Genomic DNA, 60,948 nt, shown 5'->3' with positions numbered 1-60,948 from the left:
CGTGAAATTTCATTTTCAATTTTTTTTTATATGAACGTAAAAAAATGCGATGGTCTCGAGGACTCGGTCTGAAATTACGAGTCCTTCTCCTCCCACTGTGGTCCGAGACCGAGTCAGGACCGAGTCTTTGAAGGAACGAGTCCGAGACGAGACCGAGAAAGCAGAAATCGGACTCGAGTACTACATCACTGCCTATTTTATTCGTGTAGGGTAGGCTAGGCCTATATGAGAAAAGGCCAAGAGTGTCTTAAGCACTGTTTTATTTTATTTCGGTATTGTCTTACCTCAACAAGGCTACAGCTCCATGAAAACAATCAGATATAACTCTAAAATCTGTAAAGTCTATAAAAATGTATTTTTATGTTGTATTTGGCTGCTGTGTTTGACTGAAATGTAGACTATTCTTTTTTCATTTCAATACAGTATATGAAACAAACCTCAGTTTAGATAATCATATTCACACATTTTTATGCCTAATTGACAACCATGACCATGATAATTGATAATATAAAATGAATGTGCACCTTGAGCAAATTATAAAAAATCTTTCAGAATGCTTTCCATTCTTGAACTGCATCGAATTGCATCGAATCGCATCGCATCGAATCGTACTGAATCGTTTTTTATAAACATGTATCTTTTCTTGTATCGAATCGTGCCCATGTATCTAGATGCGAATCGTATCGTCTTTTACATGAGAGATTCACACCCCTACATTATAATAATGTGAGGCATATCTGAACATTATATTTCCCATGATAATGACTGGGAATAATAGTAGAGTGATAGCTCTCATATAGCAGAAAGCCCCAAATACAATTTTTACACACTGTATGCTCCATCGCGAAGTGTTTATGGCTAAAATAATTATTAGGATTAGCTTAATGTATTTTTACATTTGCTGTAGTATTGTCGATGGGTTTAATTACACATCAAGGGGGTCCTTGGCCAGAACCTAGTGGTATTTGGGGGGCAAAGTTTGGGAACCCCTGGTCCCACATTAGGGCAATCCACAACCTAACTGAATCTCTAACAGAGACTCTGACCTGATGTCATTCTCAAAGCGGGCATAGAGGGAGTTCAGCTCCTCTACTCTGCAAGAGAAGCAGACACCTCTGCTCTGACGCTCTTTCCTCTTTAGTCTGTAATTGTCCTTAGCCCAATCCACATGTCCCTGGTGTTAGTGTTCAGGTATGTGTTTTTATAACTTGCTATAATTTCACTTATGGTGCAGAGCTGCCCTCTCGTGGCAAACACTAGATATGTCATTTACGCCTGTCTTGGTCTTCCCATGGTCTTCGCCAGAGAATGACGGGCTCTGTTTTTTGCCTTTGGGAAACCATGGTTGTGACGCGTTTCTCCTTGCGCAGATCCCGGATGGAACAGCCATTGGGGAAGGTAGTGGTTTGGGCTGTACAATTAACGTTACTAAGGAGGGTTACAGAGAGGGAAAAATAATTAAAGTGGTCGTTTGCAGATTAAAAAAATCTGTAAACATTTCGGGAACTTTCGACTGTGGACATTTGAGAATCTGTTCGCGGCAGTGTAATTCTGGGATCTGAATAGCGGTCTGGAGAAGACACACAGTAGCCCTTTTGAACTGTGAAAGTTGAGGTGCTTTACAGCTAGCTCCAGCAAGCTACGTGCCGCTTGTGAAAAACACTTTGCTGCTAAACAGTGAACGCAACACGGAGCTGGGAAGACTTTTACTGGCTCCGTTCGTGTTAAGGGGCTTGCTTATGAATTAACGTTATGTCTGCCACAAGCATTGACCCTCAGGTAGGCAGGGAGTTGCTTCGGTGGGCAAATGTAATTTCTTCCTCCCAACAGGAGCATTAACTTAGTTCAAATGAAGCCCCGGGTGTTCGTGATAAGAGTTGATAGACGTTTGCTAACGATAGCTAGCGATACATCTAACGGTCTAGTGGGACTTATGGCCTCGTTCAAGCCGTAGGACAACAAGTTTAAGTTTACCGTTAATGTAATTGTAAGTAAATCAACATCAGTGTGATAATTTGACAAGAAGGTTGTCCTTCTTATGCAGGTAACAGACAGGTTTGTTAGCCGGCTAGTCAGTTTCCCACTACCGGTGAAAGTTAGCTGGCTAAACAGCCAACGCTATCAGACCAGATGACAAAGCTTCTGATCTGCATGGGCATTATGATCGTTATAACACATTGCCTTAAAATTAGCACGTGCTGGACTATAATATTTGTTTCTCGAGTATGGCCGAGCAATCGTGAAATTACGGTGATGCTATGGCTAATGGCTGTCCTCAGCAGCAGCCATTAACCGCTAGCTGGCGAGTTAATGTTAGCCAATATTTTGCTAATAAGCTTGCATGCTATGTTTGGTCGGTAGAGGGGTTTATGAACATGTCATGGATAACGCATAGCAGTAACAATCTGTTTACTTTAATGTTAGTTGTTAGGTTGGCAATATGGTTCTGTAAAGAACTAAACATGCACGTTTCCAATGTTATGCTAATGTCGTTCTGTGTTTTTTATGTCTTCACCCAAAATTCAGAGACCAAAGGGACAAGCATCTAAAGGTAAACACTTAAGTCAACTCATGTGAATATATACCGTGATTCTTTCAGGACTTCATCGTGAACATATGTAACTTACTGAAGTGTTAATAACAGTTTGTTCTGTGTTTTTGGGAAATGACAGTAACGTTATTTCTAAAAAGTCAGCTGAGGTATTTTGCCAACCTTGTTGTCATTTGGATGTCTACCACGTGTGTGTTAACTACAAAGCAGTCAGTAATGCCCCCACCAGTTATATGGCCTTACTGACAAACATTAAAGTGTTGTATCATATTGGTATTTAGAAATGGGTTGTTGCATGTCAAAACCCAAGATGGTTTAGTTGAACAAAACATCACATGGCGACATGCACATACCACTGAAATGAGCTATTTTATATCTGTATTCATGTGCTGGTGCTCAGACATGTTTATGAAATGCTGCTGTAACGTTACTTTGTTGCAGTACAAAACGGATCTCTCCATCAGAAGGACACTGTTCATGACAATGACTTTGAACCATACCTACCTGGCCAGTCCACTCAGGTGAGTGCCGTAGATCAGGTGTGATAACGGCAATGTTTTGATGGTGATCATTAATTATAAAATGATTTTGAGAATTATTCCTGCTGCCCGAAAATCATACAAAGAGACATTATTGTTAGATTTGTGCCGGTGTGAAAGCCATCTGTGAAAATCATTGTGTTTTGGTGATATCAGTTATGGCACCAGTGTTAATCTGTGAAGTAAATTGGTCTGTTACTTCAGGCTACTTCAAATTGCCTGAAAAGCACAAACAAATCACACACAAATATTGATAATGATATCATATATGATGTGACATGAACTTAATATACTAAGATAATTCTGTGATTCGATGTGCACATATAGGTCATGTATTGAAGTCAGTATACACTGCAGCTTGTGTGTTAGACATCAGCAGGAATAAACCATCCAGAGGTGCTAGAGGCATACCCCCCCCAACACACACACACACACACACACACCTATAGGAAAAGGGTGTTCCTCTTTTACCCCTTTGGTTTCAATAGTATGCCAACAGTGATTGTCATAGATTTTAACATGCAGCCTGCCAGGGAAATATTTAATGCAATTGAAGTCATTGAATTGGCGTATTATGAATTGCTACAGGGTTGAGGGATTATTAGAAGATTTTTGGTTATGCTTTTGCATTTGATCTGTAAGATTTTTTGAGGTGACATCGGCCTTTGCCCCTGGTGCAGGACGTGCAAGTTGTGATGTATGCAGTAATGCCAGTAACGCTAGTCTATTTTGACCACTTTTTTCAGTAACGAGTAATCTAATGCGCTACTATTTACAAACCAGTAATCAGATTAAAGTTAATCTAAGTCACTGTGCGTTACTATTTTTGTCATTTTCCTTAGTAAAAAGATATTTTCTTTGCTTTCTTATTGTCTCGGGGATTAACGTCATGTAGGCTATGCTCACGTTTTCAGCATGAGGACAACTCACTCATCAGATGAGTGAGAGTTGTGATGAGTGAGAGTTGTGATGTATATTCAGTAGTGTCGTAATTAGATTGGTTCAGATGAGTGAGAGTTGTGATGTATATTCAGTATGTGTCGTAATTAGACCGGTTGAGATGAGTGAAATTTCAGATGTATGTTCTGTGTCGTAATTAGACCGTTTCAGGTGAATGAGAGTTGTGATGTTTGTTCAGTATGTGTCGTAATTAGACTGGTTTGTGATGTATGTGTCGTAATTATACTGAGTTGTGATGAGTGTGTCGTAATTAGACTGGTGTGTGATGAGTGTTCAGTGTCTTAATTAGACTGGTTTGGGATGAGTGTTCAGTATGTGTCGTAATTAGTCAGTATATGTCGTAATTAGACTGGTTTGTGATGAGTGTTCAGTATGTGTCGTAATTAGACTGGTTTGTGATGAGTGTTCAGTGTCGTAATTAGACTGGTTTGGGATGAGTGTTCAGTATGTGTCGTAATTAGACTGGTTTGTGATGTATGTTCAGTGTCATAATTAGACTGGTTTCTGATGAGTGTTCAGTGTCGTAATTAGACTGGTTTGTGATGTATGTTCAGTATGTGTCGTAATTAGACTGGTTTGTGATGTATGTTCAGTGTCATAATTAGACTGGTTTCTGATGAGTGTTCAGTGTCATAATTAGACTGGTTTGTGATGTATGTTCAGTGTCATAATTAGACTGGTTTGTAATGTATGTTCAGTGTCATAATTAGACTGTTTTGTAATGTATGTTCAGTGTCATAATTAGACTGGTTTGTGATGTATGTGTCGTAATTAGACTGGTTTGTGATGTATGTTCAGTATGTGTCGTAATTAGACTGGTTTGTGATGTATGTTCAGTATGTGTCGTAATTAGACTGGTTTGTGATGAGTGTTCAGTGTCATAATTAGACTGGTTTGTGATGTATGTTCAGTGTCATAATTAGACTGGTTTATAATGTATGTTCAGTGTCATAATTAGACTGGTTTGTGATGTATGTGTCGTAATTAGACTGGTTTGTGATGAGTGTTCAGTATGTGTCATAATTAGACTGGTTTGTGATGTATGTGTGGTAATTAGACTGGTTTGTGATGTATGTGTGGTAATTAGACTGGTTTGTGATGTATGTGTCGTAATTAGACTGGTTTGTGATGAGTGTTCAGTGTCATAATTAGACTGGTTTGTGATGTATATTCAGTGTCGTAATTAGACTGGTTTGTGATGTATGTGTCGTAATTAGACCGGTTCAGATGAGTGAAATTTGTGATGTATCTGTCGTAATTAATCAGATTCATGATTCGTGTTAATCAGAAGAGTGATGAGTGAGAGTTGTGATGTATATTCAGTATGTGTCGTAATTAGACCGGTTCAGATGAGTGAGAGTTGTGATGTATATTCAGTATGTGTCGTAATTAGACCGGTTCAGATGAGTGAGAGTTGAGATGAGTGAGATTTCAGATGTATGTTCTGTGTCGTAATTAGACCGTTTCAGGTGAGTGAGAGTTGTGATGTTTGTTCAGTATGTGTCGTAATTAGACTGGTTTGTGATGTATGTGTCGTAATTAGACTGGTTTGTGATGAGTGTTCAGTGTCGTAATTAGACTGGTTTGAGATTAGTGTTCAGTGTCGTAATTAGACTGTTTTGTGATGTATGTGTCGTAATTAGACTGGTTTGTGATGTATGTTCAGTGTCATAATTAGACTGGTTTGTGATGAGTGTTCAGTATGTGTCGTAATTAGTCAGTATGTGTCGTAATTAGACTGGTTTGTGATGAGTGTTCAGTATGTGTCATAATTAGACTGGTTTGTGATGAGTGTTCAGTATGTGTCATAATTAGACTGGTTTGTGATGTATGTGTGGTAATTAGACTGGTTTGTGATGTATGTGTGGTAATTAGACTGGTTTGTGATGAGTGTTCAGTGTCATAATTAGACTGGTTTGTGATGTATGTTCAGTGTCGTAATTAGACTGGTTTGTGATGAGTGTTCAGTATGTGTCATAATTAGACTGGTTTGTGATGAGTGTTCAGTGTCGTAATTAGACTGGTTTGTGATGTATGTGTCGTAATTAGACTGGTTTGTGATGTATGTTCAGTGTCGTAATTAGACTGGTTTGTGATGAGTGTTCAGTATGTGTCGTAATTACACTGGTTTGTGATGTATGTGTCGTAATTAGACTGGTTTGTGATGTATGTTCAGTGTCGTAATTAGACTGGTTTGTGATGAGTGTTCAGTGTGTGTCGTAATTAGACTGGTTTGTGATGAGTGTTCAGTGTGTGTCGTAATTAGACTGGTTTGTGATGAGTGTTCAGTGTGTGGTGCACTCAGTTATCAGTGCACTTCCAATGCAGATTCGTGGGGGTGTAGTTATGGCAGAAGTTAGTCGAGAAAAAAACATGCAAATGATTATTTCTGTGTGGATGACCATGCTCATTCTTATTATCAATGAGTTATCATTGCTGTGTCTGTCCTGAGAGCCAGAGTGGGATGTTCTATTTGACCATCACTGACCTCACTTTGATGGCAACCTCAAATCCTCAAATAGCTTGACCTCTAGGACTGCTAGACTGCTTGTTGCCTCTGTGATTTGACTTCATGTAGCCACCTGCAGCCGTCTTAAGCGAACTGCATAACGCAATTATTTCTGAGATCCTGATACGATTTCAAACTGGAATTGTGCATACATCATGGTTAAAAACGTATCAGAATCTCAGAAATAATCATGTTATGCAGTCCGCTTAAGAAACGTATCAGAATCTCAGAAATAGTCACGTTTAAGACAGCTGCAGACGGAGCTGCATGCAGTCGAATTCCCCTATTGTGTTGAAAGTAACAGGAAATTCCGGGTCCTGGCAAAAGTTATTTCCTATTTAGGAACCATTTTGTCTGTACATTAGGTTGTGTAGATGTGTTGTCATGTGACCGATATCTTTTTTTCCCTCTGTCACATGCTTGCTGGGTGTTAAGTGTGTAAATATGTTGATTTTATCCTGTTACTATTTTTTAGGGGAGTTTAATTAGTAAGTCAGCCTTCATCCTTAGTTATAATGTAGTTATAGTAGTTACTGTAGTTAGGCCTGTTTGTTTTCTGCTGTGGAGAGCGTGTCTAGGCGATGTGTTCTCATTTAATTTGTTTAAGGTCCAGTTGACAGTTAAAAACCATTAACACGAGGGTTGATTGAGGACACCGAGGTTCCATCCATATGACCTTTTGTCTTTCGATACTGTTCACCCCAAGCATACCCTGGAACATAGTGGATTTGTCTGTGGCAAGCAGCAGTGATGGGAGTTATCAAGTGGAGACTTTTTGTCTGGATACTGTGGACAGAACAGCTTCACTGTGATTTTTACATAAAGGGCGAACAGATCGCAAAGTGGAGGAACTGATTTGGGAACAGAAGGGCCTTAGTGAATTGTGTAACAGATCTTATGGTTGTCCCCTGCGAGGTGTCTGCGTAGGCGAGGCTGTTGTTCTCTCTGCTGCTCCCGCCTTCAAGCCAAGCTGAGTGTCATGCGACTGGCTGTGGCAAGAAGCTATTAGGCCTGATGCATGTGTTTTATCTGTGTGTGTCTGTGTGCAGAGCAACAGCTACCAGTCCATGATCTGTGTGTGTGTGTGTGTGTGTGCAGAGCAACAGCTACCAGTCCATGATCTGTGTGTGTGTGTGTGTGTGTGTGTGCAGAACAACAGCTACCAGTCCATGATCTGTGTGTGTGTGTGCAGAGCAACAGCTACCAGCCATGATCTGTGTGTGTGTGCAGAACAACAGCTACCAGTCCATGATCTGTGTGTGTGTGTGTGCAGAGCAAAAGCTACCAGTCCATGATCTGTGTGTGTGTGTATGTGCAGAGCAACAGCTACCAGTCCATGATCTGTGTGTGTGTGTGTGTGTGTGTGTGCAGAGCAACAGCTACCAGTCCATGATCTGTGTGTGTGCTAGAGCCCGACCGATTTATCGGCCGATATTAGGCATTTTCCAATCTATCGGTATCAGCATTTATAATGGCCGATAAATGAATATTTTTAAAATAAAATAAAAACGGACGAAACACCCTTTAACCATGTCATGAGTGTTGGCGTTGTATAGTTTGTCCTGCAACCTGCTGATCCAGCCAGAGTCCGGTAGAGAGAGAACCAGTTATCCGCGAGTGAGATCATCAGTTAAGTGGGTTCATGGTGATTTGGTCACGAGACATACATTGCTTGAATAACAATTAAAAGAACATCCCCATCAGTTCTCTTAACTCAAATAAGCATGACAAAATTCGTGAAAACAATGTCCAGTTTTGCTGCTGTTAAATAAGCCGAGAGTGAAGCGGAATTAGCTAGTTTACGTTACGTTGTTACAGTGTAGTTGATTGTCTGTCCTTTTAACTTTTGACAATGTGACTGAAGATGTATTTCTTTAATAGCGTGACAGTTATAGCAGTGAGACGTATCATCTCTCCCCGGCCTGTTATTTTGTAAGCGTATGTTTTACAATTTGCAGTATGACGTTATCCATTGCTGAATTATGGCTCATCATAGACTAGCTAACCACAAAGCTAGCTAATGTCATGAATATCAGTGGAAGACCGCTAACGTTAACATTAATGAGCTTGGAAACCACAACGAACTTATTCTGTCTAAATAAAGTAATGATTACTGTATTTATAACTAGTATATCTGTAGTTACAGTCCCTGCATTGTAAAATGTAAGTTAGACGTGCGAGGAGTGAACATTTAGACATAGAGAAAAAGTATCAAACGTAGCTTGTGCAAAACGTAGCTTGTGCATAAAAGTTAGCTTTTCTTTTACACGTGTTTGAAATCCAATGATGCCAAGTGTGCGTTTCAGACTGTCGTTCAGCCGCAGCATTAACGAGTTACATAATGGATTTAGATTATTAGATAAATAGTAGGTTTTAGAAGGCAGGCAGCAACTGATGATTGAAAATGGTTTGATGTAGCTTGATGGAAATCATTTTAAAAGTGCAAGTAAAGGGATAAGCAAGCTGACATTGTAATTATAAGGTAGCTTATAATAACCTGACCCTAGCCAGATGAATGTTGTTCCGCTTAGCTCCGCCTAGCTTCACTCACATCCATCTGGGACCTCTTCCATTGAGAGTGATTTCTCCAACCAACTTTATGGTTTAGCCAATCAGGACGCAGGGCGGGAGTTTCATAGATGTGACATAGCGTAGAAGCGACTGTGAGTCTGTTATTAGCGTCACGGGTTGGCTTCGATGTGAGTGGTTGAAGTAGCACGTCAATAGATGACGGACAAGTGGCTTATTCAATCATATGCAAGCATTTTTTGATTAGGCCCAGCCTTCTGAAGCAACACTTCAATGGATCGGTTCCAGATGGATGAGTGGAGCTAGGCGGAGCGAAATTCATCTGGCTATTGCCAGGTTAAGCTTATAAGGCATAGGGACTAATTATTACACACGCACACTCAAACATTTAGGAGTGACCTTTATCTTGTTTAATGATAATACAAATGATGATGATAGTTATAATGTCATCATTATTTTTTGTAATTATTAAGTCTTAGTTCAAGTTATATTTATGAAGCTTACCAAGTCTTTTAATACTGGTAACTTTGATTTGGTTGTTGTTGTTATTGTGTTTTTGTTTCATATCTTAAGTTTCTATTTTTATACATTTTATTTATCAGAACTTTAATATATTTCGATGTTCCTCTGTTCCACTGTGACAATATTATTTAAAAAAAAAATGTTTTTAAAATGCATTATCATATTATTTTAGTCAATACTCATAAATAACTAATGTTAGGGAAATCTGTTAATGTTTTGTTGCGCGTTTCTGAAAAAAAATGTATATCGGCCGATATATCGGAATATCGGATTTTTAAATCAACAAATATTTGTATCGGTATCGGCCTTCTAAATCTTTTATCGGTCGGGCTCTAGTGTGTGCAGAGCAACAGCTACCAGTCCATGATCTGTGTGTGTGTGTGTGTGTGTGTGTGCAGAGCAACAGCTACCAGTCCATGATCTGTCTGTGTGTGTGTGTGTGTGTGTGTGTGTGTGTGCAGAGCAACAGCTACCAGTCCATGATCTGTGTGTGTGTGTGTGTGTGTGTGTGTGTGTGTGCAGAGCAACAGCTACCAGTCCATGATCTGTGTGTGTGTGTGTGTGTGTGTGTGCAGAGCAACAGCTACCAGTCCATGATCTGTGTGTGTGTGTGTGTGTGCAGAGCAACAGCTACCAGTCCATGATCTGTGTGTGTGTGCAGAGCAACAACTACCAGTCCATGATCTGTGTGTGTGTGTGCAGAGCAACAGCTACCAGTCCATGATCTGTGTGTGTGTGTGTGTGTGTGTGTGTGTGCAGAGCAACAGCTACCAGTCCATGATCTGTGTGTGTGTGTGTGTGTGTGTGTGTGTGTGTGCGTGCAGAGCAACAGCTACCAGTCCATGATCTGTGTGTGTGTGTGTGTGTGTGTGTGCAGAGCAACAGCTACCAGTCCATGATCTGTGTGTGTGTGTGTGTGTGTGTGCAGAGCAACAGCTACCAGTCCATGATCTGTGTGTGTGTGTGTGTGTGTGTGTGTGTGTGTGTGTGTGTGCAGAGCAACAGCTACCAGTCCATGATCTGTGTGTGTGTGTGTGTGTGTGTGTGTGTGTGTGTGCAGAGCAACAGCTACCAGTCCATGATCTGTGTGTGTGTGTGTGTGTGTGTGTGTGTGTGCAGAGCAACAGCTACCAGTCCATGAGTGACCCCTACCTCTCCAGCTACTACGCCCCGTCCATCGGGTTCCCGTACCCCCTCAGCGAGGCGCCGTGGTCTACGGGGGGAGACCCCCCGATTCCTTACCTGACCCCCTACGGACCGTTGAGCAATGGTGACCACCACTTCATGCACGACACGGTGTTCGGCCAGCCGGGGGGGCTGGGCAGCAGCATCTACCCCCCCCGTTTCAGCTTCTTCCCCGAGAACCCGGCCTTCTCCGCCTGGGGCACCAGCGGGTCCCAGGGCGGCCAGACGCAGAGCTCGGGCTACGGGGGCAGCTACAGCTACCCGCCGAGCTCCTTGGGGGGCACCCTGGTGCCGGACGGCCAGAGCGGCTTCCACAGCGACACGCTCAGCAAGGCGCCGGGCATGAACAGTCTGGAGCAGGGCATGGTGGGGCTGAAGATCGGCGCTGGTGACGGCCCGGGGTCAGGGGTCAAGGCGGTGGGCTCCGTGATTGGTGGTGGGCCTTCCATCGCCACGGGCAACGGCACACCCATCGGCATGGCCCTGTCCAAACCCACGTCCTGGGCCGCCATCGCCAGCAAGCCGGCCAAGCCGCCGCAGCTGAAGCTCAAGAGTAAAGGGGGCGTGGTCACCCTGGGCGCCGCCCTGCCACCGCCACCTATCAAACACAACATGGACATCGGCACCTGGGACAACAAGGGGCCCGTGTCCAAAGTGGCCTCCCCTCCCCACGAGCTCCAGCATCAGCATCAGCACCCCCACCCACACTCCCACCCCCACCAGCACCCAGAGCAGCAGTCCTCCCAGCCCCTCCCCAACTCCCAGCCCCTCCCCCTGCCACCGCCCCCCCTCCAGCCGCCCCAGTCCCTGGCCATGCCCGCCTCGCCCTCCGGCCCTCACCAGCCGCCCCTGCAGGCTGCTCCGCAGCATTACCAGAACCACAGCCAGCCGCCGCTGGCCCAGACACGCTGGGTCGCTCCACGCAACCGTAACCCTGGTTACGGCCAGAGCTGTGGCGGCGGGCCGGGCGTGCTGGACGGCGGGTCGCTCCCCTTGGGCGTAACCAGGGTTACGGTGGCTGGCGTGCTCGGCGTGGCGGGTGCCTTCGGGGGGGCGGCGGGGGACCCGCACCCCGTGCTGGAGAAGCTGCGCTCCACCCACAGCTACAACCCCAAGGACTTCGACTGGAACCTGCGCGGCGGCCGCGTCTTCATCATCAAGAGCTACTCAGAGGACGACATCCACCGCTCCATCAAGTACTCCATCTGGTGCAGCACGGAGCACGGCAACAAGCGGCTGGACGCTGCGTTCCGCTCCGCCACCGGCAAGGGCCCCGTCTACCTGCTCTACAGCGTCAACGGCAGCGGGCATTTCTGCGGAGTGGCCGAGATGCGCTCGCCGGTGGACTACAGCACCAGTGCGGGCGTCTGGGCGCAGGACAAGTGGAAGGGCAAGTTTGACGTGGACTGGCTCTTCATCAAAGACGTGCCCAACAGCCAGCTGCGTCACATTCGCCTGGAGAATAACGACAACAAGCCGGTGACCAACTCGCGGGACACCCAGGAGGTACCCCTGGAGAAGGCCAAGCAGGTCCTCAAGATCATCGCCACCTACAAACACACCACCTCCATCTTCGACGACTTCTCCCACTATGAGAAAAGGCAGGAGGAGGAGGAAGAGGTGCGCAAGGTAAGGGGCCCTCAAATCCCCTCTAATCCCCTGTAGCTGGTCTTCATATCATGTCCCTCTAATCTCCTGTAGCTGGTCTTCCTGCCCCTCTAATCCCCTTCTCCTGTAGCTGGTCTTCATGCCCCTCTAATCCCCTTCTCCTGTAGCTGGTCATTCAGCATGCTGACATACTTTATGGAGAAAGCTACTATCGCTTTTGAAGAACTTATTAAATTAAATGTATTATTCAGGGTCTGTACAGGTGCTTGAAATCCTTGAAAATGCTTGAATTATAATGTTGTGTTTTCAAGGTTTGAAAAGTGCTTACATTTCGGATAAAGTGCTTGAAAATGCGTTTTAATGAGCGTTGGTTAGAAAACAGCTATTTCGAACTGCTGAACAGACATCATGTAGGGTTATACAGATGCATTGCTAGCTAGGTCGCCATTAAAGCTAACATATTGAATAGGCTACTTAGCTCCAATCATTGGATGACAAGGAGAAAGTTAGGTTGAAGAGGAGACGAAACTTTATGGCAGCCATCACCAAATGGCGGACCGTGGTCCGAGTCCGGACCGTGACGCGATCCTATCCGGACCCAGACCATAAAAGCCTAATTTAGATTTTCACTTAAGATTTCAAAGCTGCGCTAAATGTTTCGTTGGTTAGGATAACAGCATTTACTTCAGGAGCTTCAGGAACCATCATTTCGCTTGCTGGCTTATAAAAACAGACGAAATGACTGCAAAATAATAACGTCATGTACACAAACCAACGCTGCACTCCCATTACTCTCGTTTGAATTACTCGCGGACCCGTGATCGGATAGATATGCCACGCATGTCAGATGAAAAAGGAGACGCAGAGCTATCATTTGATACCAAGTACATCCTTCTCGGTTATAAAACAGACGAAGTGACAGCAAAATAATAACTTCATATAGCTGGACTTACCCCACGTTTTTGTCTGTTTTTGTGGCAAAGCATGTTTATAATCCAACGCTATAGTGTGTTTCTCTATGGCAAAGCATGTTCATAATCCGGTTTTGAGATCCTAGCAAATTCCTGCATGGCATCCAATTCAAGGCTCACATTGCGTTCCAATTTGTTCAACAAAGAAACACCTTTTTTGCCTTTACTTTGTTTATGGCAATGCAGTATAAAGTTGAGAATCATTATGAGTGCATACACACGCAGGCTAACACGCAAACTCGGGTCAAGTCAGGTCAGATCAGTTCGTGTCACAGATATGGAGCGCAGAAAGGTCATTTTTCATCACTAAATAAAAAATGCTATTTATTTCCGTAAATCACACACCACATATTTCTGTAAATTACTCAGCCCCAGAGTATCCCTCCAACATGGCAATTATATTGCCAGATTCAGGACAGTCTGGCCCTACACACAAATGAAATGCATGTAGAGCTATGAGCTTGCATCGGCTAACTAGCGCCAGATTTTGGAGTGCAGGGGACAAGCCGAGATGGGCTATGAGACATACGTTCACACTCGGTATCATGTTTCAATACACTTTAGGTCAATATCACACCGGAATTCTCCTTTAAAGGTAATATTGACTGAAAAGTAACTTTATTTGGGCATTTTTGCGTAAAATGCATCACACCAAAAGACAATGCAAAAGGGAACTGAAGCAGGAGTGCCGGATATACTTGATTTTTTGAAGAGAGACAACTCACCGTGTAACTTTCAGTGTCCTTCTGAGGTGTTGTTCTTCCTCCTGAAAGAAGGAGGACCCCTACTCCCCAAAGGTCTCCAAACAATTGCCCGTTTAAAAAAAGTAATATGGCGTCACACCATATATCCATTTCTGGGACAAAGTGTTTTAGTTAAGAGTGGCTTCACAATATTATGCCTGAACTTTTAGTCAAGCAGACTCACAAGTAGGCATCTGGGTTATCAATATATGATTGAATAAACAGAAAATGAATTTATTTTCTTGTTTTTATTCAAAATCAAAATTTGTGAAATGTGACTGGGACAGTCACGCCATATGAGCTTTTTCTGGTTTGGCTGAAAATTGTGAAAAAATGGAAGATTAATCCCAGGAATGCTCTGTATGTTCATATAAAACAGCATTTTCTGAACAATATCGCCATAGTTTTTTATATATATTTTTTAATAATTTACCTATCTTTGACACATTGGACCAAAAAAAAGGCATGTCATGTCAACCACCCATATTCGTATAATATGTCATTTGCCACCACTGTAAAGTGCTGGAAAAGCTTGAAAATTGACCTTGAAAGCGCTTGAAAAGTGCTTGAATTTGATCTTGGAATAGGTGTACGAACCCTGATTATTATTATTATTGTTATTAATCGGGTAATGGCAACCCTTACCTTATAAATCCCTGGTGATACAGTGTTTTTTTATAACTGTTTTAGGAACGGTCTACAGTGACTATAGTGCAAGGCATAAAACAAAATTTTCCGACTGACCCTGTCAATTTATGTGCGACCCAAATTTATTTTATGAGCTTGGGAAAGAAATAATACAAATTAAATAAATACGCAAATTAAAAGTTTAAGGCGAACTATAATTACGTTTAATTGAGTGCACATTGGTGATGTGTAGGTGTAATTGAGTGCCTGTCACTTAAAGAGATACGTGAGAGTAATTGACCTTGTCTCACGGTTTTAGTCTAGTGAATAAAAGTTGCGCATAAGGATATGTGGATGCAATTAATTATGTTTTGTATAATGATTTTAGCGAGCACTATTGTCAACCGTGACCTGAGCTAGCGGGATAGTTAGCAAGGATCTCTCTTCAGATGTAAAAGTTTGCCATGGTTGCTTAGCCTATTTCTAAATTACATTGAACCCAAATAGTAGGCCTAAATGACCAAAATCCCACAGCTTAGGTAGGTTAGCAACACAAACTTCAGAGATGCAAGTGAGCAAACTTGATATTAGCCTATTATTATGTGTTACCATAGCATCACTTGAACTAGCAGCCATCTCTCGCTGTTTATAGCACGACAGCTGCGCTTACGTGTGTGTGAGGAGAAAAGACGCACAGCCACAGGTTAGGGGAGGAGGCACACGCATATTACTTCAAAAGAACACGGTCATTCTCAAAAGTATCGATACTAATAAAATTAGGTATCGTGACATTTTTAATTTCAGGGTATTGCGATACTTTTGTAGTATCGGTGCACCGTGCAACACTATTCTGTCTAAAACAAGCCTCCACACTGGCACTGTGTCCATATCTTAATTAAAGACATTATTAACTAGATTATTTTGCACTGTCTGTCTCAGTAAAATCTGACAGGGCAACAAAACATGATCCTATGTGACCCTACTGTTAGTTCTAGAGACCTTTGTAAAATTGGTGTGGCTCCTTTTAAGAATTTAGAGCGAGCGGCCACCTAGCAATAGAGGGAAAGAGAGAAGATGCTTCTGCCGTCTACTGATTGCTGCCAAAACAGAGTTAGTGAACGAGACTTATGCATTGTCTAAACTATTGGCCATTAAAAAAGTGGTGATTTTTCACACATGTCTTGCATCTGCCTGTTGCTCATCAGTGTTTCCCACAGAATTGAATTCTATTTGTAGTGGTACAGTAGGTGACGTGGTTATGATGCTAACGGATTTAATCACGATTTAGCCAGTCGTCTTCTATGCCAACAACAATCCTTGCAGGATTTGTAATGTTTTCTTTAAACATGCATGCAGGTGTGTTGAGGGACAGAGACTCAAGGAGAGGCTGTGCAAAGGTGCACATAGCTCTACAATGAAAGGATTTCATCCAATTTAAGTAGTACAACATAGAAAATTGTGTGGTGGTCAGTGTTGATATTGTGGTGGGCCGCTGACTTTGGTCTTGTAGCATATAATTATAAATGATCCGACTAACGTGGTGATCTTGACTGAAATACAGGCAGGGAAGGTAACATTTCTCAGTATAAATGACCAAAATGTGTGATAACAAAACACATTGCAAACAAATCACATTTATCTACTGAAACGGAAATCCCACTTAGTTTGTTTTGTATGCTAGGCAACTTATTCCCAACTAGTGCTAAGTACAGAGCTACAACAGAGATTGTTGGCTACACTACACCAGCGACGCACAACAACAACTAGGCTACACTCACGCATAGTTTAGGTGCGCTATAGTTAAAACAGAAAACCATATGTGCGAGGGTATTAGCTGCATTCAACGCAGATACATGAATCTAGCTTGTTGTATGTTCTTCAAGTGCAAGACTGAAATAGCTGCTACGCGTCGCGAGTAGGCTTCATGAAAGTGTAGAGGCTACAATAATTTAGGGGAAACTAAGTATCGGTGGGTGATATCAGGGAATTTTTATGAGTACGAGTATATGGGCCCAGTATCGGCCCGATCCCCGATTGCCAGTATCGGTATCGGGCAATCACTAGCTACACACAAATACAACTCACCTGAATGCGGGCCTATATTACACACAAATACAACTCGCTAATGTTAGAGCTTGTTAAACTTCTCCATCGTTTCAGTTTAATTTGCCCTGTCCTTGATCTCTTAACACGCTGAATGCCGCGCTGTTTTCGGAAGCTTTGGCTCAGAGTGCTAGCAATCTAGAATGAACAATGATCTATGTTATAGCTATGGACACATACTATGGCTTATTTGAAAGGTGAGACTTTAAGCTCTCAGTGGGTACAGACCGTTTATTTCTACATACCTCTGTTCCTGAGAAATCCCAAGCTAAACAGTGGCTAGTTTTCATCAAAATCCCTGTTTTTTTCTAGAAATGGAGATATAGCGTCTTATGAAATATGCGCTGTTTTAGCCTGTCACTCTTGACACTTACATTTTGGTCAAAGGACTTGTGTAAGATGGATATAGTTTTTCTGTTCACAAAATCACCTTTCTGCTGTCGGGCTCCATCATTCCTCCTCCTCTCGTTCGGTAACGTCTGTGTCGCTATCACCGACATATTCGTCACTCTGGCAAGCACGTGCCCTCTTGCAAACGCGACTCGGCCCATCACCCACTCTGGCAAGGACGTGCCCTCTTGCAAGCGAGACTCGGCCGATCACCCACTCTGTTCAGCCCGGCCCGTGGTGGAGATGGAACTCCCTCCTGGGTCAAAGACAAAACTGGGTTTTCAAGCCTCCAAAAAATGAAAGTATTCAAGAACTCAGAACTTTTTGTTCTTTCTGGACATTGTAGTGTATATTATGTAATTCAAATATTTTCTGAACCAAAAATAGTAGAAAACCACTATTAGCACAACTATTGTTGTAATATCATTAGACTAAACTAGACACAATCCTAAGTAAATGATGCAGCAGAAGATATTGTCAAAGAATAATCATTTTTTTATTGAACATTTAAAACTTAACAAATAAAGGAACATTTAAAATGAGATGAACATTAAATAAACATTCTTTAATTATTCCAAAAACGTCTCCCAGTCTCCATGGCTAAGCTTGGACTGCCTCATTGTAAGGGGCTCTGGCTTAGACACAACAGCCTTGATGTCCTCTTTGAAATAGAACACTTTGTCTGCTATGTCTGACCAGACAAATGCGTTTTTACCAGCAGCACCAGTGTTTCCCACAGAATTGGATTCAATTTGTGGCGGTAGCTGACTTAGACAGCGAGGGGGGGGTGTATAGGTCTAATTGAGTGCCTGTCACTGCTGATGTGTGGATGCAATTCCTAACGTTTTCTAAGTTAAAATAAAGGTTCGTACTTCTCCTTGGGACAAGCACTTTTGAATTTTGGAAAACACTTTTCCATTTACATCGGGATTTTGCAAACATTCAGTGTCAGAGTCAATAAAATGAGTCAGTGGCGTAACAAACCAATGGTGGCCCAGGTGCGAGAGCACTGTGCGGGCCCATACCAACATACTTTGGCCCAGGATGAATTAGCTCTGATACATGCAATACACATTAAGGGTGACTTCAATTGTTTATACAAAGGGCCTGAGGCACCAAAGTAGTTTAGTAGTTACATATTACAATTTCAAATAAAAAACACACGACTACATAGGATTCATTACATGTGAAAACATTAAAAATAATTTTATTAACAGCCTGCAGGCCATGGTAATCTAATATTACTGCAATAACATCAACTCGCATGGAATTATGGGAACACTCAATGCGCTCAATGCGCTTCTTCAACCCTCTGCTGAAACTGCAAGCGTTGCTTGCTTATAAACTCGCACTGCGCAGAAACAAAACTTAATGTAGCCTAACTTATTTAACCGTGCAAAAAATCAAATAAAATCATTCGTATGCATACAATCCCCAAAATGTGTGAATTAGGCCATTAGAAGAAGGCCATCTTACAACCCTTTCGTTGTGCAAAATCGTTAACGATGTTCCCAATATTTAATGCTCTGGCTCTCGTATTTTCAATGGACAGGATAGCTAACCCACGGAGCCTCTCCTGCCCCATGCTGCTCCTTAGGTAGGTCTTAATAAGTTTGAGTTTGGAAAAAGATCGCTCAGCTGTTGCCACAGTCACAGGCAATGTCAGAAACAACATGAGAGCAGTACACACTTCCCCGAATGTGGATGTTACACTGTCATAATCTACCACCAGCATTTTGGCAAGTTGAAAAATAGATGACTTCTGTGAAATCTCTGCTTTAAAGCAAGACCTGAATGAGAGGAGTTGTGTTGAGAATGTCGATGTCCCTGCTATAATGGTCTGACAAACGTCTCGCCTTTTCAAGCAGTTCATCATCACCTGCAAGTTGAAGGGTCATAGGACGTAAAGACTCAAACACATGACAAGTTTCCTGCATTCTTGCAAATCTTTGGGAGAGCTGACTGATTATGATGTCCAGAGTTGCATTAAATACCTGCACTTTGAAGTATCTCTCTGCATCGGTTAAGCGCTCATCTTCCGATAGTTCGTCAAAGTGACGCTTCACTCTCTGTGCGCTAACATTTTCAAATGTACTCTGAACCCCCATTTATTTTACGAGCGTCTGCGCTGTAGCCTTGGCCTGGTCAAAGGCACGCCGGTAGTCAGAAAGGACCTGTATAGAATTTTCCAGCAATTGCATTGCGGGGGTAGCGACGGGCCCCGGGAGGTCACGGGCCCTGGTGCGACTGCCTGGTGCGCCCCGCCACAGATTAGTCAATGTATGGGAAACACTGAGCACTCTGGTGCATGCAGTTGACTTCTACCTCCCCTGCAACTACCTGCTAGCCTGGAGGACCAATCTGAAAGATTAAGGGTCTGGCCACGAATAACATAATGGCCCAACTCGAGGGGCGGCACCAAGCACGCATTTGAAAATCTCACTGCACGCAATTGGATAACACTATACGATCAATGTTAACTGACTGATTCCGGACTTCGACCGCAATTGGATAACACTATGTCCGTCATCTGTTTAGCTCGCCTCTGGCCCGCCTATATCAGATACACAAATATGATTGGTCCCCCGCGATGCAGGGGGCAAAAGTTACGTGCATCATTACTCGTTGCCAGAGTCTCTCGCTGAGCAATGAGGTCCTCTGGCTTCTGTATGTCGCCTCCCTTCTTCACATGCTTGGAAGGCATCTAGAAAAATCAATAAAAAGTGATTTTAAAGTTTAAAAACATTTCATTATTAATTATTTTAAACACATTGTTTATTAAAATGTAAATTACAGATACTGTTAGAGTAATATGTTACATTAACTTAATCATTAAATGTGCATTATAATAATAATAATAGCAATAATAATGATAATCATATATTTTATTACAAATATGATTATTAATGCATTACTACATTATAATTACTGTATTACTACATTATTATTACTGTCTCACTACATTATTATTACTCATTATATTAATGCCACTGCTTTACACTGAATGACATAGCCATTACACTGAATGACATTTTAATAATTAATTATATTTGACAGGCAAACAGTTAGCCACCTATATCAAACAATGACCTTGATCTACAAAGTTTATAACAGTTATTTACTAAATACACTTGTTTAGATGAATATCTAACAATAAAAGTGTTTCCTGGCATTACACTGAGAGACATGTGGATTTGTTTATCAAGTTACCACAACATGAAAAGGTGAAAATATCAAATATATAAGAGAGCTAAACTCACCTTACTGTGTCACCTCAGGGGTCTCCAGGAGTCCTTTGATGATGTCACAGATTGTCACATGACAATCAGTTTCTGATATGATTTTAATATGGCTTTTTGATGTCATTACACTGAATGACCACTAATGAACTGACTATTTGGGACAAAAGTCCCCTAATGATTTCAAGATCAAAACATAGCAATAACTCAATGTCCTTTTAGTATATCAATCCCAACACTCAATGTGCCAAGGTAATTCAAATGTAATTTTGTATGTTATTTTTTATATTATTTAAAGATATAAAAGTCAAATTGAAATCCGGACCATTACACTGAATGACCATTTTGCACTTTGTGACATTATTTCATATACATTTTTGCACTTTATTTTCATTACATCTTAGTGAAATAATAAAGTAGATATAGAAGTTTCACTTTATATGCTATTTATGTATTTAATGATCTTTTTTGTTAATTTAATGTATCCGGACCCCAAAAAAGGCTCGTCACGTCTTTGACCCTCCTCAGCATGGTGATCAGTTAGGCCTACTCTTTCTAATGTTTTTGACCTGGCGTGTGGTGCCCTAACGAGACCTGGCGAGACTGCCACCTAGTGATAAACCCATGAAAATAAATGGCCTGGTTTTGACCTGATGTGCATGCGTCACTGATTCGACCCAAAGCGGCAACCAGCCAAGTTATGATAAAATGTCCAGATAAAATGTCCAGATTGTGCGTTTTCATGAGTTTTCGATCGTCATCTGTTTCAGTTCTGTTCATGATTGAGTTCCCAAAATCACACACAAAGTGTGTTAATGCTTCTACATACTCGCCATTCCCAACCTGTAACGCGACAATGTGACGTCAAGAGAGCGTTGTAACCATTTATACTTGCGCGTGGTGGTCGCGACACTAGTTGCAATGTTCTCCTGAACAGAGGTGTCGCTGTTGTGAAAAGGCTATTGCTACCTACGTTACACAGTAGAAGAAGCTGTCAGAAGCATTGGCGTCAATGGCAGTAAAAAACACTAGCTAGCCTCTGTGATGGTACTTCAGACTTTGGTTGCTGCTATTCACAACTACCATCATCATTACCATCTAGTTTCCAAGCAGATAGATAGATACATAGAGAGATGGATATATAGATAGATACTTTAGTCATCCCGATGGAAGCTGGCTAGCTAGCTAGCAGCTGATAGATGGATATATAGATAGATACTTTAGTCATCCCGATGGAAGCTAGCTAGCAGCTGGCTGAATTTGTGTAATTTCCTGTAAGAAAGCGGTCCTCCGAACTGCAACTCTCGCTTCCCCTCGAACTAGTCCATCTTCCGTTTTCCAGTTTGTCGCGCTTAGCTGAAAAAAATAAAGTGGTGAAAATAAAGTTTTATACTATTTTTTTATAGTATAAAAAATAAAGTACCAGGCCAAAATCCTGGTGCGCCAGAGAGATCTACGTAATTTTGACGTCACATTGTCGCGCTACTGGTCGGGAACGTCGAGTATGTAGGACGCATTAGAGTGTCTATTTGCGTAGTAAAAACGCAATATTGCATTTTTGGCACTCAGGGCAAGATGTATGTACATTTGCAAACGTAGCGTTATCAGCGTCATGGACAAACCGCAGATTGCGAACGCTGTCAGACCCAAGTTTCCGCCGTGTTTATCAATCGTTCAATCCTTAGTGTAAACTGCTCCTTTCTCTGCCTTTCTCCGCCCATAAACGCAATTTACGAACGTCCACAACTGAATGGCAGCGCCTACATACAAGCGCAGTTGAATGAAGTTAACTGATGACAACATTAAAAAGAATCAAACGTTTGGGGATCAAATAATACCATACATGATAAGATGTCAACAAGCAGGGAGATAATGAAGATCAGTAGTTCTACTCAAACTACTTGTGCACGTAGGCTATGGAAGATTGGTCAAATCTAGCAAGTAGGAAAGTTTAAGTGAATGACGTGAAAGTAAGACATTCGAAAAGGCCAACGAAAGTTAACATGGTATATAGCTATGTAATGGTATGTAATTGACATGGTGTATAGCTATGTAATGGTATGTAATTGACATGGTGTATAGCTATGTAATGGTATGTAATTGATGGTGTTATAATGGTATGTAGCTAATAGGTTAGTGGACATGTGACCTTCATCTCTCCATTTTATTTCATCAGAACTTTCAACCAGAGCCTGCACCCATCCAGAACCGGTCTCGATTGGATCAGGTAATGATGTAATGAACCTCGCTGAATCTGATTGGATCAGGTAATGATGTAATGGTCCTCGCTGAATCTGATTGGATCAGGTAATGATGTAATGATCCTCGCTGAATCTGTTTGGATCAGGTAATGATCCTCACTGAATCTGATTGGATCAGGTAAAGCTTCTGTTTACAGAAGATTACATGCGTGGTTATGCTGGCCTGTTGTCCTAAGAAGTGCTCTGCTTTCTGTTTGTCTTCAGGAGCGCCAAAATAGAAATAAACAATAGAAGACTGTCTCCCCAGCTTCAACAGTTATATTGAGGACTGGCATTTCTTTCAAAAGGAACACAGAAGAATGAAAATTGAAATCAAATTATTTTTTTCCTTATTTAATCTTGGAGAATTTCAGCCAACATTGTGACTCCAGCTTTTTTGCTCCAGGTACCTCCTCTTGTGCAGGGATCTAACGAGCTGAGTTTGTGTGTCACGTAATCACACCACTTCTCTTTTCTTCGTTTGTTATATTTGATTTCTCTCCTGTTCAGATCCCACCCTCTTGCTGCCTTCCTCTCTCACTCTTAGCCAATCAGGGTTTAACAGCTCCCTCTTAGCTAATCAGGGTTTAACAGCTCCCTCTTAGCCAATCAGGGTTTAACAGCACCAATGAAGAGAATCTGACATGTAATCTTTTCCCCCCTTGTTAAATCACGGAACTGAATTGTACTGCTCCTCCTTGGCCACTAGAGGCCAGTGTTGAGCTGTGTGTGCCAACAGGGACTCAGGGTCCTCACTCACTCTCATCACCGTCACAGAACAGGAAGAGATCCACATCTCTGATTTCAACTCATTTGTTTTTATTTTCCGTTGATAAAGAAAATATGACTGTGTATTTATTTACTCTGAGCCTTAAGGATTTTTTTTCTTCTGTACTTTGCAATGACTCTTGGTAAAAAAGAAAGAAAGTGACAGAACGGGAGCAATCAGGGAAACTGAGGGAGAGTTCTCCGACTTTCGGACTATTAAGAGGCTCAGAAGACTGTTGTGTTGGCATGGGAAGGCTTGTTCTAATCCTGATGTTTTACACTTGTGTTTATCCACCTGTTTGTGTGTGTGTGTGTGTGTGTGTGCGCGTGCGTGTGTGTGTGCGTGTTCAGCAGTGTAAAAGGAGCAAGTGTCTTGGGGAAAAAAATAAGTGTGTACTGTAGTTGGAAAGTATGTAGCATACACAGACATAAACAAATGAGATTTTATTGTTAGAAAACTCTGTGATGACTTTGCCATGTTGAATGCCTGTGTTCACATCTTCACTGTTGATTCTAAATCCTCGCTGTTCTGTTTCCTCGGTTACCCCTGCTCCTGTTCATGCCATCTCTGTGCTATATATTGCCCGTTTGTCCTTTTGTAATGCTTGGCTCTAATGTAGCTGCTTTTAGCAATGGTGAAAGCCTTACTTGTAACCTACAAATCAATGTAACTGACACCTAATTTGAGCAAGGATGAGTCAGTGGGAGGGTTGAGGGTTTTTTTTTTTCTGGATGGAAAATGCTGCTAGTTCCTTGTACTGTTAATTATATACGGTGTTTAGGATTTGAGCTAATTCCAAATAGGTAAGCAGTGACAGAAAGACAAATAAGTTGCGCAGGACTTTTTCTGATTGATATTTGTCAATGATTTTCTTTGGCTGGACAGATCACAGGAAAAAAGAAACAAGGTATCTATTGTAAAAAGGCACCATCAGGTCAATAAACAGTGTGTTGAGGGTTTCATTGAGTGCAGACGCTACTTCACCCATCAAGCAACAGCACACAGAAATGAAAGCGCCAGGCGCCATTAAGGCAATGTTTACTATTTAACCATATAAAATAACAGGGATGAAGCATAAGAATGCATTTGTCTGATGCATTGTTGCCATTGACGCTATTTCCCATGGTATGAGAACTGTAGCTTTCCTCCTCTAATGACGTGTTCTTTTAAAAAAAAAAAAAGTGAAACATGCACTTGTGCATTGCTGCGTTCACCTGCCCTTCAGCAGAGCGCTGCGTTCACCTGCCCTACACCTGCCCTTCAGCAGAGCGCTGCATTCACCTGCCCTACACCTGCCCTTCAGCACTGCTGCGTTCACCTGCCTGCTGGCCTGAAGGAATGTTTGGAACGAGTTTGGTGGTGACTACTGACATGCCTGCTCTCATGCGTGCTTCTGTTTCTTCTCTGATTTGAGTCCAGCAGCCACTCCCTTTGAAATCCCCCACAGCATCTCCGTATTCCCACAGACTTCAGCCCCTGTAAGCTATCTTGTTTTAGTGCAAAGCATGACCAAGATTGCGATGCCTGTTGCTCAAGTAAAGGGCTTTTTACATGCACGTGAAAATGTGTCAAGAGGGTGTTGCAATAGAAAGCCACTAATATGGTTCTAATATATGAATATATAATTATATTTACACAAAGGACTGACAAAATAAAAGTTATTATTGATATCATCTTATGGACTCAGTAATACCACTAATGAAGGCATTGTGTTAGTGGTTCTAGTCTGTAAGGCATAATCTTTTTGCTGTTTTTCTTTTTCTTTTGCTTTAGAAAGAAATGAAGCCTTAATAAATAATATCCATTTAGAAAGCGTCTCTCCCTTTTTCAGTTTCTGTCTTCATCTGTTCAAATAAAGACCACACTTACTGTCACTCGTAGTTTTACAGTATTCTACTGTCGCCTTTAGGTGGTGCTATAGGATCATGTCTTAAAAGCCGTTTTGTCTGTCGTAGATGCTGCTAACATCACTTGCAAATGTGACAGATTTACATGCAATGACTAATGTACTATATGTGATTCGAAAACACTCATTTAATTTATTTAAGTTCAGACTACACGGAGGCTGAGGCCCTCGGAAGTGTTAGGAGCTCTCCGTGGTGCTGAGCTCGATTAAAACAATATTGTGTTCTGTTCTCGTTGCCTACCGCAGGACGTCTCTGATTATGTGTTTTTATGTAGCCTAACTGTAAGCCTACATCTGATATAATTGTTTGGAAATAAATTTAAAGAAAACAATGTTGTGAATATGATGGAATACATAATGAACAGACGTTTGCAAATTCCATTTGTAAAGTCGATCAGGCAACCAGTGATGACAAACCAAAAGACAAAAGAAGCCTGGGCCGCGGTCACACGCGTGCCTTGTTAGTTGAAAAATATTCGGATGTTCTTTCCATTCTTTAAACATGCCTACAACTAGGCCAACAAGCAAACAGGCAGGTAGTGTTGGCGGAGAGGATTATCGTCATGTTTATCACTGTGTAAATAGGCTAAGCCAAAATGCATTTATTACTTTTAACACTACCCATACAATGGTGTTTATTATTAGAATAAATGAATTAATGTAGGCTACGATAAAATAAAATTTCGGCATTGACAATAAAATGTCCTTGGCACAGTTAGAAAGAAAAAAAAAGGGGGGGGGGGGGTCTTTTCAATGACAGTTTACGTTTTCCCTGGATTGTAGGCTAACGTGTTGTTTTGGCGATTGTGTGACTTCCATGGCATGTGTAGGCCTACTTCAATGCCATAATGTGCTAGGAATGATTTGCGGCGAATTCAATAAGATGCTTCCGTTAACTATAGATTCGACCTAAACCCAAGTGTGATGGAACACTTCAGCAGTTTTTCCTGCTGCTGTAGGCCTAAGCCTAGACATCACTGGTGAGCCTCTTGGAGGTGTCGTTGGCCTAATTCAACAAAACATCGATGAAGGAAGGTGCCTGCTTGATAACCCCAGTGAAATGCTCAAGAAAGCTGCCAAGGTCATGCTGTTTTAGCACACCAAGGTCGGTTTGTTGATGTTGTTTTTGATGGTAAATAAGGTTGGTTGTTGATTGGCAGCTGTGGAATACTACAATGAAACACCTATCCTGTGTAGGCCTACTTCTGAAATGAAATGGAAACGAGCCTATTGGAATGTCTGTTTAGTGTGGGCCATTTAAGACAAAATGACTGAAGCTTATTCTTTTTGGAATAAATAGGCCTAGGCTATATGAACAATTCATTGAGATGTCTTTAAGACATAGCTCAGAACTAGGCTGCAATGGGCAGGTTTCCACGCTATATTATCACTAAAGTATGCCTATGCGATAAACAGTGAGTTATAATGACAAGAGACACACATTAATTAAAATGTACATTTATTTAGCATTTATCCAAAACAAAGAATGAAAATTATTTCCAAAAAGAACACATAAAAAACATCACACAATATATCAGATCGTACACTAAAGGCCAAATGCCGGTAGCCTACTTATCTATTTTGTTGGTAAATGCTACATTTCCTAGGCTATTCGCGATGACTGTCCTTCCACCAAACAACCCCTGACAATTTTTTGTGTCACGTTTTATTTCTAAGATTTATAAAACGAACATAAAAGAGTAGCCTACAATAATTTACAGGCAACTGAAAATCCCAAAAGTCCAAAGATAAATGTGGGCCTAGCTTTTTGGCGTCATCTCAACTAGGCTACATTTAAGCGACGTAGCGTAACAAACATCAAACATACCTGTGAATAAAACAATAAGTTTGAAATATTTGACCAGTTGATATGCTGATTGACATGCAAGCATACCTGTCAACACTCCCGTTTTTCCCGGGTTCTCCCGTATTTCAAGGTCATCTACCGGCACCCTCCCGTTTTGTTATTTCTCCCGGAAAACTCCCGTAATTTGCATGGCCATCAAACTTCATTTTAAAATCATTGATCCATTCATTTTTTTCTATTAGTCTGACATCTCCCAGGTTGCCAGATTGTGTATGAAATACACCCTACACATACACGATCACTTAGTTTCAATTAACCGTGTTGTCTTAGGCTAAAACCTGGCAACCCAAAACCCAAATAAGGAAGCGGGTGCTGACTGCGCAGCCTGAGTCTCGTCGTAAGCAAGCGGGCTAATTGAATGGCCTACTCCAGAGCTAGCTGTTGTAAAATTGTTGGAAATTTAATTAACACATCACATAAACTGTTATTGAGTGTTGTTGATACACAGAACTTGTGTCCTCGGAACCAAATCAGACAGCAAGCAGCTTTGGAGTTTTGGAAGTAGACTGCAGGCAGACAGCTGGTGGATTTATAACTGGCATGCGTAAGGTAATGGTAAGGTAAAAGCAACGACCGCGAAATGCAGTGTTGAAACACGTGTATGAAACGTATTAGGGGCCTACATATGCAAACACAGATCCGGTATAAAAAAATCTCCCGTTTTTGGAAAGCTAAATGTTGACAGGTATGAATGCATATTTTACCAAATGACTGAATAGCAGATGTAGTTAGTGATTTTTCCATGTAAAGGAATATAATAGCCTATGCATTTCGAAGGCCTTGTTGGCCACGTGATGCATTGCAATTTAGCCTAGGCTATATAATAGTGTGATATAATATATACAATAACTCATTATTCTGCTACTGCTACCTGAACTAGTTTACATATATAATAATCAACCCAATTATGCCTATATGGCTCTCGATAACGATGGTGGGAACACAACTGTCATACTGCTTCTTCGTCGTGGTACCCAACGATGGCGCTCATTTACACGGAACGTATCAGACGGAGGGGCCTTTTAAGGTGTAATCACACGGAAGGACAAGCAGGGCCCAACATCACCTTTAAAACGTAGGCCTAAGCTCTTTTATGATAGGCCTATATGTTAAAGATCACCTTTAAAACGTAAGCTCTTTTATGATAGGCATATATGTTCAAATACACACAATGGTATTACTCAGATAGGCTAAATTAACACAGAACTTTTGAGAGGAACGAGGAATTAAGTAGGTTGCCAAACGATCAAGCTCTCCACGCGTTTGTTACAATGTCATGCCAGGGAAGTCACTGCCATGTTACCATTAGTCCCATAGCTGCCATTAGTCCCATAACTGCATGTTCAGTTCAAATCAGTGTGTCTGCGTGTAGCCTAGGATACATCTCAATAGTACATTCTTCCGTGATTGTGTCAATGTATATTAGATAGATAGATAGATAAATACTTTATTGATCCCCAAGGGGAAATTCAAAAATCTTATTTCTCAATATGGTTAAATGAATATTATTTAACCACAGTAGGCCTGTGTTACAAAGCTGCCGATTTTAAGGCACCAAATTCCAGGTCAAGGTTAGATATCAATTTCTCTTGTAAGACAGCACTTTGGCCTTAATAGGCTACGACACGCGACTTGACAGACTTCAGTTCTTATGCGCTTTTCAATACACTTGATGTGGGCAAAATCTCGTGATTTTGATAGACAAAATCTTGTGACAAGACAAGTAACAGTAGCAGGTAAGACAGCTCACATTCATACGATCCATACATTCAAACTACGATCCATTGTGGCCGTTACATTGTAGTCGGACCAAGTAAAAGAGATGCTTAATTTGGAGAAGCGATGCTCAGAAGATTCCTCTCTTGGCATTCACCGCGTGCCTTAATTGCATGGACATTAAATCAAGGTCCGCTGTGAACACGCAGAGCGGCAACCCTATATACTATCCACACACACACATACACACACACACACACACACACACAATCGCCTTTAGAGATTGCGTTGGAGATAATGTCCTCATCATAACCCCATTTGACGCTCAAATCTCGCGCCTGTAGTTTAGCAGCAGTGTAAGTCCAGACTCTCGCTAATGGAAAAGTGTGTAGTGTGATCACACGTTATGATGGCCCCCTGCATACACTGCTGCCATTGCGCCAACCCCCACCCTCGACACCAGAAACCACTCGAGTTCCAATTTTGTTATCGGACACGGTTCTGACGCAAACGGACAACACTATGGATAGCGACGGCCGCATGAATGCGAAACCAATATGAAACAAGCATACGCAAGTATAAGCATCATTGCCTCGACAAAATCCGCCTTCTCACTAACACAATGTACTCAATACTGAATGCCGGTCGGTAGTAGGCTACTGGACATCAGAAACAGATGGGTCGCGCAGCGCCAATATGGATTACTATCCCGAAACACTATCAATAAACATCCCTTGGCTCTATGTGAGGTAGACATCCGAATAATGCCCCTAGCCGGCACAATGGAAACACTACACAATTGATTCAGCAGAGTTACTCAAGCGCTCAATTCAGTTAGGTGCTCCAGGGTATCAAAAAGGCTATTTATCATATTTGGGGCTCCCTCCTCTCTTTACTTTGTTCTTCAGAATAACGTCCAAGGAAATTGTGTTACAACTTTCCGCCAGATGAAAAACACTCTTATTATCTCTCGGTAACCAAACGTAACCATCCCAGTCCGTTTGAGTGGATTCTAGAGCACGGTTCAGTTGGAGTCTCCCTTCTTGTCCAAGCGAAACGCCCTCCCTTGGCTCGTAGCTTGCGTTTGCTTACGTTTGCTCTCTTCTCCCGCAATATTGAGCGTGCACTTAAAAGCCAACGAATATAGGGCCTACTAAAGCAAAACTGCCTGACTAATCCGTATTCCTACTTTGTGTCTTCTAGTGATCCTACACGATTTAGTTCAATGGTGTAAGAAACTACAGTCGTTTGCTTTTCGTCTTGTCGATGACCCCTTTTCTTCTACTGGCTACAAAAAGACCTCCGCGTGCTCCCGGTAAAAATCTCCCGACCATCTCGCACTCCATCAGCCGAAATAACCTCTGGGCGTATCCTTTTCGATCCTTCCCTTTTGTATCTTGATCATCCTCGGCAAAATGTTTTGGTCCAGCCCTGGATGTGTTCTCGGCCTCTCTGCTCCGGTCTCACGGATTAGTCCTCCTCTCTCCCGTCCCAGACACTCGCGAGCTTCTGCTGATTGGGCTCAGCGCAAGAGGATTACATCGGGGCATAATGACGTCATGGCCCAGGCCCAAGATCTCCCCCATTAACCAAATCCTCATCAGCAAGATGTCCTTGAAACATGCGCCTGACATTCTGAAGAGAGCTATGCATTGTTATTATATAGACGCCTCTGAGGGGGTCTGACGCACACGACTGAGCGCATGCTGTTGGGCAGCCCCTATGCAGGAAGGGTTCTCAGCAACTGTAACAATTGTCCACACAATGTATTTAACTGTTAAGTTTAACTGTCTGACACTAGCAACATAAACTGGCCTGAGTTTGTAGTCTGCTGTCTATTCACTAGAGGAACATTGCACCTCAACTGTAAGCAGAGACGTTTTGGTGTAATGTTTCTGGACGTGTTTGTTGTCATTATCATAGGTTTACTCAAACTTGTAGCCTACTCTATTTCAGAGTCGGTCACAACTGAGGATTTCAGCAACTTGGTAAAACAGTTCAAATAGCCGAGCAATTTATAGTGTTTAGCCACATGAAGGGGAAAACAGAAGGATTCTGTTTTCAAAATTGCAAAGCAGAGCTCTGTCAGAGCTGAGGATTGATTTTAGATGCATTCTCTGTAACTGTATGTTGCATGGCAGGTAAGAGTCAGCATTATGGAATGTGCTTTGGATGAACATAATATATCTGACATTTCCGCCTAACCATGTCGGGAATATTAGGAAAACACATACAACAACACTCTCATATGTAGAATAGGCCTACCAACATTTAGATACTAGGCTATATCATGCGGTCTTGCATTGAGTTGGTTGAAAAAGACATTAGGGAAATGGGATGTGCAGATGATGTATGTTTTTGAACAATATGTCGTAGGCTATTTATTTATTGATGGACGAGCTGATTTACAAGCGCTAGATGTTAGTGGACTACAGTCTGGTATAGCATGGATTGTGTTGAAACAGGCCTGTTCACTGTAACCAAATGAACTTCAAATCTTGAACTTGTGTCCATCAAAATGTTATGTTTGGGCATTAACAGAACGTTACAAAGACAACGAACTCAAAACGACACTGTCATTTCTTAGAGCCAACAGCAACCATTCCCTTCAGCATCACCTTAAAGAAGGCGAATGTGCACCGTCACGGACTTAAAGCAATAAGCGACATGGGACAGAACATAAATCGAAAAATATGAACATTGTCCATATGCACATCACATAGTCTTGTCGCAGTATAGTCTCCACCATACAGAGGCATAGCAAATTGCCTTTATACACCAGTATTCTCAGGTTGCAATGATGAAGGCCTTTTCTAGGCTACTGGGAGTTTAGGTTTCGATAGCAATAAGCTGGGAGCTCACCAGTTTCTAACCCGTAGTTAAACGTTAAATTGCTCAAAATGGTTCGACTCACTGATATGAAATTATGGTTGATCACGATCTAGTTTTTGAAGACTTAATCACTTTCACATCGTCAACTAAACTGCAAGTGGTGATATTGCCTGCATCTGATACATAAGCAATGTGAAAAGTGGCATGGTCCTTTTTTAGCAAACAAAATAGTAGTTTATTTGGAAAAGGTTGTGCTTAATATTTTTCGAAAACAGTTAATTTTAATATTTCGTTTTACCCGCAAATGAAACCCGTCTCTTTTAAACTGTAGGCTATTAAGATTAAGCGAGTCTACCTCTCACAGAGCCGTGCACGAACATGTTAGACTATTTCCCAAAAATGCAACACTAACCGCGTGAAGGAAAAGCTATTACCACTGTAGCACATGTTTAAATGATAATTAACCACACATCGCCATCACAAGGACATTTTTTTTCACCACATAATTAATACATCGAAACTACATATTTGGTCTTTCTATTTGGAGTTCAGAATCCGCAGTTTCAACGTCATCTTAGCCTACTGTAGGCTACATCATCGTGGTGACGACTGGTCACTCGACACAAAAATATTGCTCCATCCTTTTATTTAAAATGTAGCGCGCGCACACACACACAGACTAATTCTAAACCGAATGCTTCTCTCATGAAAGAAAATACCGGGGCCATAGTCTGGCCGAATCTGAAGGAAACGTGTTTGTTGTTCCTTACACAACGGTGCTTTGAAGAATTCATCTTCCTATGGACATCGCTCTATGGACGCTCCTAGCCTCTGAGGGAAGTGTTAGCCACTAGTTGAAAAATACCTCTGGGTGGATTCAGTAGGCTGTGCAATGACTATCACTTTTCTTGGAGAAAGGGAGAGAGAGAGAGAGAGAACGAGGGCGACGACGTTTTCTCCGTTGCTGAGGCCTCCTCAGCCTAAACTGCGTGGAGGGGGAGTTGTCCCGTTGAATTACAATGACATTCAGTCCCCATTCATTCACTTGCAGTCTAACGGTCTTTGGATAGCAAATCCAGCCCATCGGGGGGTCGCAGCCCCCTCATTACGCCCCCGATCCCAACACGCAGCCACTACAATAGGCACAATAAAAGGAGAGGGGAGTGGGCCCCAGTTGTGCTGGTCCGGCCACTGAACTCTGGGCCCAAGCGAAAAAATGCCCATATGTTTGGGGGACGATTTGCAGCATGTGTTTAAGTGTTGTGTTATTGATTTATATATATATATATATATATATATATATATATATTTATTTATTTATTTATAGATTTATATATATATATTTATTTAATTTCTTGTTCGTTGGCAGATTTTTCTTTTTTTTCCCCGAACGTCCACACAGTGCACCTGCTCGTGCGTTGTTCGCAGTGGAGTGTGGAATTGGGAACATCCAGTAGTTCAACCAGTATTTTTATTTCAGATATTTCTTTGCGATGTAGGCTACAGATTGCAATGCGCTGATCTAATTTATTGTAACGTTGTCATCAAATGGCCATTCTCCTTAGATGATCTCATAGCCTATCCTATCATGCCAATAGCTTTGTCATCACTCAAAGTGCGACCAAGTTACGGTAGCCCAACAGCTAGGGCATCTTATAGAGCCACTGGTCTGAAATATGATGTAGGCTACGTGGTAATTCATATTTCTACAGCTCCTGATATAGGCTTTAATTAGGCTATACGATTCTAAATAAATCAATTGACACATTTAATCTGATAACTGTGTTTAATGGCATAAGTTCTGGCTACTCTTGAAAATATGTTATAGGCTATAGGCTACGTTTAAATTGAATGGTTTAAAATAATGTGGGATTGTCTTTGGGAAATGTCGAGTAGCCTAGTCTATGGATGGGTTCAAAATCGCTGTTATCAATTTTCTACGTAACTGAATGTTCATTCTGTTAGGCTATGTCTCTTTTATATCTACAGGGCTGTAGCCTACATTAAATTATTTTGCTCATAGCATTGGTGCTACGCAGGTTGATAGTTGTGTAGCACAATCCTCAAAAGGTATGAGATAGATAGATAGATAGATAGATAGATAGATAGATAGATAGATACTTTATTGATCCCTAGGGGCATCGGTAGACCCATGTAGGCTAGTTCCGAACACCTCATCAGTAGACTACACTGTAGAAAACATTTAAAATAAGATGACATCAGTGCTCAGATGGTACATCATCCATAGCATAGACTGATATTTTGTAGCATGTGTTACATATGTAGCACTGTACAGCCCTGCTCTAGCCTACGTGAAACGAACAGTAACAAGTAAACCCCAACAATCTGGAAACATACATAATGGTCTAAATCTACGCACACTGCCTTACGGACAATTTTGTCCGGAAAAGTTAAAAGGCCCAGGCGATTGTTTCCCAGGGAAATCATACCAATTTGTGAACTGACGTTGAAGGCCCAGATAAGCGCAGCTGGATGCCCTGCTTACGCGGCCGTTCAACCAGAGGACGGAGAGGTCGCCTCCATGGCCTCGCGAGCGGAGACTGCTGTGAGAGAAATGCTCTTTACATGGCTGAGTCCGCGGGAAACATGACCATGTAATAAATACGTTTTTAAAATATAGCACTTACACTGCCCACCATGAGTCAATGACCGTGTAAGCCTTAAAATACCGCGGATGCCGGTGCAATGTAACGTTGATTTAAATATTAATAGTGCATTTTAATAGCTGAAAAGTCATAGGCCTGTTCTTGAACAGCTGAATTCCTTGACCAGTTATTTAAGCTATCTAATGTTTGCTAATGGTGGGCCTGCTGGTGACAATGATTTTCTTGCCAGCGCACAAACGCACAAACAGATAGAGCGCTTTAAAATGTTATATGTTGTACTTGCTTGGCGAGCCAGAGAGAGCTATAATTTTGCAAACATTTCCCAAAAGTAGAAGCCGAAGGACCCTCAAGTATTGTCTTCGGATATAAAGAGGAACACCTTCACAAAAGAAGCCATTGTTCGCCGCGAACAGTCTGAGGGGCCTCGTAAGCTGTCTTCCACAATCATGATGGTGGGCGATGATTTGAATACGAGAGGGGCACTCTCTTTGGTGTCCGCGAAATGGTAATCAGGAGAGAGTAAACACTCGGTCAACACTCCGCACACCAGCGCTCTCCGGTCCATTAATTTATCTACCCTCTTCATCTGGAATCATCCATCTCTCTCTCTCTCTGTCTCTCGCGCTCTCTCACACACGACACACGCGCGCACCCACACCCACACCCACACGCATACACACACACACATATCTATTGTAAAAGAAATATTGTAACCCCAGGCAGGCAGAAAAGTTGACCCACATAAAGTTGCAAAGTGAGTGATCAGGCTATAGTATTTGACCCTCTCTACCATCTGCAATTGGCTACAGTGTGCTTGCGCCACGCGAGGAGGTGTCTGTGTAAAGAGGTGAGCATATTGCAGAAATTCAGATCAGCACAGATTAATATTGAGAGAAAAGGCCTATTTTTTAGTCGTTTTTGTGTGCAAAATCAAGAAATCTTTGCTCATACACTATGTCAGATAGCTTAATATATATTCGTTTTCATGGGCCATGCTATATTTAGGCAAAACGTTTAACGGCATTAGCTATCCTAAAATAAACATTTAAGATATGACATACATATAAAACAAATAATTTAGGCATATTATTATTATCATTATTAATTTTAGTATTAGGCATATTATTATTATTATTAATAATAATATTATTATTAGACATATTATTATTATTATTATTTACATGTCCTCATCAACGTGATATATATGGCTTTCGTTATCCCTTCCTATTTTTTCCTTCCTGATATTTTTTGCAGAAGTGCTGATTGTGCTTTACACACAAACCAGCCCAGAACTGGGGTGTGGTGTGGAGGCTGCTGTGCTGCTCCGTACTTCCAGGGGATTTGGCATTTGCATTCTCCACCATCCCTTGTGCTTCAGTGAGATCAGGACAGAATTACTGTCCTATAAGATCTGTCCTAAAGAGTCCTAAAATGTGTGGATTTTTATTCATTTAAATGTCATTAAGTTGAACCAGTTTGCTTGATTTGGATATCTGTAATAGGAAAATGCAAATAAAATGTGTATATTTGCAAAATATTATTGAAAACCTGATTTCCCTTAGAAAGAAGCAAAGTTCCAACCACAAGCTCTGAAAATTCACACACACACACACAGACACACATGCAGCACACAGGCTTGCTAATGTAAAGCCTCGTTTGAATGAGAATGCACCAACTGCCTTTTTGACCTACATGAGATTTATGGCAACCTGGCACCCTCAGGAGGCTTACAGCATGATGCGTCTTTGTGAACACACACACACACACACACACTCTCTCTCTCTCTCTAAACACAAAAAATGTAAAATTTCATATACACCTTAGAATGACATTCTATAACCCTGTATTCTACAGCCTATAATAACCTTCTAATTTAAATGTGATAACAATAACATTACAGATGTGTACAGAAGAGATGGCTCACTAACGTGATCCAAATGTGTACAGAAGAGATGGTTCACTCCACAACACACCATTCTTTTCCACTTGGTCTTGTGCTGTTCAGCTGGGATGGAGAGATGAAATGGAGGGGATTGTCATCACTCTTGCATCATGGTGAAACAGCTGCTAGGATAATCTCTCTCTCTTTCTCTCTGTCTCTCAGACTGTATTTTACGCTCTCTCACCATCCTTTATGGGGGTTTTCAGTGTGATGAAGGCTTTTGTGATGAAGCATAATAATAGCAGCTTCAACATGCATTAAGTATTATTTCACAATGATTGTTTAATTCAATGAATCAACAGTCAGACAGACAGAAATAAAGCATTATTTAGACAAACACTTTTGAAAGACATGCTGGTTTCAACACAGATGTGATTAGCATTTTCGACACTCCTCTATGATGTCTATAATTGACACTCAGTCAGGGACGGACTGGGACTAAAAAAAGGCCCTGGACTTTCTTCCAAATAGGCCCACTACCATACGCAGTACACGCGCACATACACCCTTGCTGTCTCACATAATTTGCCATTCAAAAATAGGTAGTCACAGTTTACAAAAATGCTAATTATCCGCTGCTGAAGAAATTGGACCCCATGACATCAAATACTTTTGGGGGTCCCAAATGCTCGGGGGGTTCGGGAACATATTGCCCTGTGACAGACATTTTGAAAAATAACCCCTAAATGATGACTCCTGGTGCATTTAGCGGAAACTAATTGATAAATTCACTTAAACTATATAACATCCATTGAAAGCATAATACAGCCTATAATAACCTGCACAGGTTTTAAGCAAGTCTATTTGGAGTTTGATCTCATCACATACTACATCAATGGAGTAAGCCTAACTCCTGAGCAATCTTTGAATAATGTAAAGGTCACACCTGTTAAACTCACCTTAACATGATATTTACTGAGAGTATAAAATGTTTTTTTATTTTATTGCCTAAACAAAGCTCATTGCTCCCCCTCGGTGACATGGTGAGATGCAGATTTGACCTTATTACATTGACGACCCTCTGCTACGTTCCACTGCTAGCAACCTGCCGATTCAGGCTGAAGATCAGCACCCTCATCATATGCGGGAGAAACGTTTTTCAACCTGTGCACTTTTCTGTATTTTGCAGCACTAGGCTTTGAACGTCTCATTCATGACTTATTTAACCGATATCACTGAAAATTAATTACTTGCTGCTCCCGCATAAACCGTCTATGTCATTATTTGACAATCAGTGTGTTTTCAGTGTTGTAGCCTATAGCTCGCCACGCTGGGGCACCCCTGGAGGTTTGACGCCCTGGACAATTGCCCAGAATGCCCATGCCTTCCGCCGGCCCTGCAAGCCGCTACGCATGGGCATTTTTTTTAGGTCCTTTCTGGACATGTCCAAGTTGTATTAAAGACATTTTTATCTTACGGAGTGCCTTGGTCGGAGAGATCTTTTTTTTTCTTCTTTTTCTCATATAAAGAACTGTAAGACCTTCATAGAGCAGTTTTCTTTTTTGTGGATGTTGCCAACTAATGTGAGCTGGACTTGACTCCCCCTTACAGTCCCCACTATGTATGGTCTTACAGTCCCCACTGTATGGTCTTACCATTTTATTGTCTGTTTCTACGGAGTGGGAGAATAGGCGTGTGTATTGTGTTAAAACCCTGGTTGTTTGCTACCAAAGGAGCAGTTATAGAACATCTCATCAGGGTGTTTGAAATGTTATATCTATTCTGTCATTAGCATTTATATCTATAGCAGTGAATGGGCCCTATTTTGATGATCAGAAACGCAGCGCATAGCGTATTCTTATCACAATGCTCAATATGAATGATGATCACAAGTTTATTACCATCTTACACTCAACTTTTTTGCCATGGCCTTCTCTTTTATTACACGATGCACCCAGAGGTGTGGCAATTAACAATATAAGGTGTGGTCTGGCACGCGATCTAAAAAACGCTATCTTACACCATCTAAAAAGCATTACACCACTGACCAAGGAAAAGCCAGGTCTATAGAGAAAGGCGCATATGAAGCTCAACTGAAGTGGCACTGTCATGAGATGTAAGCAGCAACTCTGCAGGATAAATGTCCTTAGGTTTTTTATTCAGTCATTCGAACATTATTGGGGTAAGTGTTACCCTGGTTCTCGCAAGAGCACAATGGAATTATCTCTGCGAGACACTCTGGCAATGAGCATTGATGCACGTTACTTTTTCCCCTTGCATCCCGTGGAACCAATCAAATCGTATCTGATATAGGCGGGCCAGAGGCGAGCTAAACTGATGACGACAGCGCTGCAACATGGAAACACTGATCGTAGTGTTATCCAATTGTGTTGAAGCCCGGAATCATTCAGAGTAAACATTGGTCTAATGTTATCCAATCGTGCAGTGAGATTTTCAAATGCATGCTTGGTGCCGCCCCTCGAGTTGGGCCATTACATTGTTAGTGGCCAGACCCTTAATCTTCCTAGATTATCAGGGTCTGGATTTTCCAGGCTAGGTAAGTGTTGCTTTTTTCAGGCAATGTTTTCGATGTAACCCATTGTCAGTCAATAGTGAAAGTAATTAACTGTGTATAACTGCTTTGTCTTTGACTATCACACTATGGTGAAGTTAGTTTTACTTTGCCAATGAGTTCAAATAATAGACGAGTGCAGATGCATGTAGGCTATACTCTGCTAGGTTTTAGTTAAGCATGGTTTAGTGGAATACCTGTTCCATACGGTCTCGCGTGCAGATTCCTTCAAATGCGCTGCTGACTATCAAAATACAGATGCGCTGTTTGAAGTTGCGCTTAGTTGGTTAGCACTCCGGACCTGTAACCGGAGGGTTGCCGTTTCGAGCCCCGACCAGTGGGAACAGCTGAAGTGCCCTTGAGCAAGGCACCTAACCCCTCACTGCTCCCCGAGCACCCCTGTTGTTGCAGGCAGCTCACTGCGCCGGGATTAGTGTGTGCTTCACCTCACGGCGCCGGGATTAGTGTGTGCTTCACCTCACTGCGCCGGGATAAGTGTGTGCTTCACCTCACTGTCTGGGTTTAGTTGTGTATCTGTGCACTGTATAGAGTTGTGTATCTGTGCACTGTGCAGAGTTGTGTATCTGTGCACTGTGTAGAGTTGTGTATCTGTGCACTGTATAGAGTTGTGTATCTGTGCACTGTGCAGAGTTGTGTATCTGTGCACTGTGTAGAGTTGTGTATCTGTGCACTGTGTATAGTTGTGTATAGAGTTGTGTATCTGTGCACTGTATAGAGTTGTGTATCTGTGCACTGTGCACTGTGTAGAGTTGTGTATCTGTGCACTGTGTATAGTTGTGTATAGAGTTGTGTATCTGTGCACTGTATAGACTTGTGTATCTGTGCACTGTATAGAGTTGTGTATCTGTGCACTGTATAGAGTTGTGTATAGAGTTGTGTATCTGTGCACTGTATAGAGTTGTGTATCTGTGCACTGTGTAGAGTTGTGTATCTGTGCACTGTATAGAGTTGTGTATCTGTGCACTGTGTGCTGAGTGTGTTTCACTAATTCACGGATTGGGATAAATGCAGAGATCAAATTTCCCTCACGGGATCAAAAGAGTATATATACTTATACTTATACTTAACACACCCATGACTTATTAAGAAACATAAGAACCGCCTTTTTGCGCCAGGCGCCTAACATTTGATAACAAAACCATCCCAAATGTGGACTGGACAAACCCCTAAATGTATTTAAGCTATTCGCCAGTAACCATGCATTTTAGATTGCCAAGATAGGGCCCAATATCTATTGTATCTGTCATTAGCAGTTGTACTGACTTATTCGTTTTAAAGCTCCTTTGAACCTGTAAACAACTGGTGGTCAACAAGCTGGTCACCTTAAGCTGTTCAGGTTGTTTTTCCAGCAGGGAATTCATTAGATGAACTTCCATTTACAACCCTGCCCTCAGAAGAGGTGCCTTATAGTGTTTGCCAGGGACGCATGGCATATTGATTAAAATGATTATTTTTTAAATATTTTATTTTTGTGTTTTCTTTATTGTAATTCCTGCTGTGTCCCAGACCTGCTGTGTGAAGACTGTTTACAGTTGATTAATTTATCCACCATATGGACATAGTTGTGCATCTGTATTATATGGACATAGTTGTGCATCTGCCCTGTCCTGTGTTCTGTTTTCTAAACAATTTGGACTGTAGTTTTGTTGTCATTTTTGTTACTCTTGGCTTTAATACTGCTGCAAGTTGACTGGTGTGACTTCGAAATAAAAGAAATCTGCATCTACCTCCTGCATTATGGATGACTTGTTACAATTATATGGATATAGCTGAACATCTGTGCACTGCATGGGTACACAGTAATTGTACATCTGCATGGGTATAGCTGGACATCTGCATGGATGTGGTTATACATCTGTGCACTGTATGGATATAGAATAGAAATCTTTATTGTCCTCTCCTGTGGAAATGTATCCTTCCCATAAACATAAACATATAGCACACACAAACACAAACATAAACATATAGCACACACAAACATAAACGCATAGCACACACAAACATAAACATAAACGTATAGCACACACAAACATAAACAAATAGCACACATAAACAAGTAGCACTCACAAACATAAACAAGTAGCACACACAAACAAAAACATGTAGCACACACAAACATAAACATATAGCACACACAAACATAAACATAAACAAGTAGCACACACAAACAAAAACATGTAGCACACACAAACATAAACATATAGCACACACAAACATAAACATAAACAAGTAGCACACACAAACAAAAACATGTAGCACACACAAACATAAACATATAGCACACACAAACATACACAAGTAGCACACACAAACATAAACATATAGCACACATAAACAAGTAGCACACACAAACGAAAACATGTAGCACACAAACATAAACAAATAGCACACACAAACATAAACATAAACAAATAGCACACACAAACATAAACATATAGCACACATAAACATAAACATATAGCACACACAAACAAGACTACACAGCAAGTACATGAGTCTTGAATTGAAGTCTTGAATTTCCCCTTGGGGATCAATAAAGTATCTATCTATCTATCTATCTATCTATCTATCTATCTATCAACATACAAGAGCTTCTGACCCCATAGGTTAACAGACATGCATGACATGGAAATGTGCAAAAAAGGTCTCTCAGTAAAAGCAATAAATAAATAATATAAGTTAGTCTAAAATATCAATGCTTCAGTGGGAGCGGGAAATCATTAAAAGTGCATAGTGTGCAAACACCTGATTATACATTACAAAATAAGTCATTAAATTATCAAAATAATGGATGATGGTATAAAAGATTTCTTGAAAATGTTTTTGGTTGAAGTAGGTACTTTATATAGTTGTACATCTGTCTGGGTTTAGTCGTGTAACGAAATGTACGATTTTTCCCATCCTCACCGACCCTGTCATAAAACTTGTTTAAATGATCATACGATGCCGACAATAGTTTCATGATGCTTGCATGAGAAATACTTCTCAAAACAACAGCAGTTATATGGGTGCCGTTGTTTACAATACCAGCTTTTGTGAATGGTAAATGGCGGATCAGATCATGCGTAAATCACTGATCTGGAGATCTTTAACTATCTTTAACTAAGACTAATTAATAGCTTTTGGCTGACTTTAATACTTAATGCCAAACAGTGTTTTATATAGTCTGTGCTCTGTTTTTTATGGAAGTTGCATAAATCCACGTCGTTCTATTAAATGTCGTTTCATAATTAAATAGCCTTCCAATAGGTTGAAGCTTAGCTTTGCTACCAACGTGCACACGCATGCATTGAATAAACGCCCATACCACGACTTAATTCTATGCCTCTATGTTTGATGACACCAAACAAGTATTTCCTACTAATTGCAGAAACGTTTGTTTTCTTTTTCTGTCCGCGGCTCCTTGATCAATTGCGCAGCAAATTATCAGACGATGGCCCGGGAATAATTTCACTTTGCAGAACATTGTCCACGTTGCGGACCGCGGCCCATAGTTTGACAAATGGTGACCTGCATGCTGCCATATTAAGGCCTTTTTACGGTGTGTTTTAGCCGGGTTTTCGCGTGGAAGGCTCTGTAGAAATCTGACACCCTATTTAACGAAGTTAAACTGAAACAGCGTGCCGTTCACAGACACCAGAATGAACGAGTTCACAGTAACGTTCATCAGGCAGTAGTAGGCTAATACAGTACGTTCAGTTGACGTTCGCTCAAAATATGAACGAGTTCATGAACTTTCGTTCAATGAACGTGTTCAGGCACAACACTGGGGAGGGGGGTAGCTGAAAGTTGACATCTGCCCTGACTGAATACTGATGAATAATGAAGCCGAGGCCCACTTGCGGCGCCGCAGTGAGTTTGTGGGCTACCGTTGCATGGTGGGAAATGGAGTATTGGTGCGTGCAAAACAGCAGCCAGCGGCTGTGGCCTGCGGGCCGGTTCTAATACTAATCAAATATCATCCCGGGGGCCGTAGATAATTCATTCGCGGGCCGGATCTGGCCCGCGGGCCTTGACTTTGACATGTCTGCTGTATAGAGTTGTGTATCTGTGCACTGTGTAGAGTTGTGTATCTTTGCACTGTGTAGAGTTGTGTATAGAGTTGTGAATCTGTGCACTGTGTAGAGTTGTGTATCTGTACACTGTATAGAGTTGTGTATAGAGTTGTGTATCTGTGCACTGTGTAGAGTTGTGTATCTGTGCACTGTATAGAGTTGTGTAACTGTGCACTGTATAGAGTTGTGTATAGAGTTGTGTATCTGTGCACTGTATAGAGTTGTGTATAGAGTTGTGTATATATGCACTGTGCACTGTATAAAGTTGTGTATCTGTGCACTGTGTAGAGTTGTGTATCTGTGCACTGTGTAGAGTTGTGTATAGAGTTGTGTATCTGTGCACTGTATAGAGTTGTGTATCTTTGCACTGTGTAGAGTTGTGTATAGAGTTGTGTATCTGTGCACTGTGTAGAGTTGTGTATCTGTACACTGTATAGAGTTGTGTATAGAGTTGTGTATCTGTGCACTGTATAGAGTTGTGTATCTGTGCACTGTGTAGAGTTGTGCATAGAGTTGTGTATAGAGTTGTGTATCTGTGCACTGTATAAAGTTGTGTATCTGTGCACTGTGTAGAGTTGTGTATAGAGTTGTGTATCTGTGCACTGTATAGAGTTGTGTATATTTGCACTGTGTAGAGTTGTGTATAGAGTTGTGTATCTGTGCACTGTGTAGAGTTGTGTATCTGTACACTGTATAGAGTTGTGTATAGAGTTGTGTATCTGTGCACTGTGTAGAGTTGTGTATCTGTGCACTGTATAGAGTTGTGTAACTGTGCACTGTATAGAGTTGTGTATAGAGTTGTGTATCTGTGCACTGTATAGAGTTGTGTATAGAGTTGTGTATATATGCACTGTGCACTGTATAAAGTTGTGTATCTGTGCACTGTGTAGAGTTGTGTATCTGTGCACTGTGTAGAGTTGTGTATAGAGTTGTGTATCTGTGCACTGTATAGAGTTGTGTATCTGTGCACTGTGTAGAGTTGTGTATCTGTGCACTGTATAGAGTTGTGTATCTGTGCACTGTATAGAGTTGTGTATCTGTGCACTGTATAGAGTTGTGTATCTTTGCACTGTGTAGAGTTGTGTATAGAGTTGTGTATCTGTGCACTGTATAGAGTTGTGTAACTGTGCACTGTATAGAGTTGTGTATAGAGTTGTGTATCTGTGCACTGTATAGAGTTGTGTATCTATGCACTGTATAGAGTTGTGTATCTGTGCACTGTGTAGAGTTGTGTATCTGTGCACTGCCATATGCTGCCATATTAAGGCCTTTTTACGGTGTGTTTTAGCCGGGTTTTCGCGTGGAAGGCTCTGTAGAAATCTGACACCCTATTTAACGAAGTTAAACTGAAACAGCGTGCCGTTCACAGACACCAGAATGAACGAGTTCACAGTAACGTTCATCAGGCAGTAGTAGGCTAATACAGTACGTTCAGTTGACGTTCGCTCAAAATATGAACGAGTTCATGAACTTTCGTTCAATGAACGTGTTCAGGCACAACACTGGGGAGGGGGGTAGCTGAAAGTTGACATCTGCCCTGACTGAATACTGATGAATAATGAAGCCGAGGCCCACTTGCGGCGCCGCAGTGAGTTTGTGGGCTACCGTTGCATGGTGGGAAATGGAGTATTGGTGCGTGCAAAACAGCAGCCGGCGGCTGTGGCCTGCGGGCCGGTTCTAATACTAATCAAATATCATCCCGGGGGCCGTAGATAATTCATTCGCGGGCAGGATCTGGCCCGCGGGCCTTGACTTTGACATGTCTGCTGTATAGAGTTGTGCATAGAGTTGTGTATAGAGTTGTGTATCTGTGCACTGTATAAAGTTGTGTATCTGTGCACTGTGTAGAGTTGTGTATAGAGTTGTGTATCTGTGCACTGTATAGAGTTGTGTGTCTGTGCACTGTATAGAGTTGTGTAACTGTGCACTGTATAGAGTTGTGTATAGAGTTGTGTATCTGTGCACTGTATAGAGTTGTGTATCTATGCACTGTGCACTGTATAGAGTTGTGTATCTGTGCACTGTGTAGAGTTGTGTATCTGTGCACTGTGTAGAGTTGTGTATCTGTGCACTGTATAGAGTTGTGTATCTGTGAACTGTATAGAGTTGTGCATAACGTTGTGTATCTGTGCACTGTATAGAGTTGTGTATCTATGCACTGTGTAGAGTTGTGTATAGAGTTGTGTATCTGTGCACTGTGTAGAGTTGTGTATATGTGCACTGTATAGAGTTGTGTAACTGTGCACTGTATAGAGTTGTGTATAGAGTTGTGTATCTGTGCACTGTATAGAGTTGTGTATAGAGTTGTGTATCTATGCACTGTGCACTGTATAGAGTTGTGTATCTGTGCACTGTGTAGAGTTGTGTATCTGTGCACTGTGTAGAGTTGTGTATAGAGTTGTGTATCTGTGCACTGTATAGAGTTGTGTATCTGTGCACTGTGTAGAGTTGTGCATAGAGTTGTGTATAGAGTTGTGTATCTGTGCACTGTATAGAGTTGTGTATCTGTGCACTGTGTAGAGTTGTGTATAGAGTTGTGTATCTGTGCACTGTATAGAGTTGTGTATCTTTGCACTGTGTAGAGTTGTGTATAGAGTTGTGTATCTGTGCACTGTGTAGAGTTGTGTGTCTGTGCACTGTATAGAGTTGTGTAACTGTGCACTGTATAGAGTTGTGTATAGAGTTGTGTATCTATGCACTGTGCACTGTATAGAGTTGTGTATCTGTGCACTGTGTAGAGTTGTGTATCTGTGCACTGTATAGAGTTGTGTATCTGTGCACTGTATAGAGTTGTGCATAAAGTTGTGTATCTGTGCACTGTATAGAGTTGTGTATCTATGCACTGTGTAAAGTTGTGTATAGAGTTGTGTATCTGTGCACTGTGTAGAGTTGTGTATCTGTACACTGTATAGAGTTGTGTATCTGTGCACTGTGTATAGTTGTGTATATGTGCACTGTATAGAGTTGTGTAACTGTGCACTGTATAGAGTTGTGTATCTGTGCACTGTATAGAGTTGTGTATAGAGTTGTGTATCTATGCACTGTGCACTGTATAGAGTTGTGTATCTGTGTACTGTGTAGAGTTGTGTATCTGTGCACTGTGTAGAGTTGTGTATAGAGTTGTGTATCTGTGCACTGTATAGAGTTGTGTATCTGTGCACTGTGTAGAGTTGTGCATAGAGTTGTGTATAGAGTTGTGTATCTGTGCACTGTATAGAGTTGTGTATCTGTGCACTGTGTAGAGTTGTGTATAGAGTTGTGTATCTGTGCACTGTATAGAGTTGTGTATCTTTGCACTGTGTAGAGTTGTGTATAGAGTTGTGTATCTGTGCACTGTGTAGAGTTGTGCATAGAGTTGTGTATCTGTGCACTGTATAGAGTTGTGTATCTATGCACTGTGTAGAGTTGTGTATCTGTGCACTGTGTAGAGTTGTGTATCTGTACACTGTATAGAGTTGTGTATCTGTGCACTGTATAGAGTTGTGTATCTATGCACTGTGCACTGTATAGAGTTGTGTATCTGTGCACTGTGTAGAGTTGTGTATCTGTGCACTGTATAGAGTTGTGTATAAAGTTGTGTATCTGTGCACTGTATAGAGTTGTGTATCTATGCACTGTGTAGAGTTGTGTATAGAGTTGTGTATCTGTGCACTGTGTAGAGTTGTGCATAGAGTTGTGTATAGAGTTGTGTATCTGTGCACTGTATAAAGTTGTGTATCTGTGCACTGTGTAGAGTTGTGTATAGAGTTGTGTATCTGTGCACTGTATAGAGTTGTGTATCTTTGCACTGTGTAGAGTTGTGTATAGAGTTGTGTATCTGTGCACTGTGTAGAGTTGTGTAACTGTGCACTGTATAGAGTTGTGTATATAGTTGTGTAACTGTGCACTGTATAGAGTTGTGTATAGAGTTGTGTATCTATGCACTGTGTAGAGTTGTGTATCTGTGCACTGTGTAGAGTTGTGTATCTGTACACTGTATAGAGTTGTGTATCTGTGCACTGTATAGAGTTGTGTATCTATGCACTGTGCACTGTATAGAGTTGTGTATCTGTGCACTGTGTAGAGTTGTGTATCTGTGCACTGTATAGAGTTGTGTATAAAGTTGTGTATCTGTGCACTGTATAGAGTTGTGTATCTATGCACTGTGTAGAGTTGTGTATAGAGTTGTGTATCTGTGCACTGTGTAGAGTTGTGCATAGAGTTGTGTATAGAGTTGTGTATCTGTGCACTGTATAAAGTTGTGTATCTGTGCACTGTGTAGAGTTGTGTATAGAGTTGTGTATCTGTGCACTGTATAGAGTTGTGTATCTTTGCACTGTGTAGAGTTGTGTATAGAGTTGTGTATCTGTGCACTGTGTAGAGTTGTGTAACTGTGCACTGTATAGAGTTGTGTATATAGTTGTGTAACTGTGCACTGTATAGAGTTGTGTATAGAGTTGTGTATCTATGCACTGTATAGAGTTGTGTATCTGTGCACTGTGTAGAGTTGTGTATCTGTGCACTGTATAGAGTTGTGTATCTGTGAACTGTATAGAGTTGTGCATAACGTTGTGTATCTGTGCACTGTATAGAGTTGTGTATCTATGCACTGTGTAGAGTTGTGTATAGAGTTGTGTATCTGTGCACTGTGTAGAGTTGTGTATATGTGCACTGTATAGAGTTGTGTATCTGTGCACTGTATAGAGTTGTGTATAGAGTTGTGTATCTATGCACTGTATAGAGTTGTGTATCTGTGCACTGTGTAGAGTTGTGTATCTGTGCACTGTGTAGAGTTGTGTATAGAGTTGTGTATCTGTGCACTGTATAGAGTTGTGTATCTGTGCACTGTGTAGAGTTGTGCATAGAGTTGTGTATAGAGTTGTGTATCTGTGCACTGTATAGAGTTGTGTATCTGTGCACTGTGTAGAGTTGTGTATAGAGTTGTGTATCTGTGCACTGTATAGAGTTGTGTATCTTTGCACTGTGTAGAGTTGTGTATCTGTGCACTGTGTAGAGTTGTGTGTCTGTGCACTGTATAGAGTTGTGTAACTGTGCACTGTATAGAGTTGTGTATAGAGTTGTGTATCTATGCACTGTGCACTGTATAGAGTTGTGTATCTGTGCACTGTGTAGAGTTGTGTATCTGTGCACTGTATAGAGTTGTGTATCTGTGCACTGTATAGAGTTGTGCATAAAGTTGTGTATCTGTGCACTGTATAGAGTTGTGTATCTATGCACTGTGTAGAGTTGTGTATAGAGTTGTGTATCTGTGCACTGTGTAGAGTTGTGTATCTGTACACTGTATAGAGTTGTGTATCTGTGCACTGTGTAGAGTTGTGTATATGTGCACTGTATAGAGTTGTGTAACTGTGCACTGTATAGAGTTGTGTATAGAGTTGTGTATCTGTGCACTGTATAGAGTTGTGTATAGAGTTGTGTATCTATGCACTGTGCACTGTATAGAGTTGTGTATCTGTGTACTGTGTAGAGTTGTGTATCTGTGCACTGTGTAGAGTTGTGTATAGAGTTGTGTATCTGTGCACTGTATAGAGTTGTGTATCTGTGCACTGTGTAGAGTTGTGCATAGAGTTGTGTATAGAGTTGTGTATCTGTGCACTGTATAGAGTTGTGTATCTGTGCACTGTGTAGAGTTGTGTATAGAGTTGTGTATCTGTGCACTGTATAGAGTTGTGTATCTTTGCACTGTGTAGAGTTGTGTATAGAGTTGTGTATCTGTGCACTGTGTAGAGTTGTGTGTCTGTGCACTGTATAGAGTTGTGTAACTGTGCACTGTATAGAGTTGTGTATAGAGTTGTGTATCTGTGCACTGTATAGAGTTGTGTATCTATGCACTGTGCACTGTATAGAGTTGTGTATCTGTGCACTGTGTAGAGTTGTGTATCTGTGCACTGTATAGAGTTGTGTAACTGTGCACTATATAGAGTTGTGTATAAAGTTGTGTATCTGTGCACTGTAGAGTTGTGTATCTATGCACTGTGTAGAGTTGTGTATAGAGTTGTGTATCTGTGCACTGTGTAGAGTTGTGTATCTGTGCACTGTATAGAGTTGTGTAACTGTGCACTGTGTAGAGTTGTGTATAGAGTTGTGTATCTGTGCACTGTGTAGAGTTGTGTATCTGTACACTGTATAGAGTTGTGTATAGAGTTGTGTATCTGTGCACTGTGTAGAGTTGTGTATCTGTGCACTGTATAGAGTTGTGTAACTGTGCACTGTATAGAGTTGTGTATGGAGTTGTGTATCTGTGCACTGTATAGAGTTGTGTATCTGTGCACTGTGTAGAGTTGTGTATAGAGTTGTGTATCTGTGCACTGTATAGAGTTGTGTATCTGGGCACTGTGTAGAGTTGTGCATAGAGTTGTGTATAGAGTTGTGTATCTGTGCACTGTATAGAGTTGTGTATCTGTGCACTCTGTAGAGTTGTGTATAGAGTTGTGTATCTGTGCACTGTATAGAGTTGTGTATCTTTGCACTGTGTAGAGTTGTGTATAGAGTTGTGTATCTGTGCACTGTGTAGAGTTGTGTGTCTGTGCACTGTATAGAGTTGTGTAACTGTGCACTGTATAGAGTTGTGTATAGAGTTGTGTATCTGTGCACTGTATAGAGTTGTGTATCTATGCACTGTGCACTGTATAGAGTTGTGTATCTGTGCACTGTGTAGAGTTGTGTATCTGTGCACTGTATAGAGTTATAATAATAATAATAAATAATAATAATAATAAAGCTTTATTTGTATAGCACCTTTCATACACAGAATGCAGCTCAAAGTGCTTTACATTTGAAGCATGTAACACAATAGTAGTCAGTCAGTCATTATCAATCACTTTTCTTTGCTGTTTATGATATGCTCAGCAACATATCAAAAATATAGAAAATGACGTCATAAGACTGGTAGCCTTAACCCTCTTACCCCCCACAAGCACGCCATATGGCAACTGTGGCAAGGAAAAACTCCCATATTCCAGGAAGAAACCTTGAGCAGAACCTGACTTAATAGGGGGAGCCCATCTGCTTCTGGCTGGCTGCGCCCTCCAATAGTAGCAGATGTAGAATAATCTGAAAATGTAGTCTACAGGATAAGATGAGTTAACTAAAGGCTTTCCTGTACAGGTATGTTTTCAGATCTTTTTTAAAAATATTTACTGAACTCGCCTGCTTGATGTACAGAGGCAGGGTGTTCCATAGTTTGGGGGCATAATGGATAAACGCAGCTTCTCCACTTTGTTTGTGGAGCACTTTGGGTACGATTAAAAGATTAGAATTGGATGATCTAAGTTTCCTTTGTGGTTGATAAGATATTAAAAGCTCAGAGATATATGAAGGTGCTATGCCATTCAGAGCTTTGTAAGTAATTAACATAACCTTAAAATCAATTCTATAGGAAATAGGGAGCCAGTGCAGTTCAGCCAACACAGGGGTGATGTGTTCTCTCTTCTTAGTCTTAGTTAAAAGTCTAGCCGCAGAGTTCTGTATGAGTGCCAATTTCTTTAGATGTTTTTTGGGAAGACCAGTGAAAAGTGCATTGCAGTAGTCTAACCTGCTAGTGATAAAGGCGTGAATTAGTTTTTCTGCATCTTGTTGAGTTAAAAAGGGCCGCACTTTGGCAATGTTTCTCAAGTGGAAATAGGCTGTCTGAGTAACTTTACTGATATGGGGCTTAAAACTTAACTCTGCATCTAAGATGACACCGAGGCTTGTTACTTTTGGTTTGACCTGGTGTGCCAAGTTCCCCAGATTACTAAGAATAATATCTCGCTTTAGTTTTGGTCCAACCAGAAGTACCTCTGTTTTGTCATCATTTAGTTTCAAAAAGTTTTTGCTCATCCACTGATTAATGGAGGTTAGGCATGCAGTGAGGGAGCAAAGGCCATCTGGGTTAGTTGGCTCAACAGAAAGATACAATTGGGTATCATCTGCGTAGCTGTGGAAGTTTACATTATGTTGACTTATGACGTTTCCCAATGGAAGCATATATAGAGAAAATAGCAGGGGACCAAGGCAGCTCCCCTGGGCCACACCAAAAGGCAAGTCATGTTTTTCAGATACATGATCTCCTAGACTGATATAAAAATCTCTGCCAGTAATGTAGGTTTGAAACCAGTTTAGAGCATTATCAGAGAGACCCACCCACTTCGCAAGGCGGTGAATTAGGATGCTATGATCAATGGTGTCAAATGCCGCACTCAAATCCAGAAGAATAAGGATTGAGACTTTGTTTGAGTCGGTAGCTAGTCTGAGATCATTGACTATTTTTACTAGAGCCGTTTCTGTGCTGTGATTTGATCTAAAACCTGATTGGAATTTTTCAAGGATACTGTTTTCGTTGAGGAAGGTATTTAACTGATTACAAACAACTTTTTCAAGTACTTTGCTCAAAAACGATAGATTTGATATAGGCCTGTAGTTGCTCAGATTGGTATGGTCAAGATTTGACTTTTTAAGTAAAGGTTTCACAACAGCGGTTTTAAAAGCAGTTGGAAATATACCTGTTTCTAATGAGGTATTTATTACCTTGAGAAAAAAGGGAGCTAAGCCATCATATACTTTTTTGAGGAATGTAGTAGGGATTGGATCTAAAACACATGTTGAGGAGCCGGTTTGAGTTATAATTTTACCAAGCTCAGATTGAGTAATAGTGCTAAAGGACCTTAATTTTGGGGGGCTGTTTTTGGGTGTACTATCAAACATATTACTTGTGTTACCAATAGCCTCCCTTATAGAAATGACTTTGTTTTTGAAGAAGTCTGCAAATTCTTCGCATCTTAGAGAGGATGCCTGACTGAGTGTATCAAAAGGTGTTTGATGCAATAGCCTATCAATGGTAGAGAACAACACCCTAGAGTTTCCACTGTTTTCAGCAATTACCTTAGAGAAGTGGTTCCTCCTCTCATTCCGAATAGCTCTATTATAATTTGCAATTTTTTCTTTTAGAATGGCACGGTGAACCTGTAACTTAGTTTTTCTCCATGTTCTCTCAGCTTTCCTACATGATCTTTTTAGATCATGGATATTTTCGTTCATCCAAGGTGTCAGTTTGCTACAGGGCCTTTTTTTAGTCTTTAAGGGTGCCACTCTGTCAAGCAGAGCGCCTAATTCACGATTGAGAGCCTCTACCATTTGATCAATGGGATGATGTAAAATATCTAAATTTATGGAGTCTATAAGAGCTATGAACTGCTGTTCTGCTCTAATGTCCAAGAGTCGCGATTTGATTGCAATTTCGGGATGAATTTTTGGAGTATGTAGTACAATATTAAAAGATACACAATGATGATCAGACATATTTATATCATTTACTGATAAGTCTGTGACTTCTATCCCTCTGGAAATGACTAGATCGAGGGTGTTGCCAAGGTTGTGGGTGGGTCCTGTAACATGCTGCTTTAGCTCTAAACTGTCCAACACATTAAGGAACTTACTGGCTTTAGCATCAGTTGTCTTATTGACATGAATATTGAAGTCGCCATTTACAATTATCCGATCATAGCTAGTGATGATGAGCGACATAAGTTCAGAAAACTGGTCGAGAAAGCCAGTCCATAGTTTAGGAGGGCGGTATAAGGTTAATAGAAGTACAGCTGGGTCAGCCTTCAGAGTGAGGGCAATATACTCAAAGGAAGCGAATTCGCCAAAGTTGACTCGTGTGCAACTATATTTGTTTGAGAGAATGGAGGCAATTCCACCACCTCGTTTGCCTTGTCTAATTGAGTGGAAGAAATTATAATTTGGGGGACAAGTCTCAACAAGAACAGCTTCGCTGTCTGAAGTCAGCCAGGTTTCAACAAGAAACAGAAAATCCAATTTTTTTTCACTAATAAAATCATTGATTGCAAAGGTTTTGGTAGTAAGTGCACCTATATTTAGTAAACCCATGTTAGCTGAAAATGCCTCTGGCTTTTGAGGAATATGCTGAGGTATGGAAAGAATATTTGTTAGGTTTCTAGTTTTAAATTTGTCTTTTCTTTTTACTATACGTTGGGTAGAAATCAACGTTGGAATAGAACTATAAGCATAAGTCATGCTATTGCATGACACAGCTTGATCTATGGTAGTAGTATTGTATGTTACCCTGCAGAAAACATTCTCAGACTCATCCACATGTATAATGCCATTCGAATCAATACCTGGGGGGCGTGAATCTGTAATATTTTCTACAGAATGTCAATGTCTCAGTGTGGACGCTATGTTGTCAGAGAGTAGCCTGGCTCCATGTTGGTTTGGGTGGAGACCATCACGCTTCAGCATACTGGGCCTCTCCCAGAACAAGCCCCAGTTGTTGACATAGGGGATGCTTAGGGAAGCGCAGTAGCGTTTGAGCCAGGTGTGGAGATCGAACAGTCTGGACCATCTCTCAGCACCTTTTCTGTAGGTAGGGAGAGGCCCAGAGATGACAAAGCGTTTTTCTGTGCCCATCAGAGTGGTGATGAGAGTTTTGTAGTTTTCCTGCAGTGCTACTGACTGCTTATCTCTGATGTCGTTCGTGCCCACGTGTACGATGATGTTGTTGACCTTGGTGTGGCGGGCCAGGATGCTTGGGAGTTTCTGCTGGATGTCAAGGACCTTGGCACCAGGGAAGCAGTAGACCTTGGAGGGACCGCTACATGATGGGGGAATGCAGAGGTCTCTAACCATGGAACTGCCGATGACCAGGGTGGAGGTTGATGAGGTCCGGGGAGGAGGGGGTCGGGGGGGCGCCGACTTTGAGGAGGGACCAGGATGGTTGTCTCGGGGCTGGAGGGGCTCCTCATCCTCGGTCAGAATGGCATAGCGATTTTCCAGTCGTATAGGTTGGGCTGGGCCTGGGTGCCGTTGTGTTGTGTAACTGTGCACTATATAGAGTTGTGTATAAAGTTGTGTATCTGTGCACTGTAGAGTTGTGTATCTATGCACTGTGTAGAGTTGTGTATAGAGTTGTGTATCTGTGCACTGTGTAGAGTTGTGTATCTGTGCACTGTATAGAGTTGTGTAACTGTGCACTGTATAGAGTTGTGTGTAGAGTTGTGTATCTGTGCACTGTGTAGAGTTGTGTATCTGTGCACTGTGTAGAGTTGTGTATAGAGTTGTGTATCTGTGCACTGTGTAGAGTTGTTGTGAGCGACCGAGGCAGCCAGCCCACCAATTGGGATGTGAGCTTGGGGTTGTAGGTGGAAAAGGAGGTGCAGGAGAGGTTTTCAGCGTGCAATTTCTATTTATTAAATAACCAAAAGAAAAACTTGCAGGAATAAAACACTTTCAAACAAACAAACCAAAAATAAGTTCAGTATTCCAGTTCAGTATTCCAGTTATCAACAATTGCAGAGCATAAAGCTACAGTAAGTCTCTACCTCAGAACAGGAGAGCTGCTCTCTCTTTGCTCTCTAGGGGAACTGAGCTACCCCTCTTAAATAAGCCTACCAACAAAATTAGCCCAAATGAGGATATTGGCTCAAACCACTCAAATAGGTAACCACTTTCACTGGACATTCCCTATTATAACAAAATAACTACCTATTACAAATACATACAAAATGACAATGGTGCATATTACTATGAAAATACATGTTAATTACCATAACCAATATTCCCCACATACATAATAATAACAAGACGACAAACAGACAAGGCAAACACCCCTGTATCATAATGCCCCACTCCCTCCCCCTGTGGGATGTTGGTAAAAGCACTGTCCCAACGCGAAGCGCGCTTCCGCAATGGGACAGTGGCTGGGAAGCCGAAGCACCAGGAAGTGTTGTGAGTATGGTGAATGTTAACCGGTTTACAGGCGTTGTACAGTGAATGCAAATGGTAAATGGAATGACAGTGGGTACCACACTATGTGTTTAAGTTACCGGGAACAAAGAAAGACAGAACTAAAGGCCAAAACTAAAGAAAAATCGCGGCAGACCAAACATTTGGTCTGACGCATGAATGAACGCCAAACTGGCGGCAAAACTCCCGACACTAACGATTAGACAAAACTACACACCAAACACACTTTACACAACATGAAACAATACTTCAAACAAACACACAACATCGTTTATACGCCAGGGAGATGTGGCGGGTGACTGTGTGCGTATGGGTGCATGTACTGTATGTGTGTGGGCAACCGAGTGGAGTCTCTCCCTCTCTCGCATTTCAAGAGCGCACCGAAACGTCTTTAAAGTCCGATATAGGGAGAAGGGGGAAATTTCAACTTCTCACAGTTGTGTATCTGTGTACTGTGTAGAGTTGTGTATAGAGTTGAGCATAGAGTTGTGTATCTGTGCACTGTATAGAGTTGTGTATCTGTGCACTGTGTAGAGTTGTGTATGTGTGCACTGTATAGAGTTGTGTATCTGTGCACTGTGTAGAGTTGTGTATCTGTGCACTGTGTAGAGTTGTGTATCTGTGCAATGTGTAGAGTTGTGTATCTGTGCACTGTGTAGAGTTGTGTATCTGTGCACTGTGTAGAGTTGTGTATCTGTGCACTGTGTAGAGTTGTGTATAGAGTTGTGTATCTGTGCACTGTGTAGAGTTGTGTATGGAGTTGTGTATCTGTGCACTGTGTAGAGTTGTGTATAGAGTTGTTAAGACATTGAGCATCTCGCCTCTCTACTTTGTTTCCAAACTTTGGTCCTCTCTTGTGTTACGTGCTCTTCCACAATTGTGCTCATTCTGTCAGCACGTCACCTTTTCTTGGCACAACATGATTGGCAGCGATGAGAACACCGAGATGAGAAATTACACTGGAAAAGCAGCTCGCACACGTCTCCATGACTCCCCTTCTTAGGAGCAAAGCTTTTGACTGGAGATGTTTGTCAAGATCCACTGCTGTTAGCCTGCCTATAATCTTTGCTGTTAGCTTGCCTATGATCTTTGCTGTTAGGTCCGCTATGATCTTTGCTGTTAGCCTGCCTATAGGTACCTTCTGAGCCTACGTCATTACGTTCACTGGAGGCAAAACAAACCATCACCTCAGCTGGGAAGCTAAACGAACAGTCATATTCGGGAGGCTAAAGGTTATCATGGTCTCATCTTGCTGTGCTGTCGGGTGCCAGAACCGAAAAAGTCATCGGTTAAATTCAGTGGTGGAGGAAGTACTGAATCTCAGTACTTAAGTAAAAGTACAAATACACAGAGAAATATTTACTTTAGTAAAAGTACCACAATGACAACCCTACTTAAGTAAAAGTAAAAAGTACCTGCTTTTAAATGTACTTTAAGTATTAAAAGTAAAAGTATTTGCATAATGATTTATTCTCTTAATATCTATATTCTAAAAGAAAGATTAGTATGGGCTGTGGCATTTTAATTAAGCTATTAATTCTGGTTATCTACTAGGGTGATCTGCTGAATAAAATATCATTCAGCAAAACACGAGAGCCTGAAGTTTAACGGGGTAGACAAGGGAAACGTCGGATGGATCGTAATGCCAATTCTGCTGATTGAACAGAAAAGTTGCTGAGAAAGGTGTTATGATTAGGTTCAGTTTCACTTGCGCAGACGCACATAGACATTGAATGAGCGCTCACATTTCTACCCCCCAATTGTAGGCTATGCCTCTTTATTTGATCACACACAATTAAGAAATATTTCCTAATCTGGAAAATGCTACGTTTTTTTCGGCCAGCGGTTCTATAATAGTCTACCATTCATTTGTGCCGCAAATGATCAGACGTGTGACAGAAGCATGGACATAGCCTGTAACTTCGCTGATCCGCGGATAGCAATCTCATCGCAGAGGAGGCCCTAACGCTTCAGATAACAGACAGAGAAAGGCACAGAACACAGTTGCATGTCCAGTGTAGCCATGGGTCTGGTGAATATAGCCTACCGAATGCAGATGGCTACAAGCTCACACTTTGCCTGGTCTAGATTAGAAGCTTATGTTTTAAAGATTTAGAAGCTGGGCACGTAGCGCTCCAGAATCTTTGGTAGCAACCCCGCCGCCTGGTAAAACAAACGTGTTTGTCAGAGAGAAAAAAAATCTGATCATATTTCCTAGGGTTAGGTGTATCGTAAAAAGGAACGATGGTGTTGTAGAAATGTAGCGGAGTAAAAGTACAGATAATTGCTGTAAAATGTAACAAAGTAAAAGTCAAAAGTATGCACTATAAATTCTACTTAAGTAAAGTACAAATACGTGGAAAATTTACTTAAGTACAGTAACGAAGTATTTGTACTTCGTTACATTCCACCACTGGTTAAATTTGAAATAAGTAGGCCTAGGCTACAGTTTTCAGTGAGAACGTAGTTGTTCGTTTGACTCACGATAACCCAAGCCTTGTATCGGAACCTCACATATTAGCCTACCAATCGTCCTGTATTTCCAACCTCTTTACATGTATGTCACTTATTCATTTCTATACAAACCAAGACTGCGGATTCCTAAACAAACGCAAGCACCCACACCATAAGTGTATCTAAATAAGCTATGTAGCCTACCAAAAATTTAATTTTACTGTGACTCGAAGAGCTAAACCAAATCCTTGATTACTAGCTACTAGGCTACTACTGTGTAAGGCCCAGCACTAACTCCGAGCGTGGTAAACAAAATGAGATATTTCAGGCAGTAAAAGCCCCGGTAAGAAACAAACTAGATTTTGTTCAAATCTAGACACCTATGCCTACTGAAAAATGTGAGGTTCATTTATCAAATGTTATTTTGAAGTATTAAAAAACATTGTTGTTTTAGAATTTTCAAACGAAATGGTTGGTAATTAGCACGTTTGCCATCTTTGCCTTGTGACATGGGCGCTGGCTCGGTAAAATGTCGGTTCGGCAAACACAAAACTCACCACGTCATTGTAGGCCTATTGTAAGTCTTGGACATGACCATTTAGGAGATAGTTATATGCATTCAATGATTTATACACCCTCAGCTTCTCCTTACTGTAGACACTCGGTTTTCAATAATGTCCGGCCATTCAACTGATGGCAAACCTGTCTTTCCAATCACTGACGGTATTGGTCTGTCAGGATGGTCCCATCTGATAATGTAGCCTTTTCAAATAATCCTCCCGATCACGTACACTGAGTGTATGTACGTATTGTGTTATATCGTTACACATTTTAGCAAATATTTTAGATTACTGTCTGATTTTAGCCGCCTCACTAGTACTAGTACTATTCAAATAGCCGCCTCACTATCCAAACGATTGTTTCTGCCTCCAGTGACGTCACGCCCACCCGAATGTTTATGTTTTCACCACCGTTGCGAAGGGGTCTATAATCTTTGCTGTTAGGTCATCTATGTTCTTTGCTGTTAGGTCCTCTATGATCTTTGCTGTTAACTTGCGTATGATCTTTGCTGTTAACTTGCCTATGATCTTTGCTATTAACTTGCCTATGATCTTTGCTGTTAACTTGCCTATGGTCTTTGCTGTTAGGTCCCCTATGTTCTTTTCTGTTAATGTAGCTCCTCTATAATCTTTGCTGTTAGCTCCTCTATGATCTTTGCTGTTAACTTGCCTATGATCGTTGCTGTTAGCTCCTCTATGATCTTTGCTGTTAATGTAGCTCCTCTATGATCTTTGCTGTTAACTTGCCTATGTTCTTTGCTGTTAGCTCCTCTATGATCTTTGCTGTTAGCTCCTCTATGGTCTTTGCTGTTAGCCTGCCTATAATCTTTGCTGTTAGGTCATCTATGTTCTTTGCTGTTAGGTCCTCTATGATCTTTGCTGTTAATGTAGCTCCTCTATGATCGTTGCTGTTAGCTCCTTTATGATCTTTGCTGTTAACTTGCCTATGATCTTTGCTGTTAGGTCCCCTATGTTCTTTGCTGTTAATGTAGCTCCTCTATAATCTTTGCTGTTAGCTCCTCTATGATCGTTGCTGTTAGCTCCTCTATGATCTTTGCTGTTAATGTAGCTCCTCTATAATCTTTGCTGTTAGCTCCTCTATGGTCTTTGCTGTTAGCCTGCCTATAATCTTTGCTGTTAGCTCCTTTATGATCTTTGCTGTGAGCTCCTCTATGATCTTTGCTGTTAGCTCATAACTAGTGATGTGCCCAATGAAGCGAGGCTTCGGAGCTTGTGTCGAGCAGAAAGGGGCGTGCCAGATGAAGCCCCGGTTCGAGGCTTGTGTTGTTTTCATAAAAATCACTTGACGGATGACAAACGAGGCCTTTATGAGTGTGACGTCTGAAGCTTTGTTTGGGACACACACCCACGTGACTGCTTCGGAATCTGATTCAAAGGCTTTGGATTGCGTGAACCAGGGCACCCGTTCTAGTGTCAGAATGTGTTGTGTTGTATTGCAAGAGTCAGGCCAAATGTGTGTTTCTATAGGGTAGTCCTGTTTTATATACAGGATGCTTTCTCTATTTGTGAATTTACATTCTTTTCTTTCCGTAAAATGTCCATAATCCATAATGTCTTGCACATAGAAATAAAGAAGAAATAGCCTATTATATTGAATTGAGACAAACAGAAATGCAAATTTTTTGCAACACTTTTAATGTAATGAATGAGAACATTTCAAAGCTTTGGCATTGTGTTGTAGGCATTCTTTTCACTAGTCCGTAGGTGCTATAATTTATGCAAAACACCAGATGTCACTGTGTTTTCCTTGTCTTCCATGTTTCAAAGCTTCGGCACATTAGGGAAATGGCTTCATTTATCCATCACTACTCATAACTGTGAGTCATCAGGATGGACGTGTATTCTGCTTTGTCCAGTTCCACCTCCGCCCCCTCCTCCTGGCCCCGCCCCTCCTCCTGGGATGTATTCCACTGGCTCCGCCCCTCCTCCTGGGGTTATTCCGCTGGCTCCGCCTCCTACTCATGGCTCCGCCCCTTCCTCCTGGGGTTATTCCGATGGCTCCGCCTCTCCTCTTGTCTGATATCTCTTTTCCACCAATATGAACCAGGTGCTGGTTCTGGGCTGGTGCTTATACCAGTTCGGTGCTGGTTCCACTCGCCAGATTATCTAAGAACCAGTCGATTTTCCACAGACTGCGAGCCAGCGTAGGGCTACGTCTTTAAGTCACTGCTTGCACCTCCGTTGTCCTAGCAACGTGTCATGAAGCTAAACCAAATCCTTGATTACTAGCTACTAGGCTACTACTGTGTAAGGCCCAGCACTAACTCCGAGCGTGGTAAACAAAATTAGATATTTCAGGCAGTAAAAGCCCCGGTAAGAAACAAACTAGATTTTGTTCAAATCTAGACACATCTAGACACCTGCTCACCTGCTAAGAACCAGTCGATTTTCCACAGACTGCGAGCCAGCGTAGGGCTACGTCTTTAAGTCACTGCTTGCACCTCCGTTGTCCTAGCAACGTGTCATGAAGTCATCAATCATAATAAACAATGGAGGACTACATACCAATACTTTTGCTACTGGCTTTACAAATTCACACTGGAATTCGGAGACGCGCTTTGACAACTCTTCGTGACCGCTATGGACAGCGAATACGTTCAAGAAGAAAGGTAATTTATTTCGCATGTTTTGACTGTTATTATTATAACATTTGCAGGCATGCGATGGCAACATCTATAGCATATCAATGCTCTAGCGTCAAGCTAGCTGTTAACTTACTGCTCATAGTTCAAGTAGTGTATTGTCATGTACTCATAAAGGGAAATATAAATAATGAAATGTATGCGTATGAGTGTTTTGGGTGTGTGTGTGTTCTTGGTGGGGAGGGGGGGGGGTCGTATCGTGGATGTAATAACGTTACTGTACAATACAATTTCCATTTCTCATCACAATACCATAACCTATCTGTAAACAAACCAAATGATACAGGATTTTGCCTTTGCAGATTGTATTAAGGCTGAGGGCAACGAGGAGGAGGACACATGCTGTTTGGGCATACCCCCTATCACAAACCTGGTGGGACACAGTTGTGCCGGCTTTCACCCCTACACAGTTTATTCGAAACTTTCGAGTGTCCCGGGAGTCATTTGAATACATATGCCATAAGGTCAGGCATCTCATGGTCAAAATTAACACCAATTACCGTATGGCTGTTCCAGTTAGAAAACGTGTAGCAATTGCTCTCTGGAAGCTGGCTACTGCCGGC

At 41.5% G+C, this 60,948-nt stretch overlaps 2 protein-coding genes across 8 annotated transcripts in view; both read left to right on the top strand.

Annotated features, from left to right (window-relative positions):
* Positions 1-1,257: 1,257 nt before the first annotated feature.
* Positions 1,258-25,310, top strand: LOC121713409 (YTH domain-containing family protein 1-like). 6 transcript variants are annotated; one of them, XM_042097971.1, is made up of 6 exons: positions 1,258-1,398; positions 2,527-2,551; positions 2,993-3,072; positions 10,730-12,415; positions 22,653-22,703; positions 22,942-25,310. In XM_042097971.1, the coding sequence occupies exons 1-6, from the start codon at positions 1,309-1,311 to the stop codon at positions 22,966-22,968; spliced, it is 1,959 nt and encodes a 652-aa protein (XP_041953905.1). In that variant the 5' UTR covers positions 1,258-1,308; the 3' UTR covers positions 22,969-25,310. The 6 variants fall into 6 exon arrangements, with proteins under 6 accessions (XP_041953905.1, XP_041953906.1, XP_041953904.1 ...); XM_042097972.1 differs by having other exon boundaries at positions 1,259-1,398; positions 10,730-12,424; positions 22,653-22,743; XM_042097970.1 differs by having other exon boundaries at positions 1,260-1,398; positions 10,730-12,424.
* Positions 25,311-55,061: 29,751 nt separating this feature from the next.
* zgc:113227 (uncharacterized protein LOC541506 homolog) overlaps positions 55,062-60,948 on the top strand; it is a 6,965-nt gene continuing 1,078 nt past the window's right edge. Inside the window, exons 1-2 of one of the 2 annotated variants that reach the window (XM_042099335.1) lie at positions 55,062-55,144; positions 60,688-60,948. The exon at positions 60,688-60,948 is cut by the window's right edge and continues 1,078 nt beyond it. In XM_042099335.1, the coding sequence (XP_041955269.1) occupies positions 60,862-60,948 (87 nt within the window). In that variant the 5' untranslated portion in view covers positions 55,062-55,144; positions 60,688-60,861. Of the gene's footprint in view, positions 55,145-60,128; positions 60,353-60,687 lie in introns of those variants that run through there. The other variant, XM_042099334.1, reaches the window with a different exon arrangement.

The sequence above is a fragment of the Alosa sapidissima genome, chromosome 7 (assembly GCF_018492685.1).
Source record: "Alosa sapidissima isolate fAloSap1 chromosome 7, fAloSap1.pri, whole genome shotgun sequence".
Taxonomy (NCBI): domain Eukaryota; kingdom Metazoa; phylum Chordata; class Actinopteri; order Clupeiformes; family Clupeidae; genus Alosa; species Alosa sapidissima.
The sequence above is the reverse complement of the archived record's forward strand: the minus strand, read 5'-3'. Positions and strand labels throughout refer to the sequence as shown.

What these genes read in the sequence shown, in the direction of transcription:
- LOC121713409 (XM_042097970.1), top strand. Translation starts at nt 1,309, where the DNA reads ATGACGGGCTCTGTTTTTTGCCTTTGGGAAACCATGGTTGTGACGCGT. An exon ending in TACCTGGCCAGTCCACTCAG is followed by an intron (nt 3,073 to 10,729) that starts GTGAGTGCCGTA and finishes GTGTGTGTGCAG; the next exon opens with AGCAACAGCTACCAGTCCAT. An exon ending in ACCGGTCTCGATTGGATCAG is followed by an intron (nt 22,704 to 22,941) that starts GTAATGATGTAA and finishes GTTTGTCTTCAG; the next exon opens with GAGCGCCAAAATAGAAATAA.